Below are 64,127 nucleotides of genomic sequence, written 5' to 3' on the forward strand. Positions count from 1 at the left end.
ATTTCATCTTGGAGATGGCCAATCCCTATACTTGGTACTTCAAAGACTCTTATGGTTTTATAAATTATTATAATCTTATAACGTTTATTTATTCTAAAATTTGGTTAAGAAACATTGGTATTAAAATAAGGAGGTTAAAAAAAATAAAAATAAAAATCTAAAAAAATTATTGCATTTATCCTTAGGTAATATAATAAATAACACATATATATATTTCACAGTTTACATCTATACAATAAGAAGATGGTCATGATAATGGGTACAAAAGAAATGCTAGATCGACTTGTTGACAAGCATTAAAGTTAACATTTACATTGTTTATGTAGATTACGACTATAAAATCGGTGGCAAAGGATTTATCAGTAATAACGGCACATGGCAGAGAATAAGTGAGTGGCAAAAGTGGATTCACATTTGTCCACTGCAACATAATTGGTAGTGGTGACACATACCTTGGATGTGTGTGGAAGATTAGCCTTAGGGTGATATTTGCTTACACATACATGGGTGAACACATCAACGATCAAGGATGGCTTAGTGGCATGTACGGAGAATCTAATAGCAATCAAAGGTACGGTCCTATTCATCTTTTACTTAAACTAAACGATGATGATTTTAATTGTTATCAAACCTCATAACAAATTGTGTTTTTTTTTTTTTTTTTTTTTAAACTGCAATTTTTGAGAAATGTATATTATGGAGAGTACAAGTGTATTGAGACCAGGGGCTAATTCTACTAGTCGAGCTAAATTCACCAAGACATTATCAAATGCAGAAGCTAAGCCCTTTCTTAGCATGACTTACCTTGATGGAAACAAGTGGGTTCTCCCACCTCCCAAGGTGTGAACCTATTCACTAATAAATACATCTAACAGTAAGGTTCCAGTGAAGGAAAGTTCAACTACCTACAATGAAGAGTGTGGATATCAAATATTTTTCAAGTTTTATTTTAGATGAACCTTTCTTGATAACCTTTTTTTAATTTTTTATTTGTTTCCAATATTGTTACCTTCTCGAGGGGAAGGTATTGTATAAAAAATATAGGAGGATCTCGATCAAAACTATTGACGCTAGTAGGAGCATCACTTTGCACATTAAGCTTTTACAATATTATTTGGTTTTTTTATCAATAATCGGTGACTGTTGCAGCATTCAGCCTGTTCCTAAATCTATCATGGCTTTCTACTAATGCTTTCAAATGATTTTATGTAATCATTCTTATGAGAATTCAAATTTGAAGGTTGAAATCTTTAGTCCACCTCTAATGGAGATTCGCATTTATTTTATTGGTAAAATTGTGTTTTAAATATCTTTACTTTTAGTTAGAATAGGTCACATGCAATGATATAATATTTTTGCTGATAAAGGAGAAATTTCCATACCTATGCAAAAAATAAATAAATAAATGAAGAAGAAGAAGAAGAAGAAGGAAGTTTTTAACATTTTAATAATCAGAATATTTCAATTATCTAACCTTTTAACCTAGATAATTGTAACTAACAGCATGTAAGTTCCATGCATGAGAAAGGTTGGCAACCCTATGTTATTTTCACATTTATATTCTTCATGGTGTCATTATTGTGCATCCTAGAGTCTTTTAGTCGTAGTTAGCTAGAGACAATGAGGTGTATCAATTCAAATGCTAAAATGATGTTATAATTTTTGATAATATATCCCATAGTATAATACTACACATACAACATTTTTATACAACTTTTCTCATACAACATGATGTGGCAAAAGATAATTGGTTGATTTTAAATTAAAAATAAATTTTCACCAAATCATCTTTTGTCACATCATGTTGTATGAAAAATGTTATATGAAAATGTTATATGTGTAGTATTACTCTATCTTATAATACCACTTTGTCCTCTAGTTTGTTTTATAAATCAATATTTTTATTGAATGACTTATATGTCCTCACTTGTCTATTCTATGACAAGGACTCTTTAGTTATTTCGTAGGTCTATTTAGTGATTCTATTTTTCTCACTATTGTTAAGAGTATTTAATTACAAAAATTGTAGGTGCACTATTTACCTTTATAAAATATTACATAAAAAAATTACCTATAATTTGTAATTATAGAGATAATTATTTTCATAAAGCAATAACTTTTTTTTAATTTAATAACTCAATTCATTAAACAAGGTTTTTTATAAATACTTTTTATTACCGTTTTCACCTATTCTTATTGTGAAGACAAACGTTAAATAAGGCAACAATAAAAAATTCCATAAGAAATTAACACCAATTTAAAATCGTTTGTATAAGTTTATAACTCTGTATACATTACAGAAGAAAGCATAACAATAGTGAGATTGATTTTCGAATTACGAAGAAAAAGGGGGCGTCACAATAACCCATCAAAATTGCTTAAAGTGCCGTTTATTTTATAATATAAATATTTGGGTTTTATTATATTAGGAAGTTTGGGGGTTAGTTTATATTAGGAGTGCAAATAAAAATGAAATCTTCACACAATATAGTGAAAATATTTTTCTCACAATCTATATGCATTATGCATACTCCAACTACTTGAACATAGTGATTTTATGCCAGGCAAGAATCCCATTTCATTTTCCTAATATCTTTTATGAAAAACACTATTGAAGATGTTAAATCTTATAATAAATTCAATTAATTAAGCGAAAGCCAAAATGCTAAAATTTCACTGAATAATTGTCATGTAGAAAGTAATATTATGATGAGAAAAAAAAAGAATGTAACTATGTATAATGAGATATTGGAAGAACCCAAAATTTTAATATCTAATTTTGTTACTCTATTGTAAGAGTTTTTGTCAGTTTATGAAGTATGAGTGCACATTTATTCTTATGTTTGCGCATTTAGTGGTTTAAGCACAATCATGTAGTTAACACATGCCTTGATATATTGCAAATATGTGTGCACATTTCCTTGGTTATGTAAACATTTTATTGACCAGATCTCTAAATACAGGTGTCGTTTTTTTCCTTGCTGGTTAAGATATTTTTCATTCATGAAACTTGCGTGAAAGGTCACTTTATAGGTGTATGTCTGTCTCAAAGTGGTCCAGCAAAGGTTGTTAGAAATTGTAAGTAGTCCAACAAAAGTTGGAAGAAATTGTCGGCTATGTGTACCATTGAGATTGGTTGAGCAAGGACTATATATTTTCATCATCATTTTCCTTGCTCTTTGAACCTAAATATTCCATTGTTTTGTTCTCCGAAATTATTGCGGAGTTTGTTCATTCAATCAATTCCTTTATTGGTCATTCCTCAAACATTTTGATAAGTTTATCTTGCTATTGAGTATTTGTTGGAACGTGGTTTCATCGGTGAAGCTTGAAGGAAGTTCAAGCTAGTGAGTTGAAAGGTGATTTTAGCTGTCCAAGTTTGAGTGGAGCTTGTGCTATCCAAGAGGTAGCTTGGATCCAATTAGATCGTGGCTGGGCGTTTGTTTAATCAAAAGAGTGAAATTAAATTTGTAAACAGGGATGTTTACTTTTTTATGTATTTGATTTCTATCTTGTATTGACATTTGTGCTTGATGCTAGTGGATTTGATTGAGCTAGACTTGGTCTCATAAATGTAGGCTAAAATGGTTTTTAGCTGAACCATGTTAAAATTATAGTGACTGCTTTATACTAGGGTACTCATAGAAATATATCAAGTAGAATACATTTACATTAGTAAAAGTAAATGAGTCCAAAATTTCCTTTTATTACATATAAACATTCTTTATACAAAACAAAAGTATCATTTATAAAATGTCATTAAAATGGCGGACAGTGTAACTATTGCTCCTCGCTTGCTAGCGCCCATCCGACTACGTTCTCACCTAGATCCTGCAACCACAAAGAAAAACAATGGGGTGAACACAAAATAATGCTCAGTAAGTAAATCCTCTACTCGATTGTCCCCGCAACTCTTTCTCTTAATTCTTTCCTTACACTTTTTCTCATCTCATTTATTTTCTCTTTCACACAGCTCTCTTACTTAACTTCTGCTATATGTCACGGCCTTATCTTACCGGAGGCACGGCCGAGTGGAGTTCACACAGCATCAACCCACTCTTCATGACTTTCGGGTGGAGATCACAAAGCACCAACCCGCTTTCATAACTTTCGGGTGGAGATCACAAAGCACCAACCCATTTTGCATAACTACCGAGTGGAGATCACAAAGCACCGACCCGTGTTTAGTATTTTTCTCATTCTCTCTACTCTTAAAGTAGTTCATACACATAGTTCTCTACTCTTTCTCAAGCCACTTCTCAATGCACAATTAATCTTCTCCCCTAATGCACTCATGAAATGCCAACATGCAATGTTGCAAGAATTAATGTTTACTACTCATGATTCTCTTAGGCATTTCATCAAACAACTAGTATGCATACATAAACTCTACTTTATCTATGGTTCTATCCCTCTCTTGAACCACCCAAAATGGGAGGAAACTCCCTCACATAGCTATAATTCTTGTCACAACATAACACTTCCAAAAAGATTTCTCAATCTCCTCCAATTTCATCTCAACTACATTCTCATCACACATCACACTTCTCATGATTGAAGTGTATTTACCAACCGCAAAACAATTATTCATCTCCATCTCAATTCTCAATAACATATCATCTATCATACACACACAATTTCTACTAAATCTCTACTCAAACAAAAGAGCTCTCAAATATCAACTTGGATTGGGATTTACTTACCTTGAAATGGAGAGATCACAATAGCACTTTCCTTTCCTTTGGAATGCTTGTCTCTTCTCTACCCTTTAAACAATAACACCATAAGAGTTTAAGATACAAATATCTACCAAACTTCACATCTAAATCATGAATCATTAACTTAGGATGCCTTAGATTGATTCTCCAGCAAAATCCAACTAAAAGCCCTCAAAGATCCTTGAAAGCTTGAAGGAAGAGTTGAGAGGAAATGGAGAATGGAAGAGGCGGTGAAAGAAGAATGAATGACGGGTTTATGAAGCTTATCCCCTTTTTAGCTCAAACTTTCTTCATTCATTCCCATATTGCCCTTGCTCTTCCTTAGAAATTCCATCCTTGTCCTTTAAATCATTACAATCACACCCCCACTCTAACTATTCTCCATAAAATTTCCATACAATTCACTCCCCACTTTTCCTACTAATTAAGGGTAGAAAGGTCATTTGACCCTTATGGAGAATTATCTAGAAACCTCAAGAAACTTTTCTACCGTCCCGTCGCCGCGGTGAAGAAAGTTCCATTTCCCCGGCGAAAAATTACAGAACCTACACCGCAATTACCAAGCCAACATCGCTGCGGCGAAGACCGAAATTTCAAACTTCACCAAAACTCAACCAAAATCAAGGCAAACACTTAGCCAAACCAACTAAGGGCCATCCAACTGAAAATAACAACATACAAGTTCAAATGAGAACAAAGCAATAAACATTCAAACATACAACATAATTTACTACGTACCTCAAGTGGGGCGTTACAAAAATCCTCTATGTGCTTCACATTATGTTGTTTGGATGCTTGATATTGTTTATATTGACTGATCATCCTTCCAAAACAAAAGTGAACACAATCTAACCCATTCCGTGTTGTTTAATGAACACATCAGATAAACTTTCATCATTAATGTGTAAGAGACGATTGACAACAAATTGTTTATAATCAAACAAAAAAACACCACTACTCTATAGCAGTGCTACAGACACCGGAAATGGGTACCAAAAATTTACACCGAAACACGTGGCCCTGACTCGGACGTCACCACATAAGACACTATAAAAGACTTTCGTAAATGGACGGCCGTCCAACATTTTTGGACGGCCGTCCATACTTCGTGGATCGCCATTCATTCAGGAATGGACGACGGTCCATAGCAAATATTTAAAAATAAAATGGACCACCATCCAAATACTAGGGATGGGCGTCCCTTTGATATAAATGGCCGTCCAAATAAGCACACTAGATGGACTCCAAGGGACAGTAGTCGACAACAGATGGACTGGCGTCCATTTAGTGTTAAATTTAAAAAAAAAAAAAAATTAGATGGACGGCAGTGCATCTAGTATGAACAGTCGTCCATTTTGGCGGGGTGGCCGTCCACAATAGATGGACTGGCATCCATAAGAAATCCAAAATTTTGTTTTTAAAATAAAAAAAAAATTAGATGGACGGTGGTCCATCAGGTGTGGACGGCCGTCCATCTAATTTTCCAAAATTTATTTTTTAAAATAAAAACAAAAAATTAAATGGACGGCAGTCCATCTCATGTGGATGGTCGTCCATCTAATATGGACGACCATCCACATTAAATGGACTGTCGTCCATAGTATGTTAAAAATTTTAAAATTTCATAAACTTGACATTTTGTTTAGGGATTTAAAAACTTGCAGAAGAAACACTGAAGAGTGTTACCGTTGAAGCCACACTATCTGCCGCTGTTGAAGCCAATTATCTGCCACCACTATTCACTTTTTCATCGTCATTGTCTGGACTCCAGCTATGAGTATATTCTTGTTTAGGATGATTTGAGAAATTTTTTACTTAATTTCTGATTCAATGAGGAAGAATTGAACAATTGCTCTATAATGATAAAATGTTCTGACATTGTGTTTACTGTGGTGTTTTATTGAGCCTATCACCTGAAAACTTGGCAATCTGTTACTTATGTTGATGCATTGTTGGGTATTTGTCTCGGTATTCTATTGTTTCACAGAAAATGGGTGCTTTAGTGGGTGCTTTAGTGGCTGGTTGTTGTTGGTTTTTGTATGGTTCAGACAGTCTACTAGCCTTAATCATTTCATCCTAAAATGCAGAATACTTTCAGCCCTTTAGTACATGGCCGCCTCAGTTCAAATGTGAAGTTAGTATAACAAATTAGCAGTACATCTTGTTTGTGCCGGCACCAACTTCATCCAAAACAGTGCACTAGATTATGGCTGTTAAATAAGCTAAAACTGAATCTATTTTGAGCTTTTGAGCTCGTCCTTTTTCATTTAAAGCTTTTGAGCTTGTTGACAGCATCTGATGATCAAAATTATAGATGGCTTGATTATGCACCTCCTAGACTTCAGTTGATCATAGTTTTGATCTTTGTCCTCACTCTAGGCTTTCATTCTATGCTCAAACATATAGGCTTGCCAATCATGACTTCCCAGATCATTGTATGTTAAAATCTCAAGAATTTCATAAAATTATTTATTATTATTATTCTTTATTTGAGGTACGAATTAGCTTTTTTTTTTTTTTTGGCTAAGCTAGGCTATTGTATTGTTATCTGAAGCAGTGCTTCCAAAACAATGGTTAGATATTCTGATGTCAGAAGATAGTGTTCAATTGCTTGGCACCTTAGGGGAGTTTGGCTATTCAATTTTTGTCTTTCTGAGTGGGGTGAAAATGGACATGAGCATGGTAACCAGAGTGGGAGCAAAGGCTTTGTTATCTAGCTTTTATATCCATTCTAGTGCCGATGATATATGTCATGTCAAGCATAGTAATGTTGACCAACAACTGGAAAGAATTAAACAACATCATGCATATTGCACCATTGTTTTATATGACATGCTTCCCAGTCATTCATTGCCTTCTCAGAGAATCTAAATCATTTCATCCTAAAATGCAGAATACTTTCATCCTAAAACCATAAGGGTGTTTTATGAAGGCAGATATATGTCTGGCAGAGTTGGTGATGTTGTTATGCATGATTGGGATAGGGGGCTTATTGTGGGTTGTTGTGCATGTTTTGGTCTGATTTTCTTGTGATTGTTCTGTTAGTTATTTTTCTATTTTTCATTTTATTATTTGGAAAAAAACAGGAAATATATCACACTATGTTTTCTGGAAACAACTTGTGTGCATTGTTTCAATACAGAGATGAGGGTTCCAACAAGTAGCTCTCATATACGAAGCCATGAGGGAATGGCTATAAAATTTTGTACATTTATAATGAAAAACATATATGCTGTCATAAGAAAGTTTGTATAACACCTCAATGTCTTATCCATGTTTTAGGAAAATGAATATATATTCCCTTTTGAGTGATTGTAGGAGTTTTGACGTGGGTGATCATGAGTGTTGTATATGCCAAATTTTTGATAGAAGTGCCCTACAACTCATAAATTATACAACTTCTGCTGTTCCCTTATTACAGGTTGGCAGTAAAGAAAACATGTGAAATAAATAACATGAAGTTGTTTGTGTCTGTTGTCATTATAACATGAAGTTGTTTGTCTTTTTTGAATATCTGCAGAATTACTTATGGACATGTTTTTCCCAGGAAGTTGCTGGTTTTAGAAGAAAGCAGAAAATGGTAATAGCAAAAAACACAATCATTCCTCTTGGAGGCACATCGTCATCTGGAGTCCAATTTCGAGACATGCAACATAAAAAGCAATACAAAGAGATGGCGAAAAGAGATATTTGTCTTGGAAGAAGTTTGGATTTAGGATTTATAACAAGTTTGGGTTTAGGTGATGAGATTAACGGTTGGATCCGTAATTTGAAATGAGACCAGTTGGTGAGTATTAGATATGATGGACATAAGCATTTGATTTATGAGTTTTTTAATAGTTTGGAAGTTATGGAGACAGGTACTGATGATTTTCCAACGTATACAATGTTTTTTAGATTAAAGAATCAGAATTGTGTAGTGTGGATCAAAATGTCAGTCTATAAAGATTAAGGGCTTATTGTAAAAGTGCCAAAGCGATGTCGTTTTCAATAAAGTTAACTACTCTGCTACTACTGTATATAAAGCAGTCTGTAATAAGCTTTTGCTTTAAATGAATCAATTTACAATTCACGTTATTTCCTCTGTTTCTCTTTATTAAACTGTAGTTCAGACATTTTTCTTCCAAATTCCTTCAAGATTCACATGGTATCAGAGCCACCGACTAACTGTCAATGGCGAATTCCTCCGATTCTGATCAGTCAATGAAATCAGGGACTAACATGCTTCATAGCTCGTCCAACTCATTCACATCAGCCTTTCCTTCTAGCCTAAAAGTTGTAAACCCTAAGTTGACAAGAGACAATTACAGGGACAACTATAGATTCTGGAAATCGCAAGTTTTATCAGCAGTTGGAGCTCATGAGCTTGAAGACCACTTAACAGGTTTAGTTCCCTGCCCTACTCCACTAATTGATAATGAGAATGAAACCACTTCAGAAACAGGAGAAATTAGGGCAAGAAATTTAGTTAATCCAACATATGTAGCTTGGAAAAGGACTGATAAATTTTTGATTACTTGGTTGCTAGCATCAATATCCGAATGTATGTTTAGCTACTTGTCCAAGTGTCAGACATCTACTGCTATTTGGCTCACTCTTGAGCATGAATTCTTAAATGACTCTAAGGCAACAACTTTGCATCTTAAAAACCTTCTACAAAACACTCAAAAAGGGAACTTAACTGTTAGTGAATATGTGAAAAAGATGAAAGGTATAGCTGAGAATTTATCGGCAAGTGGACAGTTGATTTCTGATGAAGATTTGTTGCAACTGATTCTTGATGGTCTTGGTCCAGAGTTTGATGCTGTCATCGTCAACCTAACTTCTAGGATTGAGTCTAAATTTGATTCTGTTTCATTACAAGAGGCACAATACTTGCTTCAAAAGTATGAGATGCGAATTGAGAAATTTAATTCTCCTAACTTCTCAAATAGTGTCGTTCATATTACTGCCACTAATAATTTAGGAAGCTCAACATCCTATTCTACTTTCCACAATAACACAATGCCCAACACAATGTCCACTAATAACCCTTCCCTATTACCAAATACGCCACTACCATCTTTCTCTATTCCAAATATACCAAATCATTCCTTTACACCTCAACATTACCTGCCAAATTATCAGTCTCAGATTCTTGCTTCCAATATAGGAGTTTTACCTTCCATTAATCCCTATCCAGCTTCAGCTCACATAGGACAGTATGGAAGTCCTTTTTCTAGTAACAACACCCCTGGTTTTCCTCAAATTGGAAGAGTAAGAGGTAAAGGAAATAATAGAGGCAGACCGGTTTGTCAAGTGTAGTAAAGTTGACTAATATGAAGTTGACACTGTGGAATAATTGACATTCTGAACCATTGCAAGATAGGAGAGACTCCTGGCTTGGTTTCAGGGAGACTGTGAATAAAGGAGTCAGACTGTGAAGTAAAGAAAGCTAAGAAGTCAGGTTTGCAAAGAATAGACCTTGGCTTGGTTTCAGGGGGAATGTGGATCAAAGTGTCAGTCTATAAAGATTAAGGGCTTATTGTAAAAGTGCCAAAGCGATGTCGTTTTCAATAAAGTTAACTACTCTGCTACTGCTATATATAAAGCAGTCTGTAATAAGCTTTTGCTTTAAATGAATCAGTTTACATTTAACGTTATTTCCTCTGCTTCTTTTTATTAAACTGTAGTTCAAACATTTTTCTTCCAAATTCCTTCAAGATTCACATGTAGTGAGGCCACAAGAGTTAGCAAACTGGATAGGGATTGATTTTGAAGGTTTGGATAATGTATCCAGAATGTGGGATTCCAAACAAGCTTGGACATATGTTTCTGGAATAGGGGTTTATCATCCACATAGGTGTAAATCTACAAAGTTATAGAATCCTATCAGGAGAGTTTTTCATAGATTTCTAACTTTCACATTTAATGGCAGGAAAGAGACAAATGGAAATGTGACAGTCAAGGATTTATTGTTGATGGAAGCAGCAATAACAAGGAAGCAAGTAAATTTAGCCAAGTTATTGATTAAGAAGTTTGGAGAGATTAAAGCATAAAAAGGAGAAATTTATTAGGAGATGCTTGTTACGCTAATATGTCAAAAGTTGGGTTTAGAGATCACCCCTTCAAATGAAGCCAATAAGATAACATTTTTTGCAAATAATTTGCTGGGGGATGTCACATTGTGGAAAATGGGTTTGATTAAAAAGAATATGTTAGGAGAATGGTTTCTGATTAGGGATGAAATAGAGGAAGAAGCAACGGTTTAGGAAAGTGTCCCTGTTCCAGAAGGGGAAAATGAAGGACGAGTCTATGTGCGCAAAAGAAGAAGAACGAGTATTGAACCTAGATCTTCTCAGAATGTAGAAGAAATGTCTTCTCATACCTTAGATGAAATACTAAGTAGATTTGATCGAATCGAAAGGTTTCAAGAGGAGAGTTTTTCACGTATTGAGAGGAAAATGCAGGAACAACAGGATCAATTGCAAAGTGATTTCAACTCGTTCGCATCAAGAATAAAAGAAACGGTTGACATCCTTGGGGAACGCATGACAGAAATATCCAACATGATGAAGAAATTGTCACCAGCCTCCTCCTCCTCCAGTCAGCCTCCACCCCATACACTAGGATGAAGAACTTTTGAACAACCTCCACCTTCTCAACATCCTTGGGGAACGCACTATGAATTTTAATTGTCATTATGTGTAGTTCAAATACTAAACTGTATGTACACAAATATGTTAATTAATAAAGTTTGATTTCATAAGATATTCTCAATTAGCTGAACTTCTCCAATATCATATGAATGTTAATTCTCAGTATGAATGTTATGTACGAAGATTATATTTGCCATAGTATCATATCATTAATTATTGTTCAATACATATCTGAATGCTCATGTATATGTACTACTAAACATACCAAAAGACATATCAAAATTAAAATCTCAAATGAAATGTAAAATAATATATACTGAAATGTAACGATAATATATACTGAAACATTCAGAATAAGGATAATATATACATTTAATACATTTACGTTATTATTATGAATTCAACACCCTACAACCAATAGCCTACTCTTACCCAACTAGCAACAAAAATAATAAAAACAAAACAATTGAATCACCATATAGCTCAACTGCATTCGTCATAAATTAACCAAAACGCTAATAATTTTTACCAAATACAAATGTATATGCTTCAACCGGTTAACGATATCAAATATCTCCCAATGAAACATGTTCATCATTTACATCCTCCTACCTAGTACATAAATTACTATTTCCTATAAGATTTTGAACCAGACCAATGGACAACTGTCAATGTTTAATAACCACAATTTAGCACATGTTATAGAAAACTTTAGGTTTTTACAATTATACAACATCATAATTCATACCTGAGTAGCAACAACATCATTTGACAACACTTGAGTGCCCGGTACACTTTCAGCAATGTTGTCTCGCTCTGCTAATGATTCTTTCCCTATAAAGTAGCATAACACATTAATAATCAAGTAAATATTATTATAAACTTCAAATAAGTAAATAATGTTTCAAAAACAAATATCATGTCAGAATAGGTTAACTCAGACCAAATCTTTGTTTTCGCAATTTTTTATTTTTAGCCCTACGTACAATTTCGTCAACCTTCGATTGCTTTCTTTTGCATAGAGGACGACCTTTGCTGCGAGCTACCCATGGACTAATAATTAGACTATTCCCCTCTTTGGGAGGATTGTCCCCCACTTTACTACCAAGCCCTCCCTCACTTTCCTTCTGTTCCAACTTTTTTCTCATGTCAGTCATCAATTCCATCAACATGTTATAGTCTTCCTCACTGTTTGATGCCATATCAGCTACTGTCAGCATTAGATTAGACAACTTCTCAAAACGTTGTCCTTCAACATTTGTGCTCCACCTATTATAACTTACCTTGATTTTCGTATGACATCTTTTTATGTTTTTCCTCCAACGCCGTAGAATGTACTTATCTGGAATGTGTGAAACCTTTTTATGAATCAATACAATAATGGCATGTCTACATAAAATCCCTTTGAGCTCAAACAAATGACAATTACAACGAATATCACATGAACTTTCTTCAAAGTATACCAAAAAGGGAACACGCCGATTACTATCTCCAAACCAAACATCTTCTAAAACTTGATACTGCTCATACGAATCGGACTTTTTCAGAAAAGATAATTCATAATAAATCTTCCCCGCAATCTCTTCTTGAAACTCTTTAAATTTTGCAGTTGTGTATGCATTTTGAAATTGTTTCTCAATAGGGTAATAAGTTATGCATGGTATCCAAGACTTGAAAGATCTAAAATCAGTCTCCTTTTCCCTTTCCACTTTATCTCGCAATGCATTATCATAATGTTCCACAAATTATTTCAATGTTGTTTTGGAATTTACATATCCATCGAAAAATGCATGCATACTTTCACTACGTTGGGTAGTAGACATACCTGCCTAGAAAGTATCTTTAAGAAATGCAGGCACCCAACGTGCTCTTTCTTTATACAATCCACATAACCATTCATTCATACACATCAATGAATTTGTTCCACCATTCTTTGAACTCTTCATGTGTCAACGAATCATACACAATATTTTGTAACGTACACTGTATAGTTTCATATTCCTTATACCCTCTTAACTTCTCAAGTAGTTTCTTCATTATATGCCACAAACACCACCTATGTCTTGTACCGAGGAAAACAATCTCAATTGCATTTTGCATGACTTTATCTTGATCAGTGATAATTCCATTAGGAGCAAAATCCATGCATTCAAGCCAAGAACGAAATAGCCATACAAATGTCTCTGTGTCCTCATGTGAAATTAATGCACAACCTAACAATGTCGAATGTTCATGATGATCAACCTCCACAAAAGCAGCAAATGGCATATCATACTTGTTCGTAAAATACATTGTGTCGAAGGTCACAACGTCACCGAAATCTTTATATGCAGCCCTACATCTAGCATCAACCCATAGCACATTCTTTAATCGATTCTCTTCATTTACATCAATCATGTACCAGAATAATACCAGTTTTTGCATTCACGAATCTAGTTCACAACAGTCGCCAACAAATATTATCTATCAAACATATATTCAATCCAAAATAGAATATGAAACTAAATGAATATATAAAATAAGTCAAAAATTATTTACCTTAACAAAAAATTCGGAGCTTTAAAATGTTTTTGTTTCTCGGTTATCTTTATAAAAAGAGGTCTTACTGCTGCTGCTTGGCTGTTGAGGAAGAAACCAGCATCGAAGCAAGGAAACATAACACGCAAACGAAGGAAAAGCGAAGAAAAACAAATAACTCAAACGAAGGAGAAGAGAAGAAAAACAAATAAAATGAAAGTTTTTTCCCCTTATTATTTCACAAAAAAATTTGGCGCTTATTTGTAAAGCGTATTACACAAGCCATTCATTAAAATATAAAACAAAATATTTTTTCAACAAAGTATGGACGCCAGTCTGTGTAATACAGACGGTGGTCCATTTACAAGGAATGGTCGTCCACACTAGATGGACTGGCATCCATTTAAAAAGAACAGTCGTCCACACTAGATGGACTGGCACCCATATACAAGGAACGGTCGTCCACACTACATGGACGGCCGTCCATATTATGTCCATTATATTTTAAAATTATTTTTTAAAAAATAAAAATTTCACAAACGATGGACAGCAGTCAATCTCATGCGGACGGCCATCCCTATAAGGTGGCGACCGTCCACAACAGATGGACCGGTGTCCATCTTCTTTGGTATTTGGACGGCCGTCCATATTAACTGGACGCCCGTCCATAGAATTTGGACAAGAGTCCATTGTTTTTTATTTTTTTTTTTTTAAATACTTTTTATGGACCCTTGTCCATTCCACTATGAACGGCCGTCCAGGAAGTATGGACAGCTATCCGAAACTATTGGTCGGCCGTCCATTTACGTCAGTGTTCTATCCAACGTGGTGACATCCACGTATTTTGGTGCAGTTGTTTGGTATGAAACTTCAGGTGGATATAGCATTTTTGAATTAAATTTGTAAACTTGGATGTTTACTTTTTTATGTATTTGATATCTATCTTGTATTGACATTTGTGCTTGATGCTAGTGGATTTGATTGAGCTAGACTTGGTCTCATGGATTTAGTTTAAAATGGTTTTTAGCTTAACCATGTAAAAATCCTCTATGTGCTTTACATTATGTCGTTTGGATGCTTGATATTGTTTATATTGACTGATCATCCTTCCAAAACAAAAATGAACACAATCTAACCCATTCCGCGTTGTTTAATGAACACGTTAAACAAACTTTCATCATTAATGTGTAAGAGATGATTGACAGCAAATTGTTTATAATCAAACAAAAAAAACACCACTACTCTACATTTAATTCCAAGAACAAGAATACCCTTGCAAACCCTATATCCTCTTCCTAAACCTAAACCCCATCCACAATACCCGTTTTTAAAGAGAATCCCCACTGGTCGAGTTGATTGCCAGTTCAATAAATTGTTCAAGATTTGTTATGTAATTAGAAATTGATTTAAACAAGTATCTAAAAACAAGTATCCAAGTTAAATTTAAAGTGAATTTGTAATTGAATGAAAATATAATTACTTGCGTTTCTTTTGGATCGTGTATAATCCTTCTATTATAAATGCACTTCTCAAGTTCTAAAATTTGGTTCGACAAGTTCTAAAATGTTGTTAGAACCAAACTAACACGATTCAGTTCTAAAGAGAAAACGATATGGTAAGTTAATTTTTTTATAAATAACTTTGGACCCATTGAAATTGAAGTATAAAATAAGATGAAAAAGTTGACCAATGATATTTCTAATCAAAATATTTTTTTATAAATAACTTTTGGCCCTTGAAATTTATTTACTTTAATTTCTATTTGTATTTAGTGTAATTTGATCTCATCATTGAAGAAAGGAATTACAAATTTTAATTATTGATTACTAATAACTATACGAGAAATGTCATTAAATACTATAAATATACTAACCTTTACATTAAAACATCGAAATGGTAAGTAGTTGAAATTGGATATAAATACATGTAAATTTTAATGTGTATCAAATATATATATAGTTTAACCTAAAATTATATTGATGCCCAAACTACTTGAACATTCTAGTATTACTATTCAAGAATTTTATTAAATCTTTTTCATGTTTTCACATAATATGTGAAAAAATTCAAGTACAATAGATGTGAATATTGTTATTTTAATTTTGATTTCATCATTAAAGTAAAACATTAGAATTATCGAAATGAGATTGTAAGAAAATGTAAATATTATACTAATGAGATATTGGAAGAAATTAAAATTTTAGAGGTATAATTAATAATATAAATGTTATTATTTTAACATATAAGGGAAGAAAATGATAAATTTACATTACCTTAGTTGAGCATCTAATTGAAAACATAATAATAATAAGACTAATAATTATAAAGATTGTGGATATGGAAGGAAGAGAATAATAAAAAAGGGTTTGAAGTGTCTAAAGCAGAAGCAAACCAGCTCAAGGGGAAGTATTGAGGTGTCTAAAGCAGGAGCAGTCCAGCTCAAAGGGGAAGTATTGACAACACTCAAAAGTGGTGCCATTTTGCCACTGCTTTGTCACTATTATTAGCTCACCAAAGTGCCGTCGTTTTTACACTCTATTCAGCACCCAAAGTGCTGTCATTTTCTACTCTACTGTTCTTCCTTCTTCTCAAGTGTATAAAAACATAATTATTCTGATTGTTTGTTAATAAAAATAAGAAGCAAAATCGAATTTGTCTTTCTCTTAATTTTCTATGGAATTCTTCATTTCTCTTTCAAAGTCTAACATGGTATCAGAACTAAAGACTAATGTCAATAGAGAATTCTTCATCCTCAAATACCTCTATCAACAATTTGATTATAAAGACTAATGTCAATAGCGAATTCTTCATCCTCAAATACCTCTATCAACAATTTGATTATAAAATTGGAATGTATAATAATAGATGATATACTTTGTTTTTGTCATTTAAAAGGAGAATCATAAACTTACGTTTATTTCAAACTTGAAATAAATAAAAATATTATAGTTACTTTCTTAAAGGGGGCACAATGAATTAATTAAGAAACTAAAGTCATTGATGAATATGATTTATCAGTTAATAATTACCAATCTAGACTTGGGGAATGATGAGATTGCTTCAATAATTATATTGTAAAATTCATAAAGAAATTAACGAACTCTATTCTGATCTAAAACTAAACCACCTGAGGTTTGACGGAACGACACTTTTCCGCCCTTCAAGTTTCAAAACTACACTTTCCCACCCACCGTTAAGACCCGTTAGTAAATTATGTTAACTGGCATGGTATAACTATTGTAAAGACGAAAACACCCTTTATTATTTGAATCTAAATCCAAATCTTTGGCTTGAAAAAAAAAAAAAAATTTAAATCTGAACAAAAATAGTTGGCCAGAATCACAAGGAATAGGACCTGTGCTATGCTGTCGACTGCCGCTGTTGCAAATCACCAACGAGGCCACCAAATAACCCATGGATGCTCAACCCAAATCCATCACAAAATAACATAAATCCGGCCAAAAATCCACCATCAAGCAAACACTTTTTTTTTTTTTTGGTAATGCACTATCAAGCAAACACGAATCCGGTAAAAAATGGATCACCAAACAACCTAAATTCAACCACCCAAACACCAATCAACAACACACAAACCATTATTCAACAACACACAAAAGATAAACATTTGGTTTAAGGGAAACAGGGTAACAAAAAATCACGTTCAAATAAAGGAAGTTCGCGGGTTGAATGCCTAAAGTATTGGTTAAAGTCCAACTCATGACAAAGAGCTACCTTCTCTCTTAAGAGAATCTCGATTTACTCACTGAACACAAACAAATTGGAAAATAAAAATGCGGCTTTACTTCACATCACAAATGAGTAAAGGTTCTTAGCCACCATGACTGGCTTTCGTAAAAGCACCTTTGGGCGATGGTTTTTCGACCCTATCTCTCACTTGAAGAAAGATAGCCGCGTAGATTATATATGCTACAATGATAGAGTTCTTTTTTCACGGTAAGGCTAAGGTGAACAAGATAGGTAGTTCAACATAAAATTCTTAGAATGTGGCAGCTTGAAGATGAACAACACTTGGCCGAATTAAGGAAAACTTTCAAATGCGATAAGATGGTTTGAAAATGAACGCATTCAATCAAGTGTGCATTCGAAGTGGAGTAAGGGCCGGGAATTTTTTAGGATTACTAGTGCGCCACCTAGGTATTGAGATAAACAAGAACAAAGCATGAGCAATTACTATTACAAAAGCTTCTCCACTTTAAAAAAAAAAAAAAAAAAAAAGGAATTACAACAATCAAAAGGATTAACAAACAAGCAAGGGATTGAGCTGCTAGAATTAGTGTTAGCGCAACCGTTTTCTCAGAGATTTTCGTTGCAAACGAATTTTCCCACCTAACAGTGTCAGTTGCAATTTTGGGACGGTAGGGTGGAGAACGACGGTGGGGTGTGAAGGCCAAAATCACACCTGGTCGAATGCAATTCAAGCTGAATCGCATGGAGCAGATGACAGCCAAGTGCAATTTTGGGGCCGTGGAGTGGATAGGGGTGTGGGGAGGGGTGGAGAACGGCGATGGAGTGTGGAGGGGTGAGGAAGAAGGGTAGGGTTTCTTTAATTTTATATATAGAGGATGAAATGACTTCATTAGCCTGTGACTGTTTTATAAATTTATCGTTTTATCCTTCTTCAGTTAAGGGTAACGGACAGTGGGTGGGAAAGTGTCGTTTTGAAACTTGGCGGGTGGGAAAGATTGTTTCGTGAAACCTTGGGTGGGACAGTGTCGTTCTCCCAAAACTAAATAAGAAATTATACAATCTTGAAATAATGAGGAAATTATCAAACTATAAAAATACAAATTTATATATATTATTTATTTAATTATTTTTTAATAAATATATTTATCGTCGAATGGAACAAAATCCTCAAATTTGTTTTAGGGTAAATCTATTTAAGATAGGATAAAATTGTAAAACCATAATGTTTTCATCTTTAAAATGATCCTATGTCATAAAAAACTTCTACTTCTTAAAGCTTTGAAGAGTTATGGAAGTACGATTTTCAATTGATATAAATAGATTAATGTTAAATGTACAAATTATTATATACAAACTGACGTGTCATAAAGTGAATTTTATAAATACTCTTTTAAATAGATAAATGATGTGGCTATAAAACAGTTGTGTCACATTAATTTGAATATAAGAGTTTGTATATGTAATAATGTTCATATAAATATCTTTTTAAATACAACTTAAAAAAAAATGGGTCTCTAACTTATAAGTTTGCGTTCTTTAGATCATTGAAAATCTGTAACAGAATTTTTGATATATTTGTTTTTTGCGAAGGCCTTTAGCTTGAATGTATAACAAAATTTTGATATAGATAAAAATATTCAAAATCAAGAATTAGCTTCATTTGCAACGTAGAAATTGAACCATTTTCGATCTATTTTCATTGTAAATCACACAATTTTTGTTCTCATCAATGTAAAATACAAAATCATGTGAACTATTCCATTTTTTTATTTGTTGCTGTTGGTAACAAGCGATCAAATGCAATCAAGTTAATAGAATGATAATTATGATTTTATCATTATTAATTAATATTCTCATAAATAAAAAACTCAGAAAAAAAACAAAACTAAAATAATAAAATAAGAAAAAAAAGTTTCTTTATAATATTTATTAGAGGGTTCATTAGAATTTCTCCTAACAAATTTTCCATTCAGGTATTCGAAATAACAAGTTAGCCCTTATAATAATATTTGTTCTTTATTTATTATAGACTATTGTATTTTACACTTAAACCGTTTAAAAAATAAACAGTAAACTCTTAAAGGAATACTAACAACAGGACAAATTTCCTCTTCAGCCTTCAGGTATCTGAAATGACAATTTAACTCTTTATAGGTACTGTTTTGTTAATGTTTTCATCATCTGGTTAATGCATTTTACACTTGACCCGTTAAAATATATATGGTAAACTCCTGACGGAATACTAACAACAGGGAGAAAATTATTTTTAGGATACCTAAGGTTGGCTTGGGAGTTTCATGGTAGTGGTTATGAGGGTAAATTACTATAATAATTTTGAGAGTAAACTATCGTAACAGTTTTTAGTAGCGGTGTTCGGTTCCAGGTACCCTGCACTTTTTGAAGGAACCGAAACCGACGGTTCCTTAAAATTTGGAATCGGAACTGGAACCGACGGTTCCGGTTCCTAGGTACCCAAAACCAGAACCTATAACAATGGTTCCGGTTCTGGTTCTGGGTACCCTATAAAATTCAATGACCCCCCAAAGTTTTTAAAATGACAAAAAAACCCTTAAAAACTTACAATACCCCCCCACTTGGCACTTGTTAACAAAAATAAAATTACAAATTACAAATTCAAAATTACAAACTCCATTACTTTGTAAAGGTAGATTCTTTAAAGTCAAACCAATTTACTTTAAATGTTATGAAGTATAAATATAAATGTATTCACGTTACTTTTTCTACAAAAGTTTTTATTAACCCCCCCCCCTAATATTTAATTTTATTTTATATTAGCCTCAGTTCCTGGTTCCTAGTTTCAGTTCCTAACTATAGGAACCGGAACCGAAACTGCACAGTAACAGTTCCAAAAATTTAGAACCGGAACCTACCAATTGACGATTGGTTCTGGGTAGGAACCGGAATCAAACCCAGGATACCCGCCGATTCCGGTTCCAACCAGTTCTTTTGAACACCCCTAGTTTTTAAGGGTTTTTAATAACAGTTTTTAAAACACTCAACCTATGCTTGGAAGTTTATTTTTTAGCGGTTCTAACAGTTTTTTAAAATTATAAATTTATATATATACCCATAAAAATACCCCAACTCTAACCAGTACTTGGGAGTTTTGTTTTTTCAATTATAAGGTAAAAGTTCTTTATTTGTTTTCTACTTATTAGTATTTTATAACTTTAAATGTGATAAAATCTTCTTATTCTTCTTCACCGTTCTTTGTAGTATGTGGGATGATTGAAAAATTGTAACTCAACTTCTCCAAGAAAGTATATAGAAATGAGATTTTAATAATTTTTTTTATACTTGCTTAAAATTATTTTATATTTAATATAGTTGAAGACGTGCATAATATGGTTAAATTTTTATTTTTTTTTATATAATTGAGATAGTTTTATAGTGGATATGGTATTTGTGGAATAAAATTTTAAAACCAACCAAAACACCCCGATATAAGGTGTTTTATTAACCCTTCAAAAATACACTTTATTGATTCTAAGGGGTTTTTGAGTTAGTCAAAAGACTCAAAACCAATGCATGAAAAATCTTATAAGTAATAGTTTTAAAACACATCCAAATCAGTCTAATTAAAAACCTAAAAAATATTATTTACTAATGCCTAACGGGGAAATTGTAATTAACGCTTTATTAAATAACTCACAGTAAAACATTTTGAAAACATTTTACAAAAACGAAGAAAGCAAAAACAGAGCGAATGCTCTGACACTTACACTCCCTCTTCTTCTTCGTCCGTTTCCATAGCTGGAAGCTGAAACTGAAAATGGCGCAAAACGATGCAAAACATAATAACAAAATCTCCTCAAATTCTTATTGATTGGATGCTAAACAAGAGGCCCCTTGAATTTACAAATTCCAATGCTATCTGGGTTCAAATTTTCATTCTTGAGCTAGGGTTTTGGGCGCTTAAAAAGTTCTGTTTCTTGATCACTTCCTCCTAAATGCTTCACATTTTGCCTAGAATTTGAGCTCTGGTATGAACTTACTCATGATCTGATCTGTTCTTTTTGTTGTTTGTATGTTTTTGCTTGGTGGGTTTCTCCTTTTTGTGGGAATTTATCATTGAATTGATGAATTGAGCTTAGTTAAGTGAGCGTTGATTGATTAGAGAGGAACCCACATAAGGCTTTAAGCTTAATTAGCTAAAAAAGGAAACTTTAAGTGTTCACATTTTAACCCAATTATGTGTAATCAAATTGCTTCAAATTGATGTGAATTGCATGAAGAAGAAATGTTGTGTGGTATGCTGACAGTATATTTGTATCATTTTCTATAGGTTTGTTGCTCTGTTTTGTGATTATATTTAGGACTTTGTGTTTTTCAATTTTTTGATTATTGTGATAGGTTTGTAATGGCAAGCACCTCTGGCCAAGAATTTAGTTCAAACAGAAGTTATAGGCGATGGTTAGCAGAAACTTTTGATGGCCACGAAACTGGAGATGATGAGCTTTCGGGAAATTTGGATGGGAATGATTGTTTTATTCAGTCATCTGATCCCAGTTTTCCGTTGATGTCAGAACCTACAGAACCATTTATTGGAATGGAGTTTGAATCGGCAGAGGAGGCTAGGGAGTTCTACGAGATGTATGGACGGCGTATGGGGTTTACAATCCGGAATAACCGTACACGTCGGTCTCTTAAAGATAACTCAATAATTGGTCGAGAGTATGTTTGCTCTAAAGAGGGTTTTCGTGTGGAAAAATATTCAAATAGAGAGAGTAGAGTTTTCCCATCACGGCCTGCCACTAGAGAGGGATGCAATGCCATGCTGAGGATAGCTGTAAAGGATGGTGGAAAGTGGGTTATCTATGGTTTTGTGAAAGAACATAATCATGAGCTGAATCCAGGCAAAATACCACCTAGACGATCACACAGAATTGCATTCTCTGAGGTATGGTAGAGGATTCTGGTTTTTACCATATGATGCTTTGCATGTGTATTGTTTCTTTAGACTTGCATAATCGAAGAAAAGCTAAGGGTATGCTTATTCTAGTGGCGAGACCTGTAGAAACTATACTAGGATATAATGGAGCTGAAGAACAAAATTTGAATTGGGATTAAGTTTCTGACCTTCATCTGTAGTAAATATCTATCATTGCCATTTTAAAAATATAAGTGGGAAGGTTTTCTTTCAAAAATGGCAAAATAAGCAAAAGGTAAGCCTGAAAGTGGCTACTTCTTACGTGATCAGTGTGGAGTTGAGGTTGATAAGACTAATTTGCTACTCCTGGGGACCCTGCTTTCTTAACTCCTTCAGAAGGCAATGATTGCTTCTTCAACAGCATGTACACTGGTTCAAATGCATCCGACTCTGTCTCTACCTCCACTGCTGGATGTAAGAAGAGATTAGAGAGTAAAGGAAGAAAGGGTCACTGGCTGCCACTATCAAGAAGTACTGACATTCTCAGCTTTGGGTTTGAAATTAGATTAACTCATAGTTTTTTAGAAATTCTTGAAGTCAATCCAATCTAATATAGTTTATTTGTATGTTGGTAGGCTGACCTATTTAACCATTGACTGGCACTGGGTAAAATATCAGTAATGATGCCTGTATTTAGGGTTGTGCTAGTGAATGTGTTGAAGCGACCTTTAAGGAGAGGGTTTCAGTAATTGCTAGTAAAAAATTGCTAGGACATGATTTATCACAAGGTAAATTAGGAATTTTTGTGACCAAGAGTTTATGTGAGCCTATCTTGAGTTTACTTCGAAATATTTGAGGTTTGAAACAAAGATACTCTGCTTTATGAATTGTTGTTTGTATGTGGCTCAAAAATTAGTCTACATCCTTGCAAAGTCCATGATCGCAATGCCAACTTCACGAAGGCATTGTGTAGCTTGCTAGGAATATTGAGTGCATAGTAGGTTCATCCTGAAAAAGACCTTCTTATGTTTGTGTTCGCTTTATATTATTCTTTTTCATAGTACAAAGTATGATTAGAAATACATCTGAATCCAGTGATAATTAAATTGAAAAGTTATAGCTGGAACCAAAAAAACTCTTCTTTAGCAGTGTTGGGCTTGCACTCACTAGATACTATATATATGTTGCATAAAGTTACTGTGCACATCTGTGACTCATAGTTAATTTTTCATGTACATTTTCAATGATAGAAATTCCCTGACCTACCATTTTTCATTCCTAAAAAACATTTTTGGATGACCAGAATCATTCTCTGCGCATGCCTTTTCGCCCAGACTCATTGTTTTTTATTGAAAACTTGAGTTTTGTGCCCGAACTTCTTCCATGTACCCTCATTTTACTATATGCAGTAAGGCTTATATTTTTGTAGTTTGACGATTCTTATAACAGTTTACAATCACTTATGTTCTCAATTTTGTATGCAGGACGAGAAGGATCTTAAAATCCGAGAACTATCAACAGAGCTGCATCGTGAGAAAAAGAAATCCGCAGCTTATCAAGAACAATTATGTCTGGTTTTAAGATACATTGAGGAACACACTCAGCGGCTAGCTTTGAAGGTTAATGTAGTGACTAACAATATGAGAGAACTTGAATCTGAAGAGCAGGAAAGTTCATACTCTGACTAGAGTTAGCATCATTTGTCATCGAGTCATACTATGATATTGGTACAGTTTCACACCAATGAGTTTACACCATTGGTTTTCTCAATAACAACTTATCGTCATCCAATGTTTCAAATATACGCAATAATCGTACTATCCAGTATCATAGAATTATCCTTACCAGTATAAAATGTCAGTTGCTTTGTATATTGAACAAAACTCATCTTGCAACAGTGTTTTTAGTGCACAAATGCTTGTGATATTAGCATTTTGGATAAGAAAAAAGTCTTTTGTATTCAACAAGTAATGGTTTTTAGGAAATGCTGAAAACATGTTAAAGTTGTTTTGAAGCTAACACTTCTAGAAAAATAATAAAAAATGTATAATTCCTATTTAGTTTTTCAAATAAAGCATCAAAATCAGTATGTTATGTGTTTTAGATTTAGATAATGTCTAAAACGTTTTCTGGATAGCATTAAAAGTGAATAAAGTCTTCGATAGGATGACTGGGTGAGTGCCCTCCTGGCTTGTTAATGTAACCTGTATGCCATCTGTGTTGCAGTCCGACTGAAGTTTTTTTTTTTTTTTTTCTTTTTTTTTTTTTTTGGTACTTGGGTTTCGGGTCAGTTGTATACACTTCAACTAGTTCTTCAGGGTCTTAAAGTTAATATTTAAATAAATCTCTAATAGTTATCTCTTATTATTAGTCATGGGGATTCGAACTCCTTGAGTTCTATTTTTAAACTACTATATTAAAATACTTAAATAATCTTATATTTATATTAAAAATACAAATACAAATTACAATTATTTTTGGTGGAATGTTTGAAAAAAAAAAAACACATTTTAAGTATTAAAAATTAAAAAAAAAAAAATAGAAAAACATGCCGAAACAAGACTTACCGTATCTAGCTACAATTTTCGTTCAATGTACAAAGACACCAATTCTTTGAAATAATTTTCATCTGCAGGGTTGTTTTTGCTAGATTTTAAAATTAAGCGGACTTGTACGGAGGCATTCAAAAGGGGTTAAATGTAATTACTCTCTGGATTGATACACTTTAGTCTTTGCAAAAACAGCATCAAACCCATCAAACATCCTCGGCCGTTGGATCCTACCAACGAAAACAAAATAGGAAATACCATTCAAAATCAAATCAAACAAACTTTGCCGAGATCGATCATCGCCTAGGGTTTCTTCCCGCTCCGTCTTTTGTACGGTAAGCTAATCAAATCTCCTCCCTGTCACGTTAAACAGCCGGTAACGTTACGGTGCCGGTAATTATTAAAAATTGTGATAAATTTCTTAGATTACTCTTAATAAAACTGTACGCGATTGATTCTTAACTTAATGATTAGAGTCTTCGTAAACTTATGGTGCTGTGGATTGGCTACCTTACTGATCCGGTAACGCGTTATCGAGTAAGTTTTAGTTCTTGGATGATTGTTGATGAGCTTAAACTGGCCCGGTAACTGAGCTGGTAGCCAAGTATGGCTCAGTCAATGTGGATTTTTTTTGGGGAAAAATTGATTTGTATTGCGTGTTAAACATGTAAGTTAGAAGAGCTATTTGTTGATTCTTGATTAATGAAGTTTGCGGTAGAAATGAGAAAGATGGATTAGGCATTGGCCTTTAAGCTAGGGATTGTAGAAAAGCATTTGATAGAGTTGGAATATTAGAAAAATGTTGTGGNAAAAAAAAAAAAATAGAAAAACATGCCGAAACAAGACTTACGGAATCTAGCTACAATTTTCGTTCAATGTACAAAGATACCAATTCTTTGACATAATTTTCATCTGCAGGGTTGTTTTTGCTAGATTTTAAAATTAAGTGGACTTGTTGGTCAAGCTTTTAAAAGGGGTTAAATGTAATTACTCTCTCGATCGATACCCTTTAGTCTTTGCAAAAACAGCATCAAACCCATCAAACATCCTCGTCCGTTGGATCCTCCCAAGGAAAACAAAATAGGAAATACCATTCAAAATCAAATCAAACAAACTTTGCCGAGATCGATCATCGCCTAGGGTTTCTTCCCGCTCCGTCTTTTGTACGGTAAGCTAATCAAATCTCCTCCCTGTCACGTTAAACAGCCGGTAACGTTACGGTGCCGGTAATTATTAAAAATTGTGATAAATTTCTTAGATTACTCTTAATAAAACTGTACGCGATTGATTCTTAACTTAATGATTAGAGTCTTCGTAAACTTATGGTGCTGTGGATTGGCTACCTTACTGATCCGGTAACGCGTTATCGAGTAAGTTTTAGTTCTTGGATGATTGTTGATGAGCTTAAACTGGCCCGGTAACTGAGCTGGTAGCCAAGTATGGCTCAGTCAATGTGGATTTTTTTTGGGAAAAATTGATTTGTATTGCGTGTTAAACATGTAAGTTAGAAGAGCTATTTGTTGATTCTTGATTAATGAAGTTTGTTGTAGAAATGAGAAAGATGGATTAGGCATTGGCTTTTAAGCTAGGGATTGTAGAAAAGCATTTGATAGAGTTGGAATATTAGAAAAATGTTGTGGAAATTGATTGACAGTGATGGTGCCATTCATTTTTTTGTGAAAGAGTTGTTGGTCGCATTTTGATTTAGGTCAATGTCTTTCAGTTCATTTTGTTTTAACTTCTTCGTGAAGAGTCCGCAGTTTGGGATGTAACTTCATTGATTGGCAGTCAACTTTCTGGATTGGAAATTAGTGGTTTTTCTTTAGGTTTTTTAACCCCTCCCCACTCTGGTGTGAGCAAGGTTCAATTCCAAAACCTCTTGTACAACCCGAGAGAGTCAACTAATTGAACTAGCTAGTGCCCACATCATTGATATTTTATAAGCGTGGTTTTGATTGCTCTAAACAAGTACTCGCATATGGAACTTTTATGAGAAACCATAACAAAGTTAATGAAATTGTTGAAGATGAAAAACGGTTTACCTTTCTTCTTACTTGGATGTGTTGTTATCCATTTATGATCGTGTCATGTGAAAATAGTAAAAGAACACCTTAGATTGGTGGTGCTTGAAAACTTGCCCTTATTGCCATTTTACTGTCTCACCTTTATAGGAGCTGCTATCATATTAGTGTTATCAGAGTCTTTTCCTTGTGTCTATTTTCTAAACCTTGGTCTAAGTTTCCTGAATTGTGTAATTCGCATCAATTGAAAATTTGAAGAATGTTCCTCGTTTTATTTGTTTATTTTAATCATTGATCTGTTATTTTTGTTCAATAAACATACAATTTCTTCCTTGGTGTCGTTTTCTTCAAGGCATAATGGTACTGTAGAATTTGTAATGAAAACATCAATTAAGTACTGCCCCTGTCTAACCTCCAGCCTCATGCCTTAATTTCCTTGCTATGCCAAAATTGCAGGTACATAGTGGACCATAGATAATGAAGCAATAATAAATGCAGCTTTACAAAATTACTGATATTATTTTTACCTAGGTTGGATTCCCCCTCCCCTTCCTAATTTTTTGGGTGTCACAATGATGATTCATGGAGAATGACTTGTAATTTGTGCAGTACGAGCATATGGATAACCAATCTAGTCTTGGATTTGATTCAGATGAGAGTGACCTTGATGTGCAAGCTGAAAGCTATGACGATGGAACAATAGAAGATGATTTTTCAAAGAATTTTGATTTTTTTGTGGCTGAAGATAAGAAGATAACAGAACAGTCTGATGAACCTCTCTCTGTAATTAGAGAAACATTAGAGCCCTATATAGGCATGGAATTCAACTCAAGGGATGAAGCTAAAGAATTTTACACTGCCTATGGCAGGCGCACTGGTTTTACCATACGTATACACCACAATCGTCGATCACGAGTAAACAATCAAGTTATTGGTCAAGATTTTGTTTGCTCAAGAGAGGGTTTTCGTGCAAAAAAGTATGTGTACAGAAAAGACAGAGTTCTCCCCCCACCACCTATCACCCGAGAGGGCTGTCAAGCAATGGTAAGGGTAGCTTTAAGAGACGGAGTAAAATGGGTTATAACCAAATTTGTTGAAGAGCACAATCATAAACTAATGAGTCCTAGTAAAGTTCCATGGCGTGGATCTGGGAAACTCTTCGTTAGTGAGGTATGTTTGTGAATGATTTTAATGATTATTATATTTGACCAAATTCTTTCGACATTATTGCAGTTGATGAGATAATCCATGTTTTTGAATGTGGAAGAACTGTGATCTTATTGAAGTCATTGGAATTGCAAAGTTTGTTGACGCTGTAACTAAAACCGTAATGTTTTGTACATGTATAGAGAATCCAATTCTAAAAGATGCAAATTGTTTCAGTGTGCTTTTAAAGTTGATCTGGTGATAGTGCTTTGTTATTAAAATCCAGCGTAAATCTATTGGTGCAAGGGTTTAGGTTAGTTCTTATATAAACTTGCCGAAATCCTTACTGGTGTAACATTTAAACCCACAGTGCCCATGATATCTTAGCTTCTATGTCACTACCTTTGTAAGAGGCTAGAAAGCCAACTATGGAGATTTATTGTTTCAACTATTCTTTGGGTGATTTAGCTGGAAAGCAATAATAATAATTTTTGTTTTGGTGAGAGAAGAGAATAAAACATCATGGAGTTGTGGGATAAAACTTGCCTTTTCTATTGACATTGGGCTTCAATTGCTAAGGCACTTTAGGAATCTTCTTTTTCTTTTTTCACCTGACTCTGGAAGGGACTATTGTGTTGATACAATTTTCATAGTTTCTTATCAAAAGAAAAGAACATAATGAGGAGGGGCTATTGGGTTGATTTATATAATTTGTTGTTCATTTTATCTTGGGGCAAGGTTAGCATACTACAGTTTATATAGAATGGTTTCTCAGCCCTTAGTTTTTCTATACTTTGTGGACACTTCCTCTAAAGCTGTATCTCCTCTTTTTTTAATTTTATACAATGCTTATAGTTTTTTCTAAGTATTTATGCAATTGTCATGGAGCACAAAGTAATTAATAGTTTTCAGTGAGGTGATTTACTTGCACCACAATTTATATTCCTGGGAGTTGACGTTGTGGTTATATGAACATCATAGCATTTTCTTGATTCATTGACATTGCTTGATTGGTTTCTGAACTTTTACATATTTCATTTTTATCATTCTTTTAATGATTACAGTGAATTGTTGTAATGATCCAAGGATTCACCCCAAATCTAAAATTTCTGTAGGATGAGAAGGATAAGAGAATCCGTGAACTATCACTTGAGTTATACAACGAGAGGCAGAAATGTAAACGACGATGTGCTGCATACGAAGAGCAATTAAATACGATTCTGAAAGATTTAGAGAATCACACAGAACACATATCAAATAAAGTTGCTGATATAGTGCAGAGCATCAGAGAAATTGAGGAACTGTCTGAGGACTCAGACAGCGAATAGAGTTGGCTCATCTTGTACCATATCTTCAATCTCTTGTGTTCCTTGTTTCCCAAAGACTGATCGAGTATAATCTCACTTATTATTCAGTAACCATTTATGTTGGATAAAATTTAAGGTTCCCAGAGGGGATCATGTTTCCTTGGAAGATCAATGGCTATAGTTCAAACAAGGCTCTGCATGGCTTAGATGGTTGTTGAATTGCAGATTTTTACTTGTAAATTATTATTCTCATTAAATCCATTTTTTTAAATTAAAATCTTTGTAATTGCTGATAATATCATTTTAAAATTAATTTTGTGTAAAAATGTAGATGTGGCAAACCTTTTCTCAAAGGGTTTTCAGTTCTGCCATTGCCTAAAGTTTTGATGAAGAAGCTTAGAGGAGAGAATATTTGAGAGTTCAGACCCTCAATGTAAATATAAATAGAAGGGCAAAATCACAGTCGAACCTAGAATGTTTCTGGACATAACCATAAGCACCTCCTGATATGGAAAATTAACTCTTAACCCCAGATTTCCAATTTTTGATATGCGAATTATTGACCCTATTCGTCTTTACGGAAATCCTAATAATTTTTTTTTTCTTTCATTCTCCATTTTATACCTTCAATTTTATGATGTTACTCACATCCTAAACATAAAAACAATCAAATGATAACACATGTTAAGTGGCCATACTAATTGTTTTCAGACCATATCATGACTTCAGATTATTTAAAAACCCCCTTAATAAGGGTACGTGATGTATTACAAACCATAAGATTATTGTCAATGTATTCTAAGTGATCATTTATTTTCATTCACAATCCTTAGATATCTAATACGCTCTAAAAATAGTAAGTTGGAATAAAATTAGATGATCACTTAGGTCACAATAAATATCTCTACAATTAAATTGATAATTACAATTTCATCCCTGAGGTTTAACTTAAGTAATTTGGGTCTAATAGAATTTTTTAGACATTTTAGTAACTTAGTTCCTATCGGTTGATAAACTTCTATTAAATGGTGTAAGGGTACTTTCTCTTACTGATAGACTGATGCTGGGGACTAAACTGTTACTAAAAAAACTTCTATGGGGTCCAATATTTAAGCCAAACCTCAGGGCCACCATGTAATTTTTCCAATTACAATTAATTTAACGATATTTGCTCGAGAGCTCCCGCAAACGGCCTGGCCGATTTCACACCAGCGTGCATCAATGTTGTTGGTCCACGCGTACACAGTATCCGTACGGTCTGGGCCATTCATTTCACCTCGAGATCTGCCATATGTCTTTTCTTACCAACCAAAGCTGAAAGCCACTTGACTCAAACTCAACTGCTTCAATACGAGAAGGAGCTCAAAGCTGAGATCACTCGCAATTCAAAACACAAGTAAAGTTCCTCTTTTTATTTATTTTTTTCTTTTTCGGAATTTACTATCCATTTCTCGTTTTAGAATCTAAGGAGAGACTGTATTGAGTGATTAATGAAACGGTTTTTTTTTTTTTTTTTGTAAAGAAATTTGAATTATTTTTTATGGACTAGAAATAATGCTCATTTTGTTGTTTCTTCCGGTAACGCTACCGGAATGCTCAAGTTAAGTTACCGGTCTGATACTGTTATCTTTTTCCGTGCTGGTATATATCTCCGTAGGAGAGTCTGGAACAATTTGAATGTAATTTAGAATTTAATCCAATGGCAATGACAATGACAATGATAATTACTGACAGTAGTAACTTAATCAGCACTGTTAATGGTAAATACCTTGGTAATGAAGTCTTGCATTGATTACAGTAATTCGGATTTTAATTCAATGATAATCATTGGCCAGTAATGTAATCGATCCAGTAACATTATTCGGTTACATTATCAACCATTCTATAATATGTTGGTATTGGAGTCATGACCAGATTATATTTTAATCTAATGATACTTATGAGCTTGTAATCTAGAGGTGTCTCGTACTATGGGAATGGTTAGGTAATGGTAAGATTGGCTTTGATTGAAGTGCATAATGTTTATTTAAGTGAATTCAATGCTCGGTACTGTTCCAGTTGCATTTCCCAATTTGAACTAGTTGGAAATGTTTATAATTGTGTAACATTCACCTTCAAGTATGAGTTGCATTATATATAATGCCAACATTTTAATATAGAAAGGTGTATATCTATGAGTCTTGCGTAAAGGCATTATGTTATATTTAACACTATTGGTTTGGTAATGAAGTGAAATTTCAATATTGGCTATTCACTGATTGTTCAACTATGTTGGTCTGACTATCATTTTTTGTTTTGTATCTCTGCTTGGTGGCTGAAAATTTTTAGCAAAATATTAGATAGAAAATTTTGGGTGTTTGTGCTCTCTTGAAAATGAGAAATTTAGTTCAATTTATACTACAACTTGCATAGGCTCATTCAGTTATTTTCATACTGAGAAATTTATAGGGTAGTGTTCGGTATTAAGCTTACCAATGAATTTTTCATTAGTTCATGTACGGAAGTAGGGTGCCATGGATTGTTTTGTTTGCAAAAAAAGCATATCAGGTGATTTTATAAATAGTCTTTAAATATGGAATTTACAAGAATGGCAAACTTTCATGTTTGTAAGGGATGTTGGCAATCCAATAGGAAGACAATTTAATGAATCTCACCGGAAAGACATGATATTCTCTCCATAACTGACCTTTTTGAATGAAAAAATTGTCAGAATAAAAAAGGAACCAAAGTGGGAAAAATTCTTTTAATTATTGTAACTGAGCCTCAGGGCTACAATTACTATGGCAATTAGAATTGATGATTTGAAAAGTCTTGTCATGCTTGGTGGATTTGAGACTTGAATATAAGGAAGAAAGAAGGAAACTTTTTTCTCTTCTTTTTTCTTTCCATAGTTTTGCTCATTTCTTAACTATTTGGGTGCTTTGTCTTGCATTTAGTCTGCAAATATTGAAAGTGCATTGGAGAACAATGTCATCTTAGGAGTGTGTTTTTTTATAGTGTTTATTTTATCTCATCTTTGTTTTCTAAAACTTATGAGGAATGCCTTCCAGATGTGACTGCAAAATATAAAATTAGGGAAAGTCGAAATATTTAACAGATAGAATTCCATATTGTAGGCGCAGAATGGCTGGCTCCACTGGACATGATTATGTAGACAGTGATGGTGGCTCAGATAATGAATCTTTCGAAAATTTTGATGAGCACGAGACATCGGAAGATGGCCTGTTGCAGTGTTATGATTCACAGAGTGTTGTTCATGATGACTTGAATTTGATGATACCATCAGTTGAAGGCTTAACAGCAGAAAGCTCCGAGAGCTTAGAACCTTATACAGGAATGACTTTTCCATCATTAGACGATGCAAGGGATTTCTATTATGAATATGCCAAGCATACAGGTTTCACCATTCGAACAAATAGAATCCGACACTCATTAAAGAACATGGCTATTATTGGCCGGGACTTTGTTTGTTCTAGAGAAGGTTTTCGTGCTGCAAAGCATACACTTAGGAAAGACAGAATTCTTCCTCCACGACCAGTTACGAGAGAAGGGTGTAAAGCGATGATAAGGTTGGCAGCTAGAGATGGAGGTAAATGGGTCGTTACTAAGTTTGTTCGAGAGCACAACCACAAACTAATGACTCATTCTAAATTTCCTGGGGAACTGCCAATTGTAAATATACTTAGTGAGGTATGTCTCAGGTGCTTGGAAAAAATGGTGGTAATTGATCAATTTAGCATCAGTAGTTATATTATTATTCAGGCTTAAGAGCTTTTCTATTTTAGTTCTTAACAAATTTGTTGAGGTGTTCAATCTGTCATTGGATTTTGGTGATATCCCTCAATTTCTTTTACCCTTGTCCCTGCAGCAAATTTGAATTTGAGTGCATTCTTATGTAAGTCTTTGTGCTTGTTTGTCTTGTTGCATTCATGATTAAATTGATCAAGCTTATGACTAAAACTTTCATTATATTATTTACACTAAAATGTAGAATAGAGAGAAAAATTGAAAATTAATCATAAATAGGATCAGAGAGAAAATACTAAACAGACTTGTGAATATTCTGTCAGCGGTTTCATAGAGTTTTGCTTGCTTCCTTGAAGGGGGAAAAAACATTACCATATCTTTTCTGTTTGGCTAGAAAGGATTTTATTCCTAGCTATGTATCACTAACTTTCCAAGACCTGCTTCTGGCATCAACATTCCGCTTCTATCACAAGTTTTGCCATAATTTGTATACCATAAGTGCTACAGCTGTCACCACCAACCATTTTGTTCTGTGTTGCAATCCGTTAGATAAATCATTAGTTCCTCTTGTACCACTATGGCTCCTCTTAAATAAATGTCAGCAGAATGGTGTTGTAGTTTTGATGAAGCAGAACGAGATTTATTGGAAACCAGCTACTACAAGTGCTGCATCGCACTTTCTGCTGCAAGCATCAACCAGGATGCTGTTTTGCCAAATCCTCTGTTACTATTTACTGCACAAAATAATCCATCACTAGTTGAAGTCTCTGCCACAATTTCTTAATTTTTTTCCTTTCCTTGGACTGAGTGAGATAAGCGACTAAAGTCCGAAAAATCCATGACTTCACTGCTTTATTGGTGGGGTTTCTTTAGAAGTTTTACTCTGTTGATGATTTTAGGAGGACAAGTATGGAATGGTGGGTTATTTAGGAATTTTTATAGTAGCCTATTCACCCTGTTGTCTGTGGTATACTGTTAAGGTGGAAGGCTTCTACCATGTGTTATTGTAGTTACTCTCTTATGTACGTCAGCCTTGCTAACTTTGCGTTGTCTTTCCAGTTGTACTGTCCACCTCTTCTAATGAATTTACACTGTCATAAGTGGGGCTCCGACCTTTCTTTTGTTTTAAAAATAAACAATAACTTTTTCTGATGTACACTTGACTTCATTTTAGCAAGGTTTCTATTTCATTCTCCAGAACCATTAATATTTTTAAATAATTGTCTAGGTAGCAAAAATACACATCTCTATCATCTTTTAGACAGGGTATTTCATGTTCTCATATAGAGTTTCCATGTTAAGGTTGAATATTCATTGTAAAATTGCAAATGCTTTTGCTTTCTTTTATTTATATGTTGAACAAGATTCAAATTGAAGCTGCATGGATTATGGTTGTTACAATTGGTGCTTTCTGTGGAAACTATTGCCCTAGGTGAGATGTAGTTATGAAGCCAATTCATTCATGTCTTGAATGCTTTTGTTGGCGCAAATTTTTTATTAACAGTTTTCTGTACTCTTATTGATCTTGCATTAATAAATGGGTATTAAAATGAAACGTGCAGGAAGAGAAAGACAAAAAAATCCAGGATCTATACAACGAACTTCAGCATGAAAGAGAGCGGTCTGCGGCAGTCCAACAACAGATACGCGTGGTTCTCAAAGAGCTTGAAGAACATGCTGAGTTTATGTCTATAAGAGTTGAAGACATTGTCAACAACTTGAAAGAAATTGAACTTGGCGATCTTTAGCGTCTCAGCCAGAGAAAAAAACAGTGCAATTTTTATATGGGATAGGTAATTCAATCCTAATTTCCTGACTGCATCAAATTAGAGCATCAAGTTCACCATGTTTATCATCTGTCATTGACACAACAAATACTTATAAGAGAACACCACCAAAAAAGAAAAAAAAAAAAGGTTTGTTGGTGTTTCTTCAGGTGTTTCCCAGCAGAGTTCGGTTCATGTCCCAACTGATGAGCATGATATTATTGTAACAATTTTACTTCCTGAAATTGTAAGGGAGAGTTTATTTTCAATCTGATTGTTCAACTGGGACACTGTCTAGGTGGGCAGTCGGGCATGCTTTGAAAGTTATCTTTGCACTCCAATTGATTGGAGTTGAGTTTTTAGATTCACCTGTGCAGCTGTTTCTGTAAGCTCATAATAAAATTAATTTTGTTCCTTTAGGTAACCATATGAGCCTTTTCCTTTTTGGCAGTATATTGACTCATGCAGGGATTCTGCATTGATGTTCAGAAGAATTAAGCGGTCCACAAAGGGAAAGGCCCCATCTGAGGATATATTTTGCTGCTCCGGTTGATCTTCAAAGGTACCTGCAAAATGTTAGTTAGTTTTTCTAAGGAAGAATGACAATTACATCGCCCGAAACTCGAAAGACTAACACTTTGCATCCCAGAACTACGGAAACTACCAAGAACATCCTCTGCCGTTAGTCTTTTCCATTAAAATGGATGGGAGACCAAGTTTGACCAATGCAATTACAAATTTATCCATATTTTACTAATAACTTCACTATGTTACCCCTACAAAATTTTCATTGATTAAAATATAAAAAATAATACAGTTATCGAAGAATGTGCATCAAATGACGTAGTATCATCCCGTCGATTAATTATGAATTTCTTTTTTTAAGAAAACAGGATGGTGTTACGTCATTCGGTGCATGAATTCGGTGCGCATTCTTCGGTAACTGTAGCATTGTCATTAAAATATTATCCAAAAGACTTAAACCCTTAATCTGAAATATAAAATTGACGTAATAAAATTTAAAAAAAAAAAAGTGATCAGAAGCTACAATCTCAAGATCGTAGCTAAATTATTTTTTTTTTTCAGATTTTTTTTTCTTATCTGTTAAATTTTAAATTTAAAAATATAATATTATTTTTAATAAAATATTTTTCTTGGAATTTTAAATATATTAAATTTTTGTAAGAACTTTAAGTATATTAAATTTAATATTTTTCAAAATTATTAAATATAAAATTCAATATATCCAATATTAGTTTAAATATATTAAAATTAATATTGAATATAAAATAATTTGAAAGAAGTTGTCAATATATGCATTAAATTTGATACCCCTTATTCCTATTTCAAAAATGCTATGTACACCGAAAGTTGGTATCGAAATTTTGCACCGATATATGTGACACCTTACTCGAACGTCGCCATATAGGACACGATACAAGACTTCTGTGAATGAACAACCGTCTATATTTTCTGGATGGCCATTCATTCAGGAATGGACGTGGGTCCAGAAAAAATATTTAAAAATAAATTAAAAATCAATGGACTCCCGTCCAAATACTAGGGACGGGCATCCTTTTAGTAAGGACGGCCATCCAAATTATATGGACGACAGTCCAAATAAGCACAATATGGACGCCAATCCATCTAGTGTGGACGATCGTCCCTTTTATAGGGACGACTGTCCGCATGAGATGGACTGACATCCATACTTTGTTAAAAATAATAGCACATTATTTTAAAATAAAAATGCACACAATATGGATGTTAGTCCATCAAGTGTGGACGGCCGTCCCTTGTATATAGACAGTCGTTCGCATGAGATGGACTAGCGTCCATACTAACTTAAAAATAATAAAAACATAAATTTAAAATAAAAATTCGCTGGTTTAGGGATTGTTGGGTTCCAAAACTAATTCAAAAAACGTAAAACAGCAGAAACATTGCATCTGCACAGTTGAAGCCACATTATCTGCCGCTGTTATTCACTTCTTCGTCTTCATCATCTGGACTCCGGCTAGACTACACAGTTAAACCACCTGTGAGTATTTTTTGTTTTGTACTTCATTTCTCTATTGCTTATCGTTCATTGAAGAAAGTTCAAAACTCTAATAATTGGCTGGGTTATTATTTGGTTGGGTTTTGCTTGGTAGAAGCCCTAATAGTTTGCATCAAAACTCTCCGAAGGATATATGTTAATTGATTCTGCAATAATGCTATCTGTATTGATGAATGAGGCATATTTAATTGGTTGTGCAATAATGTTAATTGGTTGTACAATAATGCTATTTGTATTGATGTGAACTTGGTTATTGGTTGTGTAAAAATGTGAATTTGCATCCCAAAAATTTTGTTGTGTTATCTGCATTTTTGTTGCCTATTGCTTGCTGGTTAGAGTGTGAAATTGGCAGGGAGTTCCATCAGTAAGAAGGGGTATAAGGGGCCTAAGGATAAAAGATTGCAGGAGGTGTGAGTGGCATCTAAGCATGTGTTAGTGGAGGTTGGTTAGGTGATATTGTCTTGTGAAGAGTAAGTGTGCTAGGGGAGGAAATAATTCAGTTAGTGGAATTAGCATAGTAAGTGTGCTACATGACAATTTGATTGTTGGCAATGCATTGGTCTGTGAAGTTCGGTATGATAGTTGAGGCAAATCGGGTATTAAGAACCCATCACCCAAGTGCGTCGAGATCAGCTTTCCAATGCTTCAATCTGATCTGGGTTGTGTCGTGTTCGGCTTTTGAAGCTTACAGTTGCATATGGAAAAGACAGGGAAATAAAAGAGAGGACTTAGATTTGCTTCACTGTCAATGTCTCTTAGCTATATGTCCATGTCAAAAACAACGAAACCAAAAACCATTAAAAAAGAAAAAACAAAAACAAAAGATAATGTTACAGAAACGAAAAGAAATGGAAAATTGGTCACTGGATTTAGAGAGACAGAGAACTAAAATCACATGGGCAAGTGAAGAAGAAATAGATGGATGAGACTAAATATCAAGAAAACCATAACCGATTATTATTAATATTATTAGTTAGAAAAAATATACACCTATGTGACTTTTACAAGTGCATTGGCTGCCTATTCAGATCCTGAGTTGGTTGTTCAAGGCAAGATTGTTCATGCTTTGGTAACTCGTATAGGCTTACATGACAATTTGATTGTTGGCAATGCATTCGTCAGCATGTTTGCTAAGTTCGGTATGATGGTTGAGGCAAATTGGGTATTCCAAATGATGACTCAGCACGACACTGTGAGTTGGAATGCACTCATTTGTGGTTATGCTGAAAATGAAGAACCAAATGCAGCAGTTGAAGCTTATAAATTAATGAAAGAAGAAAGGACACCTATGAACTACATTACATGATTTTTTATTAGTGTTTACTCACACTGTAGAATCTCACCCATTTTGTTGAACCTGTGGGAGTGACTTATCATTTTTTAGAACATTTTATAGTTCACATAATTCATAACTGCTCCAAGGTGATGATATTCTTATAAGTAATGCTACAATCTAGACATGAATGGCACTAAACATGATTTTTCATTATAGTTTTCTTTTTTTAATATCTGTAAAATTACTTATGGATATGTTTTTTCCAGGAAGTTGTTGGTTTTAGAAGAAAGCAAAAAATGGTAAGAGCAAAAAATACAACCATTCCTCATAGAGGCACATCGTCATCTAGAGTCCAATTTGGAGACGTGCAACATAAAAAGCAATATAAAGAGATGGCGAAAATAAATATTTGTCCTCAAAGAAGTTTGGATTTAGGATTTATAGCAAGTTTGGGTTTAGATGATGAGATTAATAGTTGGATCTGTAATTTGAAATGGGACCAGTTGGTGAGTATTAGATATGATGGATATAAGCATTTGATTTATGAGTTTTTTAGTAGTTTGGAAGTTGTGGAGACAGATACTGATGATTTTCCAATGTATACAATGTTTTTTTAGATTAAAGAATTAGAATTGTGTAGTGATGCCACAAGATTTAGCAATCTAGATAGGGTTTGATTTTGAAGGTTTAGATAAAGTATCCAAAACGTGAGATTCCAAACAAGCTTGGACGGATGTTTCTGGAATAGGGGTTTACCATCCACATAAGTGTAAATCTACAAAGTTAAAGAATCCTGCCACGAGAGTTTTTCACAGATTTTTTACTTTCACATTTAATGGCAGGAAATAAACAAATGGAAATATGACAGTTAAGAATTTATTGTTCATGAAGCAGCAATAAGAGGGAGGCAAATAAATTCAGCAAAGTTATTGATTAAAAAGTTGAGAGAGGTTTAAGCAGAAAAAAGAGAAATATATTAAGGGATGCTTGTTACGCTAATATGTGAGAAGTTGGGTATAGAGATCACCCCTTCTGATGAAGCCAATAAGACTAAATTTTCTGCAAATAATTTGTTAGGGATGTTACATTGTGTAAAATGGGTTTGATTAAAAATTATGTGGCAGGAGAATGGTTTCTGATTATGGATGAAATAGAGGAAGAGGCAACGGTTCAGGAAGGTGTCCCTCTTCCAGAAGGGAAAAATAAAAGACGAGTCTATGTGCACAAAAGAAGACGAACGAGTATTGAACCTGGATCTTCTCAGAATGTATAAGAAATGTCTTCTCATATGTTAGACGAAATTGTAAGCAGATTTGAGCGGATCGAAAGGTTTCAAAATGAGAGTTTTTCATGTATTGAAAGGAAAATGCAGGAACAACAAGATTAGTTGCAAAGTGATTTCAACTCGTTCGCATCAAAAATAGAAGAAACGATTGACATCCTTGGGGAACGCATGACAGAAATTTCCAGCATGATGAAGAAATTACTAACAGCCTCCTCCTCTTCCTCCAGTCAGCCTTCACCCCTTACACTATAATGAAGAACTTCTCAACAACCTCCATCTTCTCAACATCCTTGGGGAATGCACCATGAATATTAATTGTCATTATGTGTAGTTCAAATACTAAACTCTATGTACGCAAATTATATTTGCCTTTTGTTTATAAATATGTTAATTAATAAAGTTTGATTTCACAAGATGTTCTTAATTAGTTGAACTTCTCCAATATCATATGAATGTTAATTGTCAGTATGAATGTTATGTACGAAGATTATATTTGCCACAGTTTCATATCATTAATTATTGTTCAATGCATATCTCAATGCATATGTATATGTAATACTAGACATACCAAAAGACATATCAAAATTAAAATCTCAAATGAAATGTAGAATAACATATACTGAAATGTGATGATAATATATACTGAAAGCATTTAGAATAAGAATAAGTTACATTTACATTATTATTATGAATTCACAACCCTACAACAAACAACCTACTCTTACCCAACCAGTGATAAAAATAATAAAAACAAAACAACTGAATTAGCATACAACTCAACTGCATTTGTTAGAAATTAACCACAACGTGAATAATTTCTACCGAATACAATTTTATATGCTTCAACCGGTTACGATATCAAATCTCTCCCAACAAAACATGTTCATCATTTACATCCTCCTACCCAGTACAGAAATTACTTTTTCCTGTGAGATTCTGAACCGAACCAGTGGACAACTGTCAATGTTTAACAACCACAATTTAGCACACGTTATAGAAAACTTAAGGTTTTTACAATTATACAACTTACATAACACATACATAGGTAGCAACAACATCATTTGACAACACTTGAGTTCCCAGTACACTTTCAGCAATGTTGTCTCGCTCTGCCGATGATTCTTTACCTATAAAGTAGCATAACACATTAATAATCAAGTAAATATTACTATAAACTTCAAATAAGTAAATAATGTTTCAAAAACAAATATCATGTAAGAATGGGTGTATAACTCATACCAATTATTTGTTTTTGTAATTTTTTATTTTTAGCCCTACATACAATTTTGTCAACCTTCGATTGCTTTCTTTTGCATGGAGGATGACCTTTGTTGCGAATTGCCTGTGGATTAATAATTAGACTATTCCTCTCTTTGGGAGGACTGTCCCCATCTTTACTACCAAGCCCTCCCTCACTTTCCTTCTGCTCCAACTTTTTTCTCATGTCAATCATAAATTCCATCAACATATTACACTCTTCCTCATTGTTTGATGTCATATCGGCTACTGTCAGCATTATATTAGACAACTTCTCAAATCGTTGTCCTTCAAAGTTGGTGCTCCACCTATTATAGTTACCTTGATTTCGTATGGCATCTATTTATGTTTTTCCTCTAATGCCATAAAATGTACTTATCTGGAACGTGTGAAACCCTTTTATGAATCAACACAATAATGACATATCTGCATAAAATCTCTCTGAACTCAAACAAATGACAATTACAATGAATATCACTTGAAATTTCTTCAAAGTATACTAGAAAGGGAACAGGCCGATTACTATCTCCAAACTAAACATCTTCTAAAACTTGATACTCCTCATACAAATCGGACTTTTTCAAGAAAGATAATTCACAATAAATCTTCCCCACAATCTCTTCTTGAAACTCTTTAAATTTTGCAGTTGTGCATGCATTTTGAAATTGTTTCTCAATAGGCTAATTAGTTATGCATGAATCCAAGACTTGAAAGATCTAAAATCAGCCTCCCTTTCCTTTTCCACTTTATCTCGCAATGTATTATCATATTGTTCCACAAATTGTTTCAATATTATTTTGGAATTTACATATTCATCGAAAAATGCATGCATACTTTCACTACGTTGGGTAGTAGACATACCTACTCAAAAAGTATCTTTAAGAAATGCAGGCACCCAACGTACTCTTTCTTTGTACAATCCACATAACCATTCATTCTCGTGAAGGTTATACACATCAATGAATTTGTTCCACCGTTCTTCGAACTCTTCATAGGTCAACGAATCATACACAATATTTTGTAACATAAACTTTATAGTTTCATATTCCTTATACCCTCTTAACTTCTCAGTCAGTTTCTTCATTATATGCCACAAACACCACTTATGTCTTGTACTGGGGAAAACAATCTCAGTTGCATTTTGCATGGTCTTATCTTAATTAGTGATAATTCCATTAGGAGCAAAATCCATGCATTCAAGCTAAGAACGAAATAGCCATACAAATGTCTCAGTGTCCTCATGGGAAATTAACTCACAACCTAACAATGTCGAATGTCAATGATGATCAACCCCCACAAAAGCAGCAAATGGCATATCATACTTGTTCCTCAGTTACGTTGTGTCGAAGGTCACAATGTCATCGAATTCTTTATATACAGCCCTATATCTAGCATCAACCCATAGCACATTCTTTAATCGACTCTCTTCATCTACATCAATCATGTACCAGAAATTTGAATTCTCCTTTTGCCTTTTCATAAAATACCCGAGTATTGTCGAAGCATCTCCAACTCAAAGTCGTAGCCTTCTAACTTTTTCAATATAGTTCCTACAATCTTTTTTGTAAAAACGTCAAATTCTCGACACCTCGTGCCTCAACTGAACATGACTGGAAATTTTTACACGGTCTAATCCCAGCCTGATCATTAACTTCAAGCCTCATTTTCACAAAAGGTTGTATTGTTCGGTTTACCTTGAAATATCTTCTTTTCGTCAGACTTGTAAGATCATGTTTATGTTCAAGCATAACTGATTTAATTTTCCATTTGCATTCACATTCAAAGTTGCATTAATCCAACTCTTACAATCCGTTTTTGCAACAAGTTGCTTTTTCAAGGTATTTCTGGATTTACTTCTCTCCTTCCAGAACAAGAACATCCATTGTCACGTATCTCATCTCCCCATCATCTCCTTTCTTTGACGTACGTATCATTGCTTCAAAACTCATTTTATTCTCATACCTTCTGTATACTTCACCAAACTATCAACTGACTCAAACACCATTTCAAAATAAGGCTCCACTTCTTCTCTACACATCCCGTATCTTCTAATTCATCACATTCATTTTCCTGATTTAATGGTTTTATAATAAACAAAATTAGAATGTACTAATACAACACCTCATAAGAAACAATACGATACAGCATATTTAAAATCATGTTAACGACAAAGTTAAAGTTTCGAACACAATTTACCTCAACATTATTGAAACGAGGCAAACTAGACTCTTCCATATTCTGTAATTTCATGCATAACTAATACCAGTTTTCGCGTTCACGAATCTAGTTCACAACAGTCATCAACAAATATTATCTATCAATTATTTTGTATTGTAACATATATTCAATCCAAAATAGCATATAAAACTAAATAAATATATAAAATAAGTCAAAAATTCTTTACCTTGACAAATATTTCTGAGCTTTAAAATGTTTGATATCCTTATTTTCCTTTCTATGCTAAACAATTATCTCTATAAAAAGAGGTGGCTTTCCTGTGAAAAAACCATAAACAGTTGTTGTTGCTTGGCTGTTGAGGAAGAAACCGATGTAAAAGAGTAAGCAGAACACAACACGTAGACGAACGAGAAGAGAAGAAAAACAAATAAAAAGGAAAGTTTTTTTCCCCTTATTTCACATAAAATTTTGGCGCTTATTTGTAAAGCATGTTAGACAAGCTATTGATTTTTATAAAATAAATAAATAAATTTAACAAAGTATGAACGTCAGTCCATCTCATGCGAACAGTCGTTCATATACAAGGGACGGCCATCCACACTAAATGGACTGGCATCCATCTAGTGTTCTTATTTGGATGATCGTCCATACTAAAGGGACGTATGTCCCTAGTATTTGGACGGCAGTCCATTGATGTTTAATTTATTTTTAAATATTTTTCTAGACCCTCATCCATTCCTAAATGAATGGCCGTCCATTCACGGAAGTCTTGTATCGTGTCTTACGTGGCGACATCTAGGGCTGCAAACGAACCGAACAGTTCGCGAACGTTCGTTGTTCGTTCGATTACTGTTCGATAATGTTCGCGAACATTTGTTCGCGAACAGTTCGATAGTTGTTCGATAATATGTTCGATCGAGTTCGAACAGGGGTTGTTCGTTCGATTATGTTCGCGAACACTATACATTCGACTAATCCATCCGTTCGATTGTTCGTTCGTTTATGTTCGAAAAATATGTTATGCATTATTATAATTAAAAAAAAAAAATTTCATTTTTATATTATGTTTGATTTAGTTTAGATGAATTTTTTTTAATGGTAATCAATAATAAAATATTATGATGCTTTTTTTTTTCTTATATATATAATATGTTTGAATTTTTTTTTCCAAATGTCATCAATAATTAAATATATAAGTATATAGAATTTTAATTAAAAAGTAATAAATTATTATGATACATAGCATGACAAATTTAATAACATAATAAATTGTATAATCAAGTGATATATAATATAGTAAATCCAATAACATAATAGCTTCATATTTTTCTAAATGTAATCAATAATTAAATATTATAAGATAGCATTTCAATTAATAAATAATAAATATAGTATGGTAAATTGATAAACATAACATATTGTATAATCAAGTGATGTATAGCATACCAAATTTAAATAATATAGTTTAATTAAACCTAAATTAATCACACATTGTATTGATCATTATTACAATAAACTCTCATATCACTATGAATTTATAGGGGTTGGTACAGAATAAATACGTAGACAGTAAAGATAATATATATATATATATATATATAATTAATCACACTATATATTGATCATATATTACAATAGATTTACATTCCACTATAAATTTATGGGTGTTGATATAAAATATATATGTAAACAATTTAAAATATTTATGATAATTCATGTAATGATAATAAAATATGATAACCTTAATTTTGGTAATTTCATAACATATTTAACCTATGATTAATAATGTTGATAAAATTTTGTATATACACAAATTAACAATTATATATACAAATTAATTACACATATGTTTGATCATATATTATAATAGGCCATCATTTCACTATGAATTTATGGGCGTTGATACAAAATAGAATATAATATAAACAAATTAATCAACATAGTATTGATCATATATTACAATAGACTTTTATTCCACTATAAATTTATGAGTGTTGATACAAAATATATATGTAAATATTTAAAATATTTAGGATAATTTATGTAATGATAATAAATATATATATGTAAACAAATTCCTTTTGTTTGTGTCATGTTTGATATGGAACTAAATTTGTTTTGAACGATTTATTGTTCTGTTTAATTTGTTTTGAAGTTTTATTATTTATGATGATTAGTTATTTTAATTTAGTGAGTTTTTATTGATTTGTTTAAAATATAAATATAGATAAAGAGTTGGTTTATTTTCAAATATTGAATTAAATGGGTATGAATTATAAATTGTTGCATATTTGTTTTTTAGAGCATGAATTGGAAAGTTAGTGTACATTTTTTATTCGAACAAGTTATTCGAACATGTATTTACAAGTTATTGAACGAGTTATTCGAACAGGTATTTACAAATTATCGAACAAGTTAGTCGAACAGGTATTTACAAATTATCGAATGAATTATCGAACGAGTTAGTCGAACAGGTATTTACAAATTATCAAACGAGTTAGTCGAACGAACAAGTTAGTCGAACGAGTTAGTCGAACAAGTTAGTCGAACGAACACGAACGAGTTACGAACGAATACGAACGAGCTTTTTGTTAATCGAACGAACACGAACGAGCTTTTTGTTAATCGAACGAACACGAACACACATCATGTGTTCGTTCGAACACGAACACGAACACGAACAATCGAACATGCTTATCGAACGATTTTCGAACGGGCCTGTTCGTTCATGTTCGGTTCGATTGCAGGCCTAGCGACATCCGAGTCAAGTGCCACGTATATCAGTGCAAAATTTCGGTACCAATTTCCGATGTCTGTAGCATTGTTGTTCCTATTTTATGGCTAAATATTATAATATTTTGTGTTTTTAAATATTTACAAGGTGCACTAATTTAGTTTTATATTTGGAGTTTTATGTATCCTTGTATTTAAAACGCAATTTTAACTTGAAATGTCAATTATGCCCTTGGCTCCATCAAAAAACTAATGGCAAGGGGTGTTCTTAGTTGTAGGATGTAAAGTGTCAGATTTTCAAGTTTTAGGGCGTGTAATGTCAGTCTCCCTTTTTCTAATGCATATTTCTTTTCTGTAAGACTTCTTTCTTAAGGATTTTTCTAATTATATTGCAATCTATTCAATCAATGAGATCACATTTTGGGACGATGATTAAACAATGATCAGAATGCAGGAATTGACCAACAATTTCAAGGGTTTTTATTACCTAATAAGGATTAATCCAATACTCAGTTTTTGTATGTCAATCTAATATTCTAATGGTCAAACAATGACGGTAATGTTACTTGGTTAAGTTTTTTATTGGGCTAGTGTGAGTCCTTGGGTTTACCGAACGAGTAATACTACATTTACAAAGAAATTTTACAAAGATCTCCATACAAAGTGATGTGGCAAAAAATGAATGGAATAGTGAATTTAATGAGTTTGACTTTTTGTTTCACTCTTCCATTTATTTTTTGCCACCTCACTTTTCTATTTATTTTTTGCCACCTCACTTTGTGTGAAAATCTTTGTAAATTTTCTTTGTAAATATAATATTATTGTTACCGAATCAGTACTATAGTTACCTAATAAGGATTAGTACATTACACTTAGAGTCCTCATTATTTCAACACTTGATTAGTTCATGGTGTAACAAAACAAAAACTAACCAGATATATTTTATGGGTCATACAACTGTGATATCTTATGTTACAAGAATTTAAAAAAAAAGTCGTAATATTATAGTGTACTGTATCAAAATTTTTGTTTCATAACATCTTTAAGTTTTTAGTTTAAGGCACTACAGTTTTGGGTAAGCTTACCGGTTGATCCAATGGCTGCTATGTTTTCTTTTCTTGTTTCACAGAAATACGTTTGTTAATTGTTATGTTGCTTCACTGAAATTAGTGTATGGTTTTAGTACTAATTTTTGTATGCGAATACCAGAAATAACAAACAAGTATCACGACGAAAAGATGAAAATACATTAATAAAAATGAGAGTCAAATACGTCGGGAATGAAACAAATGGGGCTGCTAATATTGTCTATGGGATGTGCAACGGTAAAGAGCTAGATCCAATCGATTCGACGTGAAATGCGACGGTGTTACAATCCCAGCAAACACATAGTTTAATATACTCTCTTCAGATAGAAGTATACACAATTTATAAATTTGAGATATTACCCGAAATGTGAAAACTGAAAAAAAACAAAGAGAAACTTTTCCTAAAATTTTATACGAATACATAAAATTTACACCGGTTACACGATACAGCATTAAGAAATGAAGCCAATGGGAAAACAGAAGCACAAACACTAGAGTCAAAAACCATCAGACCAGTTTTACAAAGTTTTGGAAAAAATAATAAACCCACAAGTAAATAATAGCTCCAGATCTTGGTGTTAAATTGTTTCAATTCTCTTCTCTTCGTTCCTAAACCGCCATTTTGTAGATTTGGCCACCTCTATGGATTTGCCGTTGTTGTAAGCCAACCCGAGTCCGAATTTGCATTACTCGAAATCAGATTTCAGGTTTTCAAAACCAACGTATCACATCGTTAATACATCTATTTTAATAAAATCATGTCACAGTATATGTTTTAAATTTTTAGCTTAAAAATTTTGATACCATTCAATAATAATGAATGATTATTAATTGATATCAAAATTGTAAGCCAGAAAAATTTAAGTCAAAATATCTCGACCGAAAATAAAAAAATATATATATGACATGCATCATCCACGTGTCTTCTTGTTGATCGTCGATCCCCAATCACAAAATTCCACCAAAATATGTACACCCTCTGATTGACTCAACACAAAGAACTCCACTAACTCATTCCAAAGAAACAAAGAAATTAAAACAAAATAAAAAATCAACCCAAAGCACTAAATCCTCCACCCTTCATCATCTGCCTAAACTCCTTATAATCAACCATCCCATCACCGTCCACGTCAACCTTCATGATCATCTGCTTGCAATCCTCTGCGGTGCGCCCTTGCTTAAGCCCCAACGACCCCAACACCTGCTTCAACTCATCGAACGTGATGAACCCATCACCATTTTGATCAAACACATTGAACGCCTCTCGCATGTCGTTTTCATCCTCCTCCTCTCTCTCGACCATCAAAGACTTGTACAGCGCCCCGAACTCGTCGATGTCGACGCACCCATCTCCGTTCACGTCGATCCGTTCAATCATCTGAGCCAACTCGGCGTCGGGGATGAAGATTCCGATATTCTCCAACGAGACACTCAGCTCTTGCTTCGAAATCCTCCCGTCCCCATTGCGATCAAACATCTGAAAAACGCGATCAACCCCAGCTGGGTCCATTTTTTTCAAGGAAATGAAAGTTTGTGGAGGTTTTTGAGGGGAAACAATGGCAGAGGGTGGCGTTGGCTGTGGCAGCGTAGGGCACCAGGAAGTGGGGAGGAAAGATCGGAGCTTTTTGGGGATTAACAAGAGGAGAAAAGAGTTGAAAAGATTGTGAAGAAGGAAGAGTCTTAAGAGAAAAGATGACATTTGGGGATGTGAAAGAAGAAGTAGAGAAGAAAGGAGCAAAATTAGAAAAGGAATTTGAATGAGTGAGAATGGATGGCACTGAGAAAATGTTGGAGAGTAAATTGGGAAGCTTAATATAGAAGCACCGAGTGTCCGAGTCTTTGGGTTTACGCGTATTTGGTATTTGCAGAGGAAGAGGGACGGAGTCGTTGAACGATCATGATAATGGTGGGGATTATTTATTTATTTGCTAGGGGTTTATCTAGGCATGCCTCTTAATCAATAGTTTAATTTCTTTTGGACCTGATATTTTAGAAAATTTGAAAGAAACCCTTGAAGGATCGTTCGACTATCAAAAATTCCCTTAAAATTATCGAATGTATGATAAGAGTCTATAACACTTTATGAAACACTTGATCTTAAAGGTTTATATAATTACTCGAGGAAGGGGTTCAATACGTCCAACTCTTTACTCTTCAAATAGTTGTATAGTCGAAAATCATTTTAAAGTTTTGTATAAAAACTTGTTATAAGAGTGTACAACACTTTGTAATAAACATTGGTGATTTGTTAAATGGGACAATACTATAGGGGTTTTCTTGTTATTCTATAAAGCTTAAGGGGTTAAAAGGAGAGAGATTGGGGGTATTGAGTAAATATCCGCTATTATTAATTGTTTGCTTACGCTTTCAAAGACGCGTTGTCATTATTGTTGTTGTTTGGTGTCTTTACTTTTTGTTTTGAAAGTTTGTGACATTAAACGATTATAATATTTCTTCTATTAATTTTGATGTTTTTTTTAACATCATTGTGTTTTTTATAATTATTTTATTTATTTTAGTGATTACAATATGAAAAATATTATCATAAAATGCAACGACCAACTTAAAATATTCAATAAGTTATTATTTCAATGTTACCGTTTTTAGTTTTTATTCACGAGAAGTTATCCAAACGATTAAACCAATAGTTTACTCTTATAAAGTTTTGTGTTTGAGTTTCATTCATAAAAACTTACATGATCAAAAATTATTATTTCTTATTTCTTAAATATTATACGGGTTTAACCGAGTTCTAATTGTAAAGTCTTATGATATAAAATTGTTGTTTTGTTGGGTATTATAAGCAAGTTATTATTGCAATTTATTAAAGGCATTAATAAAAAATAAAATTGTTGTGGTTAACCCAATTTGTAATGAGTAATGCTATACTCACAATATTTTTTCATAAACGTTCTCTTACAACCCCGACGTGACAGTTTGTAATTGATCAGCCACAATTTATCAAGTGAAACCCATGTGGGACCTATTATGAGTTCATCAATGTAAACTGTTACGTTAAGTTTGTGAGAAAAAGTTTGTAAGGAAAGCTTGTGGGTGTAGCATTTTCCATTTGTAATTTGTATTATTCAAAATTAATTTAAAATTTTTTAATATGAATTTAATCCTAACTTAACTTATAATACAAAAAATCTGAACTCAAAATTCATTTTGTAATATCTTTGTAGAATTTTAAGTTTATTTTATTACTAACATATTATAAGTAATTTGCATACAAAAATTTATATATATTTAAGTAATATTCTTAATATTATTATATATGAAATTAAATATTACCTTATGTTATAGATGAGTTATTTTAAATTAGCCGAATTTTTATTTAATATTATATCGATATCAACATTTTTCGCATTTCAGGATCTGAGTCTTCCATTTAATGTTATAATTTTTTTATTATTATTTAGGATTTAATTTTTAACTTAAATAAATGGAATTTATTCAAAGAGAAAAAATAAAAGAAAAAGGCTATATTTATTTTTATCTTATCTTTAGTATTTGCCTTATTGTACTTTAATGAATTTAAATTAATTTATTCAAGAAGAAAAGGTTAAAGAGAGGCTATATTTATTTATTTTTATTGACTTTGTTTTACTTTAATGAATTTAAAATACTTGACCGTTGATAACGGATCTGAAACTTAGAGACGTTGGGGACTGGACCACGCCAAAAGAGAAAGCCGGCTGATAACGACCGTTAGATCGTTCTTAACGGCTACTTTCGCGTGATTGGTGGGGTGATGACACCTGGAAGTACTAGAAAAAGTCTTACAGATTTTTTTTTCTTTTTCTTTTTCTTTTTTGTCAATTTTGATTGGAATTTTGTAAAGCCTTGGACGGCCTAGAAAAGGTCCATAAATAAACGGTGGCATGATAAGCATCATGCACAAGTATTAACCCAATTGTACACATTCAATAATATTATCCAATTGTTTATTTTTATTTTTAGTCCGGGAGGCATGATAAGCATCATACACAAGTATTAACCCTAATTGTACACATCCCATAATATTATTCAATTGTGTTTTTATTTTTTTTTGATGATCGGGGGTGTTCGAATAAGTTTGTGCATACCTCAACTAATCTCTTAAAATCCTGAAGTAAATAATCATGTAAATCCCCTCAGTGGTCACCCCTATTAAGGTTTAGAGTGACTCAAACTCAAGAACTCATGTTGGGCCCTTTTGCTTTTTTACCATTCGATCACCTAATGATGGTTAATATTATCTAATTGTTGACGAATTTTAAAGTAAGGTTATAATATATAAATTAAATAGTAATATTGATCAGGTTCGTTTGGTTCATTTTTTTTATTCATATTCCCAATCCTATTCCCCAAATATTGTTTGGCATATTATTCCAGAAATATTACTATATTTTTTTAATTACTTTTAGACCCCTTAAGCTTATTAATTTCATTAAATACCCCTGAAAAAAAGTTTAAAAATTAACAACAACACCCCCCATCAACCCATACTTGCCAGATTTCGGCAACCACCGTCGGTGGTAGTCGGAATCTGTACAACGGCCTACCTGTCGACCATAAATGGCTGGAAGTTCACTGATCTGGCCGTCAACAACGGCCAAAGATGGACTTCTTTTGACGTTTTTCGGTTGTCGACGGCAACATTTGGCTGTAAATCTAGTCTTTTTCGGTCAGATCAGATCTGCCACGGATCTGGCCGGAAAAGGCCATAGTGATGCGTTACGGCACAGATCCGACCGGTCTGTGTCGTAACGAAATTTGCCAGTCAGATTCCGGCAGTGGTGGCCGGAATTTGGCACTGCAGGTGGTGGGGCTGCTATTGTCGTTTTTATTAGGGTCTTTAATTAAATTAGCAAACCTATGGACTTTTTCATAAATTTTTAAAGTTTATCTCGTAATACTCCCCTATCTAACTATCCAATATTATTCCCAAAATCCTATCCAAAAATGAACTCGATAAAGTTGTTATAAGGATAGCTATTGGTTTGTTAATATTATAAGATTATTGACTTATTTGTGTATTTTCGTTACTTACTGATCTGATAATGTTATCAAACCGATAAATGAATAATAATATGAGAATATTTATGTATTAAGTATCCTAAACTCCAATAATAATACTGAATCACGATTGAACCTTATTAAATTGATTTAGTAATTCTTTTTGGTTTTAAACTAGCTTATTAACAAGTATTTATTTATGATTTGATAATGTTTTCAAGTTGATAGAAGTAAAATATTTGTAAAATATTAATGTAACAAGTAATACTAAAATCAAGGCGAAAACATAATGATTGACCACAACCGAAATTGTTTAGTACTGTTATTTACTATTTGGGATAGGTGTTTTGGATGATTTAAGTAAAAATCATTTTAGATATTAATGAATATCTTGCCTACCATTATTATTTCCTAATTTTAGTGATATTAATTGTTGTTTTAAATATAAAAATAATAATATACATCTTGATTTAAACAATTGCCTTATATTGCATTGAACCTAAGGTCAAGGGTGTAAGAGGTTTAATTTAGCTTAAAAAAATAATGGTATGTTTGTTTAACTATTTTGCACTATCTTATCTTTATCCTACCCAAAATACACATTTGTTTCCTTATTCTAAAAATCCTATTATATTTTATTCAATTATTTTTAAACACCCTAGGTTTGTTATTTAACTAAACACCCAAAAAAAGTTTAAAAATTAACAAAAACACCCCTATCCACCCACATTTGTTAGATTCCGGCTACCATCGTCGGAAGGTAGTCGAAATCTGGTATAATGGCGCACTACCGACTGGATTTGGCCGGTAGTGCGCCTACAGTCAAAGATTTGGCCGTTGACAGCCAGATCTTTGGTCGTAGCTGGTCGTCAACGACAACCATATCTTTCGTTGTCGTTGACGACCAAACGTGGCTAGATCCACCGTAGGTCTAGCCGAAAAAGGCCATATCAATGCACAATTGACTAGATCCAACTAGTCCTGCACCGATACGATGACTTTGGCCACCCTTAGGTGGTGGTGGTCGTTTGCCAGCATTTAATGGGTGGATAGGGGTGTTTTTGTTAATTTTTAATATTTTATTGCAGGGGTGTTTAGCTAAATTAACAAACCTAGAGGGTGTTTTTGTTAATTTTTAAATCCTACTTCGTAATAATCACCAAACTCTTACTTTTTCAAAAATCCTATCCAAAATAATAAAGCAAACAGACCCATATTTTTCACAAGTGATCTAAATTTTATGAAATCTTATTACAAGCACTTAATTTTACACATGATTACTTATTTTTAATTCCATATAAAAAAATGTCAAATCTACATTGGATTCATATGAAGTTGTAAATTTATTTTTATCATAAATAATCCTTTTTTCTAATTCAACATGTTGAGCAATATCTAGTTGAATTCCATGAATTTAGGCATAGATTTTTCAACATAATTTCAAGCCACAATATCTATGAAATGGGTGGAGAACCAATACTGAAACCCTTAATTTAAGGAAAGATTTGGCTTGAGTACAAACAAATCCTATCAAGCAATATTACCTACAACTTTTTTGTTTTTTTAACCAAAATATCCAGATCAGTTTATGAGCACCTCAACTAATCTTCGAGGTCCATTAAACACCCTACAAACCCAATGTTTCTTAAATTAACAATATCATTTCTCGAGAGAATTTCAATCTAAGAATTATATATATTCAGACATACTTTAAAATGGGTTGTTGTTATTGTGCAAGTCCTAAACTTAAATGATATATAGACTATTATACTTTTGAGACACAAGCCAAAGGTTTGCTTCTCCGTCTGCTCTATTTAATTATATGGACACGCTTTAATTCAGACATATTTTAAAATGGTTGGATGCGATTATCCAATAAAATTTTATGAAATTCTTTGTTAGTAATTAAAATTATTGTTTGATGAAGTAATAATGTGAGATCATGATTCCCACTCAAATATCTCCCAAAAGAAAAGAAGTGTTGTGGGTTTGCACTGCACTCTTTGCCAGTTGGTTTCATTGGGTTTTCTCCAGCTAAATTCCACTTGACAGCTAGATGACTGACTAAACTCGAAACTTTTGACTAATTTCAAGACTTAATAGAATATTTGCTCTTTGCTCAAGGCATCTTATTTTTAGACTTTTAACTCTTTGTTTTGACTTTTATCTCAAATCTAGACTTCTTGAAAAGTTTTGATAATTCTACTTGTTTTTTTAAATATCCAATTATTAATGTTATTGATTTCATATTTTAACATTATTGGTCTATATTTCAGTGTTACCTACATAACTATAAGAACAACATTATCTGTCTACACGACCATACTGATAATATAAGAAGATTTCACTAATAGTCATCACATATAATATTCGGGATTAGTTGATACTCTTTTGTAAGGGAGCAAAAATTATATATGATGTATACACATACATTCAACCAACATCGGAACATCACATTAATGCACATGACATCGCATGCTTCTTAATTGTTCATATGCACGTCCATTCGTTATACAAAAGATTTTTATCTCTGTATAACCCACACAATTATACCGACAAATGTAAATAAATAAATAAATGAAAAGAACCCCCACTAATAATAATCACATGTTCTAATCAGATTAGAGGTAATCTGGGGTGTTTAGGCCAACTTATGTGCACTTTAACTAATCTCTCAATGCCTTAAAGTGAATGATCGAATAAATCCCCTCAGTGACCATCCCTATTAGTATCTGGAGACAATGTTTTAAAAACCGGTCTGACCCAGTCGGTTGGACCGATTCAACCAAGACCTAGAAGCTTCAACAGGCCGAGTTTATACTTTTTTTATTCACCCAAAACCCTAACATTTGGGAGGATGATCGGCAAACAATTGACGGCCAGAATGTTGGGGCTTTTGAAAATAAAGTTCCGGTGAATGCAATGGTGGTGACGGAGTTGATTTCCGGTGAGTAAATCAACTGAAAATCGAACAAAACTGGCCACAGCAACAATGGGATTTTTTCGACGATTAGCGAGGCTAACGGGGGTGGGGTGAGATGGGTTTTGGTCGGGAGGAAGAGGGGAGTAATTTTTGGGTGATTGGGAGGGTTGCCGACGCCGATGTTAGTGAGATTTGGCCTGGAATGTCGATGCCGACGTCGATGAGATCTGGCCGAAATCGAACATATTTCGGCCAAATCTTGGGTATATTTTAATGGGAATGGGCTCAAGGGACGATTGGGGTTGCATCTTGGGTGTCGCCGCCACCAATCAGTCGCTGATTTGCATTTGGGGTGTGTTTGATAAATTTCAAACTTATAGGGACTTACCGTAATTTTTAGGGGTGTATTTGCTAACGGGGGTGGGGTGAGGTGGGTTTTGGTCGGGAGGAAGAGGGGAGTAATTTTTGGGTGATTGGGAGGGTTGCCGACGCCGACGTCAGTGAGATCTGGCCTGGAATGCCGATGCCGACGTCGGTGAGATCTGGCTGAAATCGAACCTATTTCGGCCAGATCTTGGGTATATTTTAATGGGAATGGGCTGAAGGGACGATTGAGGTTGCATCTTGGGTGTCGCCGCCACCAATCAGTCGCTGATTTGCATTTGGGGTGTGTTTGATAAATTTCAAACTTATAGGGACTTACTGTAATTTTTAGGGGTGTATTTGTTCAATTTTAAAAGTTTTTATCAACGGGTCAACCCGGGACCCAAAAACTTTGCCAGATTTCACCCCGGATTGGGTTTTAAAACATTGCCTAGAGAGACTCAAATTCAAGAATCCATGGTGAACCCCTATGATCTTTTAACATTTGACCACCTAGTGGTAGTTGGTATACTCTTTCACGCACACAAAAAGCTTCTATATCACATAATACACATGGATTCGACCAACGTCACAACAACACATTAATACACACTACCTAACTGATCGTATACACATTCATCCATTATACGTATTGACCTTGCAGAGGACTACAAGGTCAACACCTATAAATTTATATAACAGGTATGCCATCACATGCAACACAGCCAACCGTGGAAATTTACTTCAACAAAAAATTTTTTTGTCAAGATCAGAAACTTTCCCAGGACTCGGAGAATAAGTTTTACTTATTCAGTTGACTAATTAAGCCTGGTTGGATCAGATTCTATTAATTAATTATTCACATTTATTTATTTATATTTATAAAATTATAACCTTGTGCAAGTTGTGAGTAGATAATTTCCCTTTATTAAATTAAAAAGAATCTAATTATTAAGTATTTTGAGTTGAATATAATAGTAGTAGGTAATATATTACCTATCTTTGGGCAACTCAAGTGGTAGCGTAAGCGTTCAAATATGTGATTAAGACGCATGGTCCTAAGTTTGAATCTTTTCTAGTTCCCCAAGATTTAAGTGGAGAAAAAAAAAAAAAAAAAAAAAAAGAGTCTACTATTAAAACTTTGAAAATTTTAAATAATAAGGTTGTTATATATTACTAATTTGAGGTTTTATGTTATTTCTATTTTTATTTTTTAAATAGATATCAACTGATTGAGAAAATTTTACTAGAAACGTAAAGGTTAAATTCATCAATCACGGAACTATCGTTAAATCTCGAACACGTCTTAACAATTTTTTAAACTATTTGCCAATGGATTTGATATTTTTAAGGCCTTTTTTTTTAAATAAAATAATAATTTAATTTTAATGAGATTTTTATTAGTTTTAAAAGTCACCGGAATGTTTGAGATATAGAAATTTTTCGATAAATGAAATTAACCAAAAAGTAAATTAAAAGGAAGACACTTAATAATTTAATTTTATAATAAATCTATTGTTGAACATTATAAATATACCCTTTAATATTACATATTTATTATTGTTAATTATCATATAGATAGGATGAAAATGGCCTTTTACTATAATATAACCTTGTTGTATTTTAATAATGAATTCTCATTAGTTAATGCTAGCAAGATGCTCCATATGGAAGAGACAAAAACTTTATTGTATGCCAATTTAATTACAACTACTCACAAATTAATGTAAAATTCATATTACAATTTGGATTATAATAAGTTCTTTGTTGATTGTTATACATTTATCTTTCAATAGTAATATAAATTTAATATTTGTAATCTTATCTTATCGATATTAACAAACATGTTACTTATATTATAATATATGTTATGATCCTTGAACCGCTCATTAATGTTATATCAATTTAATAGTAACCTTGATGTGCAAGATTTTCAGAGTGAATAAAATCCTCTCTTGGATACAAATATCTTGTGATATGAATCACATAATTAAGGTCGAAGATCACATAACTCCTCGTTTAATTGAATTTGAATTTATTTTCAACTCGACCATGTAACTGACATTATATAAACCTAGTTGTAATTTCCTTCTAGAGATGAGAAAATAGGCCGTAGAAAGCAAACTGCAAGCTCTTTGTAAACCGAATTATTGTTCAACAAATTGAATAACATAAAAGTGGACATAGGTTTTGCATTATAAACCGTCAAATCACTTTAAAAAAATCTTTGTGTTTTGTGTTATCATATTGTTTTATCATAGATTCATGGAGATCACACACACATTTTACGTAGTTCTGACGCTATCAATCACATACCTCTTATTGGTGCAAATCTTTACATCAACAAATCCAAACCATTGGATCATGATCAAAAAGTTAAATTATAAATGTGCTTAACTACAAGTAGTCACCCATTAACGTAAAATTTGTATTATGATAAGTTCATTGTTATAAACATATCGATCAATATCAATATAAATTTAGAATTTTTAATTTTATATCGTACCGACATTAATAAACATATTTCTTATATTATAATATGGGTTAAGATCCTTTAATGGCTCGTCAAATGATAAACCATTGGACGATGGTCAATAAGTTAATAATAATGGTGATTAAATGTTGCACACTGAAGAGACAAGTATTATAAATGTATGGGGATTTTAATACAAGTAGCCATACAATTAGGAAGCACATGGGTGTGGTTATAGGGCATTCATGAGCTGGTCTTTCTCTCTTTTTTTGGAGATTAAAAAAAATAAAATTAAGTAGAGAAATTGAATAATTTTGCCTTCAATCATGGCCTAACACAAGCTTCAAAGTTTACAGATGTCTCCAGCTAGCTCCCATTGCTCACCCTCAAACAAGGTTGTGCTCACAAACTACTAGCTTAGTGAAAATAACAGGGTTTTATTTGTTGTACCAACCCCAACCCCAACCCCAAGGGTTGGCATAAAAAACCTCCCCCAATCTTCACCTCCCAATGTTGTTTTTACTTTTTATAAGGGATATGTAATGGTTTAAGGTACGGGTGTTCAAAAGCGGTTAACCGGTTTCTTGAACCGAACCGGTTTAAGGGAAAACGGGTTTTTCGGTTAACCACTTTTCCCCTTAAATTGGATTAAACTTTTTTTTTCTTGAATTAAATTGTAAACATCAACAATACATATCCAAATAAAAACTAAACATTCATACATATCCATTAACCACAACTAATAATACATTAAAAATTGATACAAATAAATTTAAGTTTTATTTTATTTTAATATATAATATCTTTAAGATTATATATATATAACCGGTTTTGATTAATCAGCTTGCATTTTCACCTAAACCAGAAACCAAACATAAAATCTAGTTTTTTAAATTCTTTGAACCGTGATTGAACTGATTTTTCGGTTAACTGGTTTTTACATATTTTTTTTAACACCCATAGTTTAAGGCTTAGAAAAAAATATTTTGAATTAATCGATAGTACTTTTAGCCAAACAACTAAAAGTTTTGATTAGACACTAATTGTTGTACAAACAGTTGAAAGTTTTAGTTAAATGATTGACCATTTTGGCATTGTTACAATCCTTAAACATAAAAATAGTTAATCATTTAACTAAAACAGTCAATTGTTTCTTCAAAACTTTTTTTTTTTTTTTTTTTGGACCCCTTACACTGTTACATATACCATGGTTTAATATGGTTAGCATATAAATTCAGGGCATTGAATATGCTAGGAAACAAAAAATGTATAAATTTAGGGCATTAAATATGCCAGCAATGATATTTTTATAAGAGTATGTGTACTGGAAATGTTTCGAATATTCAATTTTAGAGGCAATATTAGAAATTAGTTTAATTTTTTGAAGAAAAAATCTTTTTTTTTTTTTTTTTTTGTGTTTCATAATTATTTGAACCTTGAAAACAGTTTGACATATATAAAACGTGTTTTGAAATATTAAAAATAATATAAATTTATTAAGTAAAAGAAGTGTGCAAAATTTTGGAAACACACAATCTCACATGGAAAATAAATTAATAAAGTATGGAAATGGTTCTTCTCATAATGGACTTTCAAAGACGACAAGACCAAGCAGGCCCATGCCAATTCAAGAAACCCAAATAGTTTCAAAATTGCATTTTTCTCATTTTCTCTTCACTTTCTCTCCAACCAAACAACACAAAAACTATTAAAATCAGAGTTTGATTTAACTCTCTTGCATGTGTGGAATCACATGGCCAATTAGATAGGCATCAATTTATTTCTATGAAGCTAAATTTAGTTCGCAAACATGACTCGATGTCCAATTGTGCAAGCTTTAAATCAAAAAATAATGTTGCACATACAAACTCTAGTATAAAAATATAAAAACCGGCGTGACACAAAATGAATAGAATATATAAAAAATGAATCAATAAAAGTCAATGTAAAATATCACAATGTATCATATCAGTCATAACATAAGTCAATGAATTTACGACATATCTAAATTTTTTCTCTCGTATTTATCTTTATAATTAATGTGATAAATGATTTCTAAGCCAAAAATCTATTTCATGCATTTACTACTTAAATTTAAACTCCATTTATTTTACATAGTAAAAGGTTACTTTCTTATAGCATGGCAATGAGCAAGACCCTTTTGTGTACATTGAGCCCATGTAAAATTGGACCATATTGAAGTTGCATGATGGAACCCTCTTGGTGTAAAGTCCATGCCATGTCCATTAGGCTTTATTGGGCGTATATGGGTTATGATGTAACTTTATTTTAAATGTACATACAATCTGCATGTATCTTGAAAACAATACTAATAATAAAATAATTGATGTTTAACTCTACACAAAACTCTTAAAATTATGATATTATAAGAAGAGTGTGTTTATACAAAAAAATTAATATTATATTTCAAATTCTCTATATAAAAACTTGAAAATAATGTATGATTTTTCACTAGTTGCACTCAAATTTAATGTCAAAGATTTGAGTTTGATTCATTGTTTTATTACGATTTATATATACTATAAACTATTAAATTAAATTTAATATATATTTAGTTTAAAAACTATATTGATTACTGAATAGATGAGAAATAAGATAATACGAGTATATTGACCAAGAAAATAAGTGGAAATAAAATAAAATTAAATTAAAGGACTAAATCGTTAGAACAAAATAAGTGGAAATAAAAACAAATTTCGTCGCCTGAGAGATTCGAACTCTCGCGGGGAAACCCCATGTACTTAGCAGGCACACGCCTTAACCACTCGGCCAAAGCGACATTTCTGTAGGACTTAAGAAAATAAAATTAATTTATTTCATATATATTATTCAATTTTTTTATTTGCGATGGAACGGGTGTTATATTGGGTGATGTTATGAAGATAAACAGGAATGAATATGGTTTGTAAATAGAAACATTATTACATAATTACATTACTACTTTGAAACTTAATTTTTATATCCCAAATTATGGATTAGGATAGTAGTATGGGACTATGGGTAACAAATAAGGTCATTAATGATATAACAATTATTAATTAGCATATTATTATTTGGGATTTAAAAATCATGGTTTAAACGTGAGATATATAATAATAATAATATGATATGTTACATATACAAACTCTTGTAATTAAGAACTAGTAAGCAAACACAAACCCAATCATTCCATATTTGTTAGATTAAATTCATTTTATTTGGGTCAACCCCTTAAGAGATAGTGGTATATAAAGCACATCCACGATTTTTTTTAAAAGTATTCATAAATAACCCCCTTATTATCATTTACCTCCTTTAAATTATCATTTATCCTCTTGAAGAAGTATCAAAAACCTCCTTGATAGGGATATATATACTTTTCAAAAATTGTGGGTGCGTTTATAATTTACTATTTTTTAACGGGTTTGTTAGAATTCTAAAGATAAAGGCTAAGAATTCAAGAAAGAAATGTAAAGAATGAAATTGTAGTTCAAGATTTTATTTTCCAATGTACAAGAACTCTATTTATACTTACAATACATGCTACAACCATGCTAATGATTATGCTAATTGCTAAATCAGCTTTGCTTAATTCAAGCATGGATCAAACTTTGCGGTTATACCCCCCCCCCCCCTCGCGCTCAAGGTGGTAACGTAGATTCTAGTTTGAGATTGGAAACTAACTCCGTGAATCGTCTTAGGTGATGAGCTGATGTAATCAATGTTTTAAAACCCAACCCGGGGTGAAATCCGGCAAAGCTTCTAGGTCCTGGGTTGACCTGTTAGCGATCAAACCGGTTGATAAAAACTTTTAAAATTCAGCAAATATACCCCTAAAAATTACGGTAAGTCCCTATAGGTTTAAAATTTATCAAACAAACCCCAACTGCAAATCGACCGGCGACTGATTAGCGGCGTCGACACCCCAGATGCAACCCCAATTGTCCCTTGAGCCCATTTCTATCAAAATATACCCAAGATATGGCCGAAATAGGTTCGATTTCGGCCAGATCTCACCGACGTCGACGTCGACATCGGCATTCTAGGCCAGATCCCATCGATTCCGGCAACAACAACCCTTCCCATTACCCTAGAATTACTCCCCTTTTCTTCCTGACCAAAACCCCCCTCACCCCACCACCGTTAGCCTCGTAAATCGCTGGAAAAATCTCATCGTTGCTGGTGCCAGTTTTGTTCGATTTTCGGTCGATTTACTCACCGGAAATCAAATCTTTCACCACCATTACATTCATCGGAAATAGCTCTTCAAAAGCCCCAACATTCCGACAGTTAATTGTTCGTCGATCATCACCGGAAATCCTAGGGTATTGGGTGAATAGGAAAAAATTAAACCCGGCCCATTGAAGCTTCCAGGTCCCGGTTCAACTGACCGAGCCGGGTTGGGTTTTAAAACATTGGATGTAATCGGTTGGAATAAGACAAAATAGTTGATCCTGAAACAGAGTCAATGTTGACAAGAAAGTCAAACGATAATATGGCAAGTCAATGATGACGTGGCACCAATGACATGACATAATTCAACAATGATGTGGCAAGTCAACGATGATGTGGCATCGATAACGTGACAAAAGCCAACAATTACTTGGTGAGTCAACGATGACATGATAAAAGCCAACAATGGTGTGACGAGTCAATGATGGCATGACATTGATGACATGGCAAAGGCCAACAATGGCCTAGCGAGTCAACGATGACATGGCAAAAGCCAACAATGACCTGACAAGTCAATGATAGTATGACATTGATGACATGGCACAGGCCAATAATGACCTAGCAAGTCAACGATGACGTGGTAAAAACCAATAATGGTCTAGCAAGTCAACGATGACATGACATCGATGACATGGCAAAAACCAACAATGGCACGACAAATCAATGATGACATGACATCGATGACGTGACAAAGGCTAACAATGGCTTGGAGAGTCAATGATGATGTGGAAAAGGCCAACGATGGTTTGGCTAGTCAACGATGACATTGCAAAAGCCACAATGCAAGGCGCATGCAGACTCATGGCAAAGGCAGAAGACCATAATGGCAAAGGCAGAGGTCCTAGATAGCTTAGAGCAGTAACCCAAGATAACAGTAAGTGCTATATTGATATGATTTAATATGCACCAGGAAAATTCCTAGGAAATTGGAGGGGTCACAAACGGTCCCACTTAAAACCCAACCTCCTTAGACTATTATCGTCTTTGTGACAAAATTTTTCTAAACATGCATATAACCATTGAAATAGCAACTCACTGTCCTAACCTAGCCTCTGATACCATGTTAGAATTCTAGAGAGAAAGACAAATAATTCAAGAGAGAAATGTAAAGAATGAAATTGTATTTCAAGTTTGTATATTTTCCAATGTACAAGAGCTCTATTTATATTTACAATACATGCTAATGGCTAAAATCAAGTTTTGCTTGATTGAAGCCATGGATTAAGTTTTGCTTGATTGAAGCCATGTATCAAGCTTTGCTTGATTATGGCTAATAGGGTTGATTAATAACGTCCATTGTATTTTAAACTATTCCTTAGCTTAATCATCTTGATTGTTTTTGGTAAGAAAAATATCACGCTTATTTTTTTCGCTTTCTAATGAATTTCATCATATCAAGCTTGTAAAAGCACTTAGGGAATCACACTATATCTAGGTAAGATCATTCATCTGAACTAAAAATCCTTATATCCTTTAGGGTTTGCTTGAGAGTTTAATGGTAGCGGTTATGAGGGTAAATCATCGTAGCGGTTTTGAGGATAAACCATCGTAGCGGTTTTGAGGGTAAACCATCGTAGCGGTTTTGAGGGGTTTTTAGTAGCGGTTTTTAAAACACCCAACCTGTGCTTGTGAGTTTATTTTCCAGCGGTTCTGACAGTTTTTTAAAATGATAAATTTTCATATATGCTCATAAAAATACTCCAACTTCAACTGGTACTTGGGAGTTTTTTTTTTCAATTACCAATACTTAGTATCAAAGTTCATTCCATGTTTAATTTATTTGTAAGTTCTTTCATTGTATATTATTTAATTATTTGTATGTTCTCACTAAAATATGTAATTTAGTTGATGACATTCGTTATGCTGTCACTATTAACATACTTGGTAATTTGACTTCCACTCAACAACTAGATTTGCTGAAAATATATGCAAAAGAAGCCAAATTGAGCTTCCCACATTACACTTGAGTTTGGGTTTTCCATTGAATAACCCAATTCATATCCAAGAACAGCAAACTCTGAAAGAGATTCTTAATAGTGGAAAGAGGTTTTTTTGAGATAAAATTTTTAAACCAGCCAAAACACTCCGATTTGGGGTGTTTTTATAATGCCCCACTTGAGGTACGTAGCTAAGTTATGATGTATTCCTTGAATGTTTATTTTTTTGCTTTTATTTGGGTTGATATATTGTTAATTTTGGTTGGCCCTTAGTTGAATTTTTGTTAAAGTTAGAAAAATGTAGAGAAAATCC

General features: G+C 33.2%; 4 protein-coding genes and 1 non-coding gene across 8 annotated transcripts; 3 read left to right on the forward strand and 2 right to left on the reverse strand.

Moving 5' to 3' along the window:
* Positions 1 to 21,288: 21,288 nt before the first annotated feature.
* On the forward strand, positions 21,289 to 24,442 carry LOC116122901 (protein FAR1-RELATED SEQUENCE 5-like). Its single transcript, XM_031408703.1, has 3 exons — positions 21,289 to 21,585; positions 21,956 to 22,502; positions 23,957 to 24,442. Exons 2-3 carry the CDS (start codon positions 21,963 to 21,965, stop codon positions 24,158 to 24,160), a joined length of 744 nt encoding a protein of 247 aa, XP_031264563.1. The 5' UTR covers positions 21,289 to 21,585; positions 21,956 to 21,962; the 3' UTR covers positions 24,161 to 24,442.
* Positions 24,443 to 25,225: 783 nt separating this feature from the next.
* LOC116122903 (protein FAR1-RELATED SEQUENCE 5-like) lies at positions 25,226 to 29,783 on the forward strand. 4 transcript variants are annotated; one of them, XM_031408706.1, is made up of 4 exons: positions 26,089 to 26,189; positions 27,499 to 27,573; positions 27,652 to 28,212; positions 29,304 to 29,783. In XM_031408706.1, the coding sequence occupies exons 3-4, from the start codon at positions 27,661 to 27,663 to the stop codon at positions 29,514 to 29,516; spliced, it is 765 nt and encodes a 254-aa protein (XP_031264566.1). In that variant the 5' UTR covers positions 26,089 to 26,189; positions 27,499 to 27,573; positions 27,652 to 27,660; the 3' UTR covers positions 29,517 to 29,783. The 4 variants fall into 4 exon arrangements, with proteins under 4 accessions (XP_031264568.1, XP_031264565.1, XP_031264566.1 ...); XM_031408708.1 differs by lacking the exons at positions 26,089 to 26,189; positions 27,499 to 27,573 and adding an exon at positions 25,226 to 25,356; XM_031408705.1 differs by lacking the exon at positions 27,499 to 27,573 and having other exon boundaries at positions 26,056 to 26,189.
* A 3,134-nt stretch (positions 29,784 to 32,917) lies between these two features.
* On the forward strand, positions 32,918 to 35,124 carry LOC116122902 (protein FAR1-RELATED SEQUENCE 7-like). The gene is made up of 2 exons (XM_031408704.1): positions 32,918 to 33,185; positions 34,805 to 35,124. The coding sequence occupies exons 1-2, from the start codon at positions 32,937 to 32,939 to the stop codon at positions 34,988 to 34,990; spliced, it is 435 nt and encodes a 144-aa protein (XP_031264564.1). The 5' UTR covers positions 32,918 to 32,936; the 3' UTR covers positions 34,991 to 35,124.
* Positions 35,125 to 47,757: 12,633 nt separating this feature from the next.
* On the reverse strand, positions 47,758 to 48,758 carry LOC116122900 (calmodulin-like protein 7). The gene has a single exon (XM_031408702.1). The coding sequence runs from the start codon at positions 48,581 to 48,583 to the stop codon at positions 47,936 to 47,938; it is 648 nt and encodes a 215-aa protein (XP_031264562.1). The 5' UTR covers positions 48,584 to 48,758; the 3' UTR covers positions 47,758 to 47,935.
* An 11,604-nt stretch (positions 48,759 to 60,362) lies between these two features.
* TRNAS-GCU lies at positions 60,363 to 60,444 on the reverse strand. Its single transcript has one exon. It is a non-coding gene; the product is annotated as a tRNA-Ser (tRNA).
* Positions 60,445 to 64,127: the final 3,683 nt, after the last annotated feature.

This window comes from Pistacia vera, unplaced genomic scaffold, assembly GCF_008641045.1.
Source record: "Pistacia vera cultivar Batoury unplaced genomic scaffold, PisVer_v2 Contig1389, whole genome shotgun sequence".
In the NCBI taxonomy this organism is placed as follows: domain Eukaryota; kingdom Viridiplantae; phylum Streptophyta; class Magnoliopsida; order Sapindales; family Anacardiaceae; genus Pistacia; species Pistacia vera.

Coding starts and splice junctions, on each gene's coding strand:
- LOC116122901 (XM_031408703.1), top strand. CDS start 21,963: ATGGCAAGCACCTCTGGCCAAGAATTTAGTTCAAACAGAAGTTATAGG. Junction 22,503..23,956: donor ACAGAATTGCATTCTCTGAG/GTATGGTAGAGG, acceptor TTTTGTATGCAG/GACGAGAAGGATCTTAAAAT.
- LOC116122903 (XM_031408708.1), top strand. CDS start 27,661: ATGGATAACCAATCTAGTCTTGGATTTGATTCAGATGAGAGTGACCTT. Junction 28,213..29,303: donor GGAAACTCTTCGTTAGTGAG/GTATGTTTGTGA, acceptor AAATTTCTGTAG/GATGAGAAGGATAAGAGAAT.
- LOC116122902 (XM_031408704.1), top strand. CDS start 32,937: ATGGCTATTATTGGCCGGGACTTTGTTTGTTCTAGAGAAGGTTTTCGT. Junction 33,186..34,804: donor TTGTAAATATACTTAGTGAG/GTATGTCTCAGG, acceptor TGAAACGTGCAG/GAAGAGAAAGACAAAAAAAT.
- LOC116122900 (XM_031408702.1), bottom strand. CDS start 48,583: ATGTCATCTTTTCTCTTAAGACTCTTCCTTCTTCACAATCTTTTCAAC.